General features: G+C 42.8%; 1 protein-coding gene across 2 annotated transcripts; it reads right to left on the bottom strand.

Moving 5' to 3' along the window:
* Positions 1–35,063: 35,063 nt before the first annotated feature.
* Positions 35,064–54,150, bottom strand: LOC115083765. 2 transcript variants are annotated; one of them, XM_029587781.1, is made up of 9 exons: positions 53,868–54,150; positions 51,427–51,535; positions 50,591–50,759; positions 49,079–49,193; positions 47,312–47,388; positions 44,314–44,413; positions 43,068–43,167; positions 37,785–37,867; positions 35,064–36,062 (listed from the first exon to the last, which is right to left on the bottom strand). In XM_029587781.1, the coding sequence occupies exons 2-9, from the start codon at positions 51,529–51,531 to the stop codon at positions 36,032–36,034; spliced, it is 780 nt and encodes a 259-aa protein (XP_029443641.1). In that variant the 5' UTR covers positions 51,532–51,535; positions 53,868–54,150; the 3' UTR covers positions 35,064–36,031. The 2 variants fall into 2 exon arrangements, with proteins under 2 accessions (XP_029443641.1, XP_029443649.1); XM_029587789.1 differs by lacking the exon at positions 53,868–54,150 and having other exon boundaries at positions 51,427–52,099.
* Between the last annotated feature and the right edge of the window lie 701 nt (positions 54,151–54,851).

The following is a 54,851-nucleotide window of genomic DNA, read 5'->3' as shown; positions in this document are numbered from 1 at the left end:
AGGATTGATCTCTGGCTTGACCCTTGCTACATCTAGACCACGTTCAGGACTGACCTCTGGCTTTGACCCTTGCTACGTCTGGACCACGCTCAGGACTGATCTCTGGCTTTGACCCTTGGTATGTTTTGGACTACGCTTTGAACTTACTCCTGGCTCTGACCCTTGCTCCATTGAACTTGCACCTTGCCTAGTTCAGCCGCCTGCCCTGACGCCAGCCTGCTCTTTACCACGCTATTGGTATCTCCCAGGACTTGGCCCTCTCAGGCTCTGGCCTACTATTACCCAGGCATCTTCTGTTCTTGTTCCTGGCCCTCCTTGGTGATCGGGTCTCTGGATCCCTGCCTCGTTCAGACCTGCTTCAGTCTTCCTGATACCTCTGCTGGTCCCTGGCTTCCTACCACTTCATCTACTGGGAATCGTCTGACGGAGGCCCGCCTAAGACCAGTCGGCCCCAGCACCCAAGGGCTCAACCTGGGGGGAACGTGGGCTGGTATTGGCGAAGATCCAGTCACCCGCCGTCTCCTAGCCAGCTCCGCTTCCTGATGGTGGGGACTCGTAGGGCTTGCCCTACGGATAGCGTCAACCCCACCTCGGGCTAAGGGTCCACTTCCGACGCAACAGATGGAATAAATATCTGAGTGATGCCAGCCTCCTCAATTGGGTTAAAACCTGTAAAAATTATGTCCTGTCTAGTGGTTGGATCATCATTTATTGCTTTTATCTGTAGGGAGTGCTTCGATGGATTAAAAAATATTAAAGGATTTCAGTTAAGAGCAGAAATTGAGCAGCCCTCATTGGTGAAGAGCTGATTCAATTTTTTAAATTTAGTGAGAAAGACCTTTGACCAAAACCTTTCAGGTGAATTTTGAAAGGAGTTATGTATGTAAATGTAACATACTATTATAGCAATTTTCAAAAGCCCACATACTCGAGTAAAGTGCATTTACACAAGTAAAACCCAATTTTAAGCATGTAAATGCTTTTTAAAATCAAGCTGTAAGCCTGAACAAGTTGAAGTGTGGAATAACAAGCTGAAAGAGGGATTGGACAAAGATTTATATGAAAGTAATCTAGTGGTAAAAGCCACTGAAAGAGCAGGTTGGTATCATCCTGGGCTGAGAATGTTGAAACAAAAAGCTCATCGATTGGACTGAATTTGGAAGAAAGAGAAAAGTGCAGCAAATAGGGATAGAAGTGGATTGCAGCTAAGGAGTATAAGCAAGCAATTAGGGAGGCTAAGCACATTTTTATCTCCAAAGAATTGGAGTCTACTGAGTCTAGACCTAAGAAGCTGAACCAAGATTTTAACAATTTTATGGGGGGAACCAGCAGACACATTGAAGGTAGATTTACAGTCTTACAGCTAGAGATTTTGTAAAGAATTTTGAAGAATAAGTTAGAGATATCAGAGCATCATTAGAGGTTATAAAGATAAGGATTGATTTATCAAATGAGAGAGATGAGAGGGATGATAAGGGTAAAAATTCTAGGAGCCCGATATTCAAACACTACTTGGCCGGATAAGTGGCAACCACTGAATATATGGCTACGTTCAGTTGCCATTTAACCAGATAAGTCATTTGTTATGGGATCATGGACCGCTGAGCCAAGACGAAGTTGGCGCTACCTAGGGGGAGTCCCTATAGACCCTTGTCATCAGGAAGCGGATGCAGGCGGAGACCCAACTGGACCTTCATCTATAACAACCCACGTTCTCCGCAGGTTGAGCCCTTGGGTGCCGGGGCCAGCAGGACTTAGGAGCGGGTCTCCGGGTGAAGACAATTCAATGAAGGCAGAAGACAGCAGAGAAGTCAGACGTACCAGTTGGTCGGGGCCAATGTCAAGACGGAGAGATGGTAGGCAGGCAGCGGTCAGGGCAGGCAGCAGACGAAGTGAAATCCAGGGATGAGTCGAGTCAGGAACCAGGCAAGCAAGTCGAGGGAACGAGGAGCTGGATGGAAGCAGGGTGCAGAGAGGAGCAGGAGCAGGAGCTGGAACTGGAACTGGAGCGGGAACAGGAGCACAGGCCGAGGAACAGGAGTAGGAACAAGAACAGGAACTGGAACAGAGCGGACTGGAGCAGGAACGAAGCAACTAGCACTCTCAAGGGAGCAGAACCTGTTGCTGATGCAAGGGAGAGATGGCAAGGCAGGATATTTGTACCTGCCTTGCCTGACGTCATTATTCTGGGCCGCAGGGACTTCCTTAGCACTGGCCCTTTAAATGGTGGAAAATGGCACGCACATGCACCTGGGAGGACCCTGGACAGCGGCGGTGACATCGGGAGGCAAGGGGAAGGCGGAAGCAGGCCGCACTCGCCACGGTCGGGGTCGGGGACGGAGGCCAGCCGCGAATGGGGCCAGAGTGAGCCTTCTGGCCCCTGAGGTGAGGGGGACTGGGCGCTCGGGTCCCAGGCTGGGGAGCCTAACATCATTTATCCAGCTAAGCAGATAGCCAATTAAATTGTGGGCAGGCAGTGGGCAGATTGGGGTGGCATTATTTATCCAGCTATCTTAGCATAAGTAGAGATATTCATGCTTATCCAGTGAAGTTAATCTGATAAGTTAGACCTGGGAAGAAGAGTAGCATCTTATTAAAGAACAACTAATGTATCTAAATTTGAAATTATAAATACCTTGAATGGAATGAAAAATGGGTTTTCTTAATTTGATCCACTGCTGTCAAAATATATGTTAGCAGAAAAGCAGTTCTTTGCTCCTTTGTTGGAGTATTTGGTAAATTCATCCCCAGAACAGGGTTATGTCCCTTCGGGACTAAATTATGCAATTATCCACCCTGTTATGAAGAAGACCAAACATGATCCTGCTGTACCATCGCGTTATCTCCCAGTGTAAAATTTATTGTTTATTGACTGTTTATCCCAGGTTTGAGAAAGTTGAGGCTTTGCATCTGCTGCAATCAGCATATATGCAGCCATAGGATAGGGTCAGTTTTGGTTTCTACTATTAATGGTGTTTGCATGGCTGCAGACAGGGGCAGTGATTCCATATTGGTATATCTGGACCTGTCTGTGGCATTGGATACCATGGATCATCGGTTGTTGCTGTTAAGTCTTAGAGGGTTTGGAGTAGAGGGGTTGATTTGTGAATGGTTAAGATCATATCTGGACAGTAGGAAGCAATCTATTTACTGGGGATAACATTGTGAAGGTCTGTTACCTGTGGCTAGCTACCTGATTAAATTCAAATCCTATTATTATCTATGCAAGATCAAATAAATGCAGTGATTTGATATACTTTTGCTAGCTGTATGATTCGTAGGCTACATTCCCTTTTCAAATTTCATGATCTGGTAACTATAATCGATCAGTTAGTGACCAGTAGGTTAGGACTATTATCAGAGTCTACCAAAAAGAGATGTTAAGTATGTTCAAATACTACAAAATACTGGGGCAACATTGTTACTGGATAACAAGTGGTTCAATCATGCTATACCTCTAATATCCAAGTTACATTGGTTGCCAATTGAACAAGGAATTGTGTTTAAATTGGTTTGTACAGTGTTTAAAGTATATTGAACTGGGATGCCTAAGTATCTAAATGACCTTCTGGTAAATTATATTCCATCAAAGTGATTTTGTTCTTCACAACAGGCATTATTAGTTGTGTCAGGGATGAATCAAGTCAAGCTTTCGTTCAATCAGCATAAGGCTTTTAGTTACTATGTGCTTTGGTTATGGGATTCTGTTACATAGAAACATAGAAACATAGAAATGATGGCAGAAGAAGACCAAATGGCCCATCCAGTCTGCCCAGCAAGCTTTCATACTTATTTTTCTCATACTTATCTGTTACTCTGACCGCTGAGGTCAGGGCCCTTAATGGTAACTTTTTGGTTCTAATTTCCTTCCACCCCCGCCATTTGATGTAGAGAGCAGTGCTGGAGCTGCATCAGTGTGAAGTATCAAGCCTAATTGGTTAAGGGTAGTAACCACCACAATAAGCAAGCTACTCCCATGCTTATTTGTTTGCCCAGCCTGTCCAATTTAGTCCTTGCTGGTTGTTTGAAAATAAATCATCTTTTCTTCATCCCCCCCTGCCATTGGATATGCATTGAAAGTGAAGAATCAGGCTAATTTGGCTTGGGGTAGTAACCGCCATAACAAGCAAGCTACTCCCACACTTATTTGTGAATGCAGTTCCTTTTTCCCACATTTCCTCTTGCCGTTGAAGCATAGAGCAATGTTGGAGTCGCATTAACCACCCCCATGCCTCTTCTCTTCATTTCATTCACATCCTTAAGACTTTATGGATTTACAGTGTTTATCCCACGCCCTTTTGAAATCCTTCACAGTTTTGGTCCTCACCACTTTTTCCGGAAGGGCGTTCCAGGCATCCACAACCCTCTCTGTGAAGAAATACTTCCTGACATTGGTTCTGAGTCTTCCTCCCTGGAGTTTTACATTACATTTACATATGTTACATTTACATACATTTACATACGTTACATACATTACATTTACATACATTACATTAGATCTACAAATTGAATTGAATTACCTATATTTAAAATAAATACGTTGAAATCATAGCTTTTTGTGAAAGCTTTTGGTGAGTGATCAATTTGTTGGTGAAGAGAACTGCAGTGAGGGGATGAGAGGGGTGAAGAAGTGGATTGGTAGGGTGGATTGTTTTATATGTGATGTTATTTGTATATTGTAAGCATTTTTTTCTGTTTTAGACAGATTTAGTGCTATTTAACAAACTCTGGGCTGAAAGGGTAGGGCAAGAAATCAAATTTAAATAAATAAACCTATTCCTCCCCTTCAACTCTGAGTCTCACAATGGCACTTTTGTACTTTCTCCTATCATTAACGTATATCAAATAAGTCTTGCCCCTCCTGTATTTTACCATCTGCTATTTTTTTGACCATTTGCTTCTTTGCTCGCCTGGTTACTTTCCCACTTCTTAACTTTTCCAGATATTGTTTCCTGTCTTTCTTTTTCTGTGATCCTGTATAGTTTATGTTACAATGCTGCTTGCGGGCCTAGCCGCAAGCAGCCTCTCACTTCCATGGCCCGGAGACCGCCGACGCCGCTGTCTTTTCTGCGGCCCGGAGGCCGCTGCCAACCCTGCTGGAATTGTGGCCCAAGCACCGCTGCCTGTCCCTCGTGGAGGGCAGAGCCGCCACCGTCATCGCCATCTCTCCACTGCGGCCTGGAGGCTGCTGATGCTACTAAACGCGGCCTGGGCCCCGCCGCTTGTTCCTGCAGCTCAGAGCCACTGCCGCGGTGTCTCCTCGTGGCAGGAAGCTGCCACTGGCCTGCTCCCTCTTCATGGCAGACGTCAGGGCCTCATTTTGCGGCCTAGTACTGTCTCCAGCTTGATCTTTGTGGCGTGGATGCCACTGCCACTGTCCTAGGTCCTGGCCTTCCTCTAGGGCCTGTGGTGGGAAAAGCCCCAGGGCCCCACCTGATGACGTCTCCAGGGCATCTTCTCTTTAGCCCTATAAAATGGCTCCTCATCAGTCCCTCTTTGCCTTGGCAAGGAGCCAATCCACTCCTGGATTCTTCCCCTGTTCCAGCTCATCGGTCCAGGAGGCTTCTGAGGTCCATCGCTTCTTCAAGGTCCCTTGTTCTTCATGGGAGATCCTTTGTCTTTGTCCGTGGTTCCTGGTCTCTCGTCGGATCCTGTGTTCTCTTCAGATGTTCCTGTCTCCAGATGTTCCTGATGTCCTGTGTTCCAGTCCTGATACTGATTTCCTCATCTTCAGATCTTCCTCCTGCTTCCAGGTTTCCTACTTGTTCATCCTTCCTGGCGTGCCACTGTCGTGGTTTGTGACCAGCCCTTGGGGGGCTGTGTAGGGTGCTTCGTGGCACAAGGCCTACCCTCACATCTGCAGCGCAAGTCTCTGAAAGGCTCCTGTTAATGCCAAAGTCCGTTGCTGAATCCGAGTTCTGAGTCTTGAATCCTGTTCCCAGTCTTCGGAGTAACTTATGCCTGCTTCTGTCAATGCCCTAGACTCAAGACAGAACCTGCTCTGCTTCAGCGTGGTCCGTGACCAGCCACGGGCGGCTGTGTACTCAGTGCAGACCTCTCCTGAATCTTCGACATGTTTCCACTTCCTCACCTGGAGTCTGCTTCGATTCCAGCATGGTCCATGACCAGCCATGGGCGGCTGTGTAGGGCGAGCTGTGGTGCAGTACTCAACCCGTACTAATGCCCGTATCCTGAGTCCTTGCCTAATCCTCTGAGTGTCCTGAATCCTTGTCTAGTCTCCAAGTGCCTACACCTTGTTCTTGTTCCAGTACCATCGCCTGTCCTCGACTTCTGTCCATCCTGTCGCGCCTGCTGCTCCCAGATGGTGGGTCCAAAAGGGCTATTGAGTTGCCGGAGGGCTACCCCAGAGACCAGTATTGCGTTGTTGGGTCTCTTCTGGTGCGTTCGGGTTCGGCAGAGGTCAGGGCCCCTGGTCTTCAACCTGTCCGCCCGTGCTCGGACACGTCTTGCCTGCCTCGGCTCTTCTTCGGAGTTCCTCTGGGGTAGTGCCGTGGCCTCTGGGCACACTATCTCCCCGAAATCAGGACCGCTCCCTAGCACTCCCCTGACAGTTTATGAACACAAACCTTTTTTTCCTTAACTTTTCAGCTACTTCTTTAGAAAACCATAACAGCCTCTTTTTTCCTCTTCCCTTTATTTACTTTCCTAACAAAAAGGTTAGCTGCCATCACAATTTCTGCTTTTAGTTTTGCTCATTGCTCTTCTACTTCCCTAGATTTTCTCATCCAGCTAACAACACCTTGAGGAACTCCCCCATTTTAACAAAGTTAATATTCCTGTTGTCTAGGACCTTCACCTTTGAATGAATCATTACCACTTGCATGCTAATACTGAACCACACCATCTGGTGATCACTGGATCCCAGATGATCAACCACTAAAACATCAGAAATACTGTCACCATTGGTAAGCACCAGGTGGGGGTTGCATTACTAGTTGACAGAGCATATCTCTCTGCATGGAGTCCAGGATCTCACTACTTGTAGAAGACACCGCAGCTAGGATGATAAAAATATTTGCTAATGTTTGATATTTTAAAAGACCTCATATAATATGTTTGTTTTACAGTTAGGAAAAATAGCTTACTAAAAATATCTTCATTTAAACTGTTTATATAATCCTTGGATTTCTATGAGATTATTTTTAAATAGATTCACATTAGCCCTTAGTTTCCAATGCTTGTCTTTTGCATTTCTGGAGAAGAGGGAAAAATGTACAGTGTTGACATAAATTTAAAGTGAGCTAATCTTGCCTAGTGATAAACAGTAAATCATAGTTATATAGTTAGATTGAAAGAAGACCAAGAGGAGCACTGAGTCCAGACTTCTAATCTCCTAAAAGTTCTCTCCACATGACAGTCCAGAAGAAAATGAAAAAAAAAAACCCCAAAAAAATCCCTATGCACTTCTAACCAGTTCTGAAGAATGGTGAAAATGAATCCTGTCTAACCTCATATAACAAAATACCATTTTCCTCAGGTTCCGCACAAGAATATACTCTTAGCCATATATGTTTTCTTTTTGAAAAGTTGAAAATGCAATTCATATATATGTCAGAAAACATTTTGGACTCCACTTAGTTCTCTTTTTTGTGTTATTGTAAGTGAATTATTCTGATTATCTGTTGAAGTCTTTTCTTTGAGATTTAGTTCACCTCCAGAGGTTCGGTCCTCCAGTAGATATATTGCAGCCAAATATTGTGTTTTCTTGAATATCTGCTGTGGTAAAACAGGATATTTAAATGCTGTTTGGTGTGTTTTGAAACACTCCAAAAGTTATTCAGAAGGGAGTGAATCATACCTATAACTCTCCAGGATCATGCTTCACTCTGCCTTCAACTCCACCCCAAAAGATTTAGTCACTGACTACATATTTGGCTTTCATTTGCCTTCCCAAGGCATCCACTTCTAATAGAATTTTTGCTACTCCTAACCGGAACAATTTCAGGTGGCCTCTCTTTTGTCCTTATAGCTCCCATTACATCTTGTGGGAGAAAAAAAAAAGGAAGTTTCATAGAGCTTATGGAACTGTGCCACTTTTGGAGCCATTCTCTGGACTGCCTCTATATCTTTTTGGAGGTGCAGCCTCCAGAATTGGACACAAGACTTCAGATAAGGTCTCATCACTGATTTGTTTAATAGCCATTATTAGTTATTACTTCCTCCTTTCTAGGGTAATACTTCCCTATGTGCCCCTTAGCATTCCTCTGCTTCTGGTCTCGTCACTGCTTTCCAACACAGAGGTCATCAATTATGATCACTGGGAAGTCTCTCTCTCTCTCACATTTGGTACATATCAGTAAATGACCCACAATCATGAATGCCTCCCCTTTTTTGCACTGAACCTTATCTGCCAAGTCTTTCTAAATCCTATTTAGACTGGCATTTAAACTAATTGTAGCCGTGGATCGCTATCTGGACATGAGATTGGCACATGGGTTCTTTTCTCCTGGGGTGGAGAAGGAGTTTGGTAAGAGACTGATTTCTAGGGCCTTTCGGTGCAGGGACCCAGGCTGACTGAAACATTGCTTCTTAAACAAGAGAAAACAGTCCAAATAGATGCTCCACAGATCTCTTTATTTTAACCAACAGTTTTGGTTCTCCAAGGAGGTGACAAGAATGCTAAGAGCAAAGTGATTCACATTCACAAAATCCAAAAAAAGCACAGGCAGAGGATGACAAGAAGACTTATCAGAAAAATGAAGGAAGGCAGGGAGGGTGGTTATAAAACCAGAAATCCAGAGGAGAAAATTGCCCAATCATAAGAGTGGGGAGATAAAACCTTTAGCTATGCAAGAGAATAGGTAAGAAAAAGGAAGAAAAGGACAAAAGACAAAAATCTTAAGTAATTCTTTTGCTCGATATTTACAGAAGAAGGGGAGGGGGATGGATCTAAGGTGGGAAACAGTATTGATAAATGAGAAATTATTACAAACCAAGACCTAGATTCATCATTTTGCTATAGATTTCGCATGAATAGCGACCACAATAAAAAAGGGGGCATGGATAGGGAAACGTTTGAGATACCACAATGCACACTATTTTACCACTTCGCATAGGTATTTTACCGCAACGTGTGTTGAATTTATCACACCTGCGATATTTTCACTTTGCAAGGGGAGAGAGAGAGACAGAGAGACAGAGAGAGATGCCCTAATACCCGCAATAAGGCCCCAACGCGATTTGATGAATGACCCTGCAAATTACAGAGGAAGAAATACTTGAAGTAGTTACACAAACAAGATGAGATAAGGCCATGCGGCCTGTTGGCATAAACCCCAGGATACTAAAAGAGCTCAAGAATGTGCTGACCCCGCCCCGCACAATTCTTTTTAACTTCCCCTTGAAGAGAGGGAATGGTTCCGAGGTACGAGAGGAGAAGGAATGTACTTTGGCTACACAAAACTGGGGACAAAGAAGAAACGGGCATTTATAGGCTTAGCCTGTCTATGGAAACAATACAAATGAAAAAAGATACTATTGCAGGTCAACACACAACATGGTTTCCAAGTAACAGATAAGGATCAAGTGGCACAGCCAATCTGCCCAGTTAAGATTCTTCCTCTTTTTCCTGAATATTAGGCTTGGATTCACCATTCTATCGCAGAATGGTGAATCTAGCGAAAACAGGAGGTGGGCCTGCAAAAGCCGGCAACCATCGCACCACCGCGGTGTTATCGCTGCCGGCTTTTGCACCCAATAGCGCCACCGTGGCTTAACTTATCGCTGCCAGCGAAGACATCACGGAGTCCGCCCGACGCCGCCCCGACTCCTCCCCTCGCCGCCTCGACTCTGCCCCGACTCCGCCCCTAGCAAGCTATCGCACACGATAAGCTTTACAAAATGACCCCCTTAGGTAACTAATTATACAGAATCCCATCCCCATCCCCACCCTTATTCCCCACTCCCACCTCCATCCCATGTCTTATCACCAAACCTTTTGGTAACCCACCATGATTATGACCAGAAAATAAAAGAATCTCTAATGCTGAGTTTTTATGATTCTGGCACCAGCCACTGTGGGTTCAAACTTCACACTTTTGGTTGGGTAAATGGTAGACTGAACCTGGCCCAGAAGCAGGGCAATATTTCCTCAGGCTGGACTGGGGAAAGTATCAAGATCATCCTTTCCCCCTCTGTGACCATCTGACTGCACCCTATAGCACAAAATCTTCAAATCTTCTCTTCCTCAAGCAAACAGACTGACATTTTGAGCCCAGAGCCCTAGAGTCTCACTCTCTGGAGAATAGAGCAAAATTATAACTTTTATTCTTCTGGAGTTAACAGAGATCTAGGAATAATAATTTCAGATGACATCAAGGTAGCCAGGCAAATGAAATACAACAATTGAAAAAACTAACAGTATACTCAGTTTGATGCAAGCGAGAAGAGGGAAAAAGAGAAAACTGTAAGGGATGCTGGTTTAGAGAAGGGAAAAATGATAGTGAGGGAAAGATAAGTTAATAGTCAAAAAGGAGAAAGGAGATTAAAGATGAAAAATAGACAGAGGAAGAGGGAAAAAATGCCAGGCACAGAATGGTTAGAAATAATGTTTATGTAATCAATTCCTGGCATTTCAGTTTACAGTTCCAAATTACCGCTGTATAAAACTTCTTGGGCTATTTTAGGATGAACAAGTGGAAACATTTCCAACTCAAAACAGGGGATGAAGATAGGGGCAGGGAGAGACAACGTCAAGTTTCTGCCGTGAACATGATTTGGGTTAATCCCAACCCTGATTTGCCAGGTCTTAATGGAAAAGTGAATTTTTCCATAGAAAGTGAATTTCAACGACAAAGGGTCATGATCTGAAGTTGCAGGAAAGAAGAGGAAACATAAGAAAATATTTCTTCGCTGAGAAGATGGAAAATGCCTGGAATAAACTGCCAGTGAAGGTGATGGAAAGTAGAAACATTACTATGATAGAATTCATGAGACAGATAAAAAGTTTCTTAATGTTTTTTTTTTAATGCCAGGGCCCTTCTTAAATTGATGTGGACCGGTGCCTGAATTCCTGTGCTATTCTTGCCAGCATTGTAAGACCTGAACTCGCCAAAATCCTTGCAGTGCTGGAAGGCATCTACAGTTAAACAATGTGCCAAACTTGGGATGCACAGCGTCGATTTACCGTTCAGCTGTAATTGTCCGCCTTGAGAACTTGCACTGAAAATTAAACTCCTGGGTCCGAGGTGGAGTAAACTCACGTTTCTGGTGGCCAACCTTATTCTATTGCTATGCCCAGTGTGATAGAAGCAGCTAGACACTATCATGGAGGGCACAACAGTAGTATAACATGGCCACCAGAAATGTGAGTTAAGTTTTTCTTATTTGCATATAATTTTTATTAAACTTGCAAAATATACGATTCAAAGATAAAGAGATAAACCATCACAGAAAAAAAAGCATATCATAGCATTCGGTAATATACCAGAAAAACAAGTAAATTGTAAGAACCCCGATCTCCTCCCGCCCTCTCCCCCACCACCCACGTACTTCTAGATCCAGCTCAGAAAACTTTCCTCCATGTTAAAGCAATACATTTTGTCATTATACCCCTCTGACTTAAACCAATCCTGATTCCCTACTTCTTAAGGCAATTTATAATGCATAGGACTAGACATAACAAGGTAGGGCTTAACTTAACTTGTACCTATGGAATAATGTACATTACATAGCACCATTTTCCGCTGCTCTGTTGATAAAGAAGCCAAAAATGGTTCCCAGACAGATAGGGATCTTTTGGCTCGAGTGGGAGAGCTTGCATTTGCCACTTGGGATTCCAGACACAGCAAGGCCATTCCAGTACTGTTGGAGAGTTAGGTTCTAACCAATGGGATAAAATACATTGTTTCCCCACCAAACAGCATTTAAGAATAAAGAGTGTCCCCTCTCAACCAAGGTCCTCCACCTCTGTGGTTACCCCCAGAAGGCAGAGTGCCGCTGAACACTTTAAACCAACAGATCACCAGCTTTCAATCTGGAGGAAAATATCTTGCCAAAATTTAAATACCCCTGGATACTCCCACAGTGAGTGACTAACAGTTGCTTCCCTATGTCCACACTTCAAACAGTTGCTATTTATTTTATTTATTTATTTATTTGCTTTTATAAATCCGACATTCGATCGAGATATCACATCGGTTCACATATAACTGAACAAATAAGTCAAGATCTGCTTATTTTACATTGTAACATTGTAACATGGTAACTTGTATAAAAGATGGAGAGAAACATTTATAATATAACATTATAACATTTTAACTTGGGAAGATAAGTTTTAGATTACGATCTAAATGAGGTCTTGGGTGGTTAGCTGGGGGTGGAGATATGGGAATGCTTTAGGGTGTGGTGGGGGGGAGGAGGGAAGGGGGTGGCAATTCCAGCATAGAAAGCTTGCTGGGAAGAGTATTACATTCTATTCAAAATTTTGAATGGCAATTCTCTGTAACATACTCCCACAGAAGCACTAACGAGGCCTGGACACAGACAAAAATGTCATCCTCCTCCAAATTGCTAAGCAATTCCCTATCCCAGACCTGAGCAATGGATGGCAAAAGAGTGTATGAGGAAATGGAATGTAAAAATCTATATAGGGATGAAAGAGTATGTTTACCTCCTCGACATAATCCAGTAAACCTCTGAAGCAATCAAAGTGTACTCAGTTGTATGGGGTTGGAATATAGAGTTTATGTAGCTCTTAATCTGAGCATAAACTAGGTAATGTTGATCCTTAAACCCTAAGGAGTAGATTTTAAAACATTGTGTGCATGCGTCTATGTGTGCCTGCCTGCTACCCGGCACATGCGGGCGCTGGCGCGTTCATGTTTAAAATGCCAGGTTGGCGCGCGCAAGAGGGGGAATATATTTGCATTTATGCATGGTGGACTGGGAGGTAACTTCCCAACCCCCTAGCCTGACCTAGCTTGAACGCCCTTCCCCTTCCCCTATCCTGCCTTCCCCCTATCCCTATCCTAAATCCCCCCAAAATCGTTAACTTACCTTTTGTGTCTGCTTCTGAGCAGGAGCAAGTTGCACGTGCCAGCAGGATGCAGGCACGCGATCCCCCGGCACAGCGGCAAATGGCTGCTGTGCCGGGCGCTTCTAGCCTTGCCCCCTGGACCGCCCCTTTCACTAACCCCGGGACTTACATGCATCCCGTGAGTTTACGTGCATGGCCGGGCCTTTGAAAATTGGCCCAGCACATGTAAGGCCCACCTCGGATTTTACGTGCAGAGGTGATTTAAAGTCCAGCCCTAAGTGTTCAACACAGTTTGGAAAGGACTGAATCTTGTATTGCAAATCCATGAAAGGTAGGATTTTTGATATACATGTCGGGTCCCATTTACTATAGAACACGTCTGTGATTCCTGGGGGGAAACCCAGATTCCCTACTAATGGAAGTAGAAATGATTTGTCCCATGGCATTCTCATTTTACCTCTCAAAAAATTCCATTCTGACTTGGCCGCATAAATCCATAATGCTGAGGTGTTTCGGCAAGGAATTCCCAGGCATATGGAGAATATAAACTAATGAGAGCAGATTTGTTAATGCTCTTTCAAGTTCCAGGTCCGAATAATTCCCTCTGTTCCCCACCTGTCGTAAATTACACGCATGGTTATAATATCTGACATTAGGAAAATTCCTCTCCCCCCATCCTCTTTTGGTATCATGAGTTTAGTGAATGATAATCTAGGTTTTTTTTGCTTCCACATAAAAGAAGACCATACTCGAGTAATAGTTAGAATATCTTTGCAAGAAAGTACCGTAGGGATCATTTGTAAAAGAAATGCGAGTTTTGGGAGTAACATTATTTTTGCTAAGACTATACGCCCCATGAGAGAGACAGGGAAAAGCATCCACTTCTCACATGCCTTTTGAAACCCCGAAGTATGAGGGGGAATATGTACTGTATATTAGGGATGTGAATCGTTTTTCAACGATTAAAATTATCGTCCGATAATGTTTATATCGTCTTAAATCGTTATAGAACACGATACAATAGAAATTCTAACGATTTATCGTTAAAAATCGTTAAATCGTGTTAGTGCGCACTAACTCGAGTTAGTGCGCACTAACTCCCCGTTAGTGCGCACTAACTCGATTTAGTGCGCACTAACTGAAAATGATACAAATAAACACTTTCCAGGTCACTGAAGGTCAGTTAGGAATGAATATGTGTTCCTATTGGCTGGCTGCCCTCTTATCTATTGATATTACCAAGGTTACCACTGAGGTGATGGTTGGGGGGATGGGAAATGGAACTGGAAACTAACGAACACCAACAGAAAATGAAACAAAGTGTTCACACTTCCCAGGTCAGTAAAGGTCACTTAGGAATGAATATGTATGTATGTATTCCTATTGGCTGGCTGTGCTCTTATCTATTGATGTTACCAATATGGTTGGGGGGATGTGAAATGGAAACAGTTGGAAGCTTGACAAAAAAAGTAATGTAATGATCAGCACTCACGTGACTAGAACTTGTTTGTTTATTATTTTTGTTAGCAGGCACCTGAAATGCTAGTGCATGTTGAATTTGCCAATCACTGTGCATTTTAGAAAGGTGGTCCTGGCTGGAACTGTACACAGTTCAAATATATGTAATTGATTGTTGGTAAGTGTATTTTTTAAGTAGCCACACTGGCACTAGTATGTTTACTTTTCCTCCTACTTAACTCACTAGCTCAGCTTTGTAAGAAGGGCTTCTCTGCTTGTGTGTTGTTTTTGTTTGGTGTGAGGAGAGCAGAAACATCAGATCTTTATTCAATCTACTACAGTCATCTCTTACAGTGCCCTATCCCTATTAATACCAGGAGTGTTGTGATCTTCCTGCACACAGTGCCCTAACCCTGATACCAGTCTGAGACAGCTCCCTCCCTGCATTACTAGTGAGAGGCTGGCTTCACAGACAGGGGGGAGCTGCCTGACCCTCACTCCGGACTTCCCCCATGTCCCAGCTAGTGAATGGTGTGTGGGGGAGGGGGGGGGGGGAGGATGGTGAAGTCTGAGACAGCTCCCTCCCTGCATTACTAGTGAGAGGCTGGCTTCACAGACAGGGGGGAGCTGCCTGACCCTCACTCCTGACTTCCCCCATGTCCCAGCTAGTGAATGGTGTGTGGGTGAGGGGGGGGGGGGGAGGATGGTGAAGTCTGAGACAGCTCCCTCCCTGCATTACTAGTGAGAGGCTGGCTTCACAGACAGGGGGGAGCTGCCTGACCCTCACTCCTGACTTCCCCCATGTCCCAGCTAGTGAATGGTGTGTGGGTAAGGGGGGGGGGGGAGGATGGTGAAGTCTGAGACAGCTCCCTCCCTGCATTACTAGTGAGAGGCTGGCTTCACAGACAGGGGGGAGCTGCCTGACCCTCACTCCTCCGGGGTATTGTGATCTTCCTGCACACAGTGCCCTATCCCTGATACCAGGGGTGTTGTGATCTTCCTGCATGCAGTGCCCTATCCCTATTAATACCAGGAGTGTTGTGATCTTCCTGCATGCAGTGCCCTATCCCTATTAATACCAGGAGTGTTGTGATCTTCCTGCATGCAGTGCCCTATCCCTGATATCGGGATGTGTGCAAGAAGATCACAACACCCCCGGTATCAGGAATAGGGCACTGTGTGCAGGAAGATCACAACACCCCCAGTATCAGGAATAGGGCACTGTGTGCAGGAAGATCACAACACCCCTGGTATTAGGGATAGGGCACTGTGTGCAGGAAGATCACAACACTCCTGGTATTAATAGGGATAGGGCACTGTGTGCAGGAAGATCACAATACCCCTGGTATCAGGGTTAGGGCACAAGTTCTAGTCACATTGACTGATCACATTACTTGTTTTGTCAAGCTACCAACTGTTTCCATTTCCCATCCCTGTGGGAAATATGCGCTTGCCAGCAAGCCATTTCATCAGGGTTAAACACTAACTTCCCTTCTCCCTGACATTTGCCTGAATAAAAGCATCACTTGTGCTTAAGCCTCTGCCTAGGAGAGGATACCTGTTGGCCCTGAATTCCTGGGGGAGGGGCTGGGTGTTCCCTAGTCAGAGGCAGGACAAAGTCAGGAGGTATAGATTTCAGCAGCCAATGATATGATCCGTGCACACCCCCTGAGCCAAGGCCAATGGTGTAATGACTCTTCTGTTGCTATGGGAAAGTAGCCAATCATGTAATGACACATCATCTGCCTTTGTATGAATGTACAATAAAAGGAAGAGGCTCGGGAGGACAAACCCTCTTTGCCCTCTTTGCCTTCCCTCCTCCTGCCTGCCATGAATGCTGCTGTCTGATGCCTATTCATTACCGCAACATGTGGTGAGCCCGACCGTGATGATAAACTCCATGCTTATTTCGGCTGGACATAGCCAAGGTACGTACCGTTCAACAGATTTGCTATTGTAATATATTTAAAAAAGGTACTTCTTAGTAATTTTTAAAAGTATTTCTCAGCAAGTTTGTTCCCCACACCCGTAAGCATGGGTAATGGTTTGACTGTACAGCAGCGGCTACATGCCAGACAGCTGCAGCAGATCATTAATAATCATTATTTCATCACCAGAAGAAAAATAGCGCAAGTCAGCCTGGGGGACTTAGAAAAATTAATAAGTGAAATAGCTTGCCGTTGCCCTTGGTATTCGATGGAGTCTGGAACTCTAAATACCCAGAACTGGGTCTCAATCGGCAATTATCTTCATACGGCTCCCAGAGCTCCCATAAATCTAAGATTAACCTGGCAAAAATGTACAGAAGCCATCGAATGCAAAGAAAAAAAAAGGTTTAAAAACAGCAGTTTCAAACCATGTGCCTTTAGAAGCAGGCAGACATACCCTTCCCCCATCTTCTCAGTCTTCCTCAGAGCCAGCAAATTCTTTGTATCAGCTCTCCATAACCACACCCAAACTAGTTCACACCTTCCCCATTTCTTCAGAAAAGCAGTCCTTGAGAACAATAGAGCCACCACCTGGCCTGGGTGGGGTGATTAGCATTGAATTTCAGCAGAAACTGCAGAAAGAAAACCTTACAGAAACAGAATTATTAGAAGGACTTCAAGCCTTCCCCATCTCAGAAAAGAACCATGAACAAAGGGGGACAGAAAATGAAATAGAACATCTGGGGACACACACTCACATGGCTCCTGTGGCTTCCTCTGCATCCACCTCAGAGAAAATGCCCCAGGAAATAGAAAACACTGAGGTCAGAAAAACTAGCCTTCCTCCATCTTGCCTGCAAGCCCTTCCCCCACCAACCACCATGGGATTTCACCTAGAACATGGAAATCTCACAAGAGAGGAATTATTGAAAGGGATTCAAGCCTTTCCCATTACAGAAAGAAACAAAGAACTAGGTGTGGCAGCAATAGAGTTGAGTGCCATGAGCAGTGGCTATGCCCACAGGTCTTCAAAGAAATCAGCATATCATTATGAAAAAAAAGATTTAATTAGACTCCTGCGTTACAAGCAAAGAAAATATCAATATGAAAAAAATGATTTAATTAGACTCCTGCGTTACAAGCAAAGAAAATATCACTATGAAAAGGAAAAAATGGTTTCCCTTTACAAACAGTACAAATTTGGAAAAAATGGTTTCCCTTTACAAACAGTACAAATTTGGAAAAAATGGTTTCCCTTTACAAACAGTACAGATTTGGAAAAAATGGTTTCTATTCCTATTTGAATTCAGTTACAAAACATCTGCATACTCTGAGAGTATTTCCCCCACACAAAGTGTATGCAGAGCTTATGTTAAAACTGTACTGAGATTTGAATAATATTCTGTGTAAATTACATGTGAAAATTTCTCTTTTGCAAAGTTTATTTGGCTCACATTTAAAATGACTCCATTTCTCTAAGATTTAAGTTTATAGTTTGAATTGCTACTGTGATTCTACCTTCAGGACAAAAGTGGATTGGAATGGTGTCTGTCTGCAGGGAATCTTTCCTTGCCAAGCCATTGTCTATGGTTGATGTTAATTTGTTAAACAATGCTATCTTTAAGTTTCTATTGACTGAAGGATTAACTCCTTGGGTGTAGTTCTTTTCTTTTGAGAAACACTGCTCCTCCCCCCCTTTTTCTGTAACTCTTGCTAGCCACTCATGGGGGAGGGAGGGAGAACCTTTGAAAAGAAAAAAAAAAAAAACAAACTGGACTTAGTCCTGCAGTTTCTCTCTCTAGTTTCTATATTTGTTATAACTAATACTTTTCTTTAACTGTGCTTGCAGCTTTCAAAGGGGGGCACGAGACAGTTCAGATATCCTGCTGATCCAAATCTTTTCCCTACACTAGCCCTTCATCTGTTATTAATCTTTTAATACTTTCAAACTTTAGCATGCAGCAGACAGAGCTGAGCAAACAGCATGTTTAATTTCCTATTCTAATAATTATAAGAAGAAATTCTATTCTGATACTCCACATTGAATTTAAGCTCAGAGTATTATTGATTGCAACCTGGAACAATAGTTGCAATCTATAAAGTAATGATGGGGTCTCCACTAGGAGGCGCTATGTTATTCTACAAGTTATATTATATTATTGTTTTAATAATTCTGTTGTATAATAGTTTTTATTTTTCAGGCCTACAGACCTTCTGTATTAAGGAAACTTCAGTTTTATTTTCTTTTTCACAAATTTATACAGAATTCTGAACCTTATAATTTTTACTGACAGAGGTTGCTACATCTAAAGCAATCCCTCCCAAGCCTTTTCTTGCAAATCCAAATTGATTTTATTAAATTGAATCATAGAATTGATTTCTTCAAGGTTAAAAAAGTAAGAATTTCACTTTTATCCTTACCTTAGTAATTTTTTGCTGTATGCCAGTTTTTAATATTTTCCAGATTTACAGCCTTCCTGCCATGAAGAGATGTGAAGATGGACACTTTGCAGTTTATTTTAACATTTTCAAACATTTTTCTAACGCCTTTTGACTTTTGACTTTTGATCCTTGATCTAATTTTGTTTTTGATAACTTTTTGATAAGATTTTTAGCTCATATTATGTGTTATCTGTTGTCTGTCTTGATGCAAGAAATATTTGCAGGATGGATGAATATGTGTCAGTTTTGTGTAAATTAATATTTGCAAGATGAATGAATATATGTCAGTCTTGTGTAACATATGTTTAATGTAATGTCTAATATACTTGTCATTTGATTCTGCTTACTGCAAATGACTTTTCCTTTAAATGATTAATTTACATTTATCGCTATTTTACTGAATGAAAATTGATCACTGCATAAAAAATTCTTGATAATGGGCCTACCCTATGTTCTGAAAACTAAAAATGGCTCTGCTTACTGCAGCCATTCCTTTGCATGAATTTTGTCAATAATTGAATATTAAATACTTATTTGGCATCCCCTACAACACCACAGGGCAAGCCATTGTGGAGAGAGCAAATCATACCCTTAAGAGCTCTGGACCAAACAAAAAGAAAAAAGGGGGATTGCCCCTGGATTTTCCCCTAAACAGGATTGGCTGAACAAAGTATTGTTTTAAATCACTTAAAATAAATTTAAGACCACAGCCATGAGTAATCATTATGGGACTAGGGTTAGTCACCCACAGCCATCAGTTTTGTATAGAATATTTAATGTCTGGTACGGTCCCGTTCCCTTAAAATGGGGAACGAGGATATGTTTCTCTGCTTGCTTCCACAGGTATCAAGCCATGGAAAGGTGTCCAGGTCTACAGGACCCGATCCTAAACTTCTCCCTGAGCCTCCACCGCCCTCAGAAGGACAGAGATCGGACTCCTTGCAAAAAGCAGCACCACATGACCTGGGGACAGATCAAGGCCCTATCCAACCAATCTGCACAACTCTTAGAACAGCAAGGCCTTGAGAAAACTCCAGAGAACTTATTAGCCGCTTTTTCTTGCCTGAATGCCAACTCATTAACAATTGTGTTCTGCATCCTCCTCCTTTGCCTTATTTCTCCAGCTATGGCGATTTCAGAACAAGGACTCTGACAGAACACAGGTACATCCTCGATGCACAGAACATGCACAGAACTTTTCAAACCTGTTGAATCGAACAGACTGTTGGATCTGCACACACATGCCAACCCAAGCCTGCGGAGAACTACTGATACATGCTGTACCATTTAACCTTACAGTATGGACTAATTATCCTTTACAGAGAGGTTTTCATTACTTCTCCAGTGGTAATACCATACTACACATTGGTAGCTGTATTCAAGAGACTGCCGCTCTTTGTTGGGACTATGATACAGGGGATGGGAAAGGGAATTCAGGTGGGAAATATCCATATTGTAACTGAACTTTTGTATTAATCACTGAACACTTGCATAGTTATACCACATATATGTATGCAATTGGCAGATTTCAGGATGTGCAGTGGGAAACCCAAGCAAGTACAGAAAGTATAGAGGGGATGAAGGATTTACCTTTTGTAGTTATATAGCCCAAATGATAACCAATGACATGTCCACTAATCTGTTAGGAAACATATGGATGGTATGTGGGCGTAGAGCATATATGTACATTTCCCCAAGATGGAGAGACAGATGCACTTTAGGCTACATCCTCCCCTCATACTATGCAGTCAAAAATTTACCCAAAGCAAGGCTCCGTAACAAAAGGGAGGCGATAAATAATCCCATAGAAAAGTATACAGAAACTCAGATAGCTAGAAGCCTGTTTCCCCCAATGGGAACAGCTATGAATTACAGAGACTTACACATCCTAGCTAACGGGACGACTGCCATATTTAATCAGACAGTCCATGCATTAAAACTACTCACAACAGAAGTCTCTCAGATTAGAGAAGTAACATTACAGAACAGCTATACCTTAGAAGCTATTTTAGCCTTAAAGGATGGTGTTTGTGCATTAATTGGATCTCATTGCTGTGTGTACATATCAGTTTATAAAGCAAACCTCACACATACCACAGAGCAGATAGAAACCATGGTTGCTGATGCACCATTTTCAGACAGAATACCAACTTCTCCATGGGACTGGCTATGGTCCTGACTCCCTGATATTTCTGGTCTCAAAAGGGATGATTTCTATTATAATTACTGTGATTATCTTAACTATCTGCCTGTGATGCTGTATTCAGTGCATACCCAACCCTCATATCCATATTGAAACCTTGCTCTCAGCCCGGATACAAAGATGTCTTGTAAGATGCCTAATAGGGAATCCGGAGCCCTGCAGAGTTGGCACACCACCTGCACCTGCTCTGGGTGATATGGAGATTCAGAAGCTCATCGGCAGCTGGCACACCACGCCGAATCAGCTTTCTTCTCTCCATAATCCCTCTTCCCCTATTTCCAGCCCATACCAAGACATAACAGATTTCAGTAAGGGTCTAAAGCTTTACTGAGCTGCCCTAAACAAAAACAAAAAGGGTGAGATGTGGGAAATATGCGCTTGCCAGCAAGCCATTTCATCAGGGTTAAACACTAACTTCCCTTCTCCCTGACATTTGCCTGAATAAAAGCATCACTTGTGCTTAAGCCTCTGCCTAGGAGAGGATACCTGTTGGCCCTGAATTCCTGGGGGAGGGGCTGGGTGTTCCCTAGTCAGAGGCAGGACAAAGTCAGGAGGTATAGATTTCAGCAGCCAATGATATGATCCGTGCACACCCCCTGAGCCAAGGCCAATGGTGTAATGACTCTTCTGTTGCTATGGGAAAGTAGCCAATCATGTAATGACACATCATCTGCCTTTGTATGAATGTACAATAAAAGGAAGAGGCTCGGGAGGACAAACCCTCTTTGCCCTCTTTGCCTTCCCTCCTCCTGCCTGCCATGAATGCTGCTGTCTGATGCCTATTCATTACCGCAACACATCCCCCATATACTGTCAGTAGGAAACTTGGTAACATGAATAAATAAGAGGGCAGCCAATAGGAATACATATTCATTCCTAAACTGACCTTAACTGACCTGAAAAGTGTCAAATTGTATCATTTTCAGTTAGTGCGCACTAACTCCCAGTTAGTGCGCACTAACTCCCGTTAGTGCGCACTAACTCGAGTTAGTGCGCACTAATCGGAAAAAACGATTTTTAACGATTTTTTAACTAAAAAATCGTGCCTAAGACGATTTTCTTGCCCTGCCACACGATTTCTATCGTTAAGACGATATGGAAAACGATTCACATCCCTACTGTATATCATTATTTGGGATCTCTATAAATATAAATGTGTTTCTTGTAAAAATGCGACCTGACATCTCAACCACTTCAAGTGGGATAATACTTTTTTCCTCTTGACAGGGGAACTAACCCTGCTATGTCCCACGTTATTTTATGTGACCCACCCATGGTGAAAGCAACAGAGTTTCCTAAAAAATATATTTCCTCTTCCATTCATTCCCCCTACCTTCCCATCTACCAGTAGAGTGCAGCCCTCTATCAGACAAAGTAAAGTAATTCCATCTTTATCACCAATAAGGTATAGTTGACCATTCACCCCTGCACCATATACCAAGATACTAGGAGTCCCTATCCCCTCATCCCTTCTCCACCTCCCATCTACCCCCCTTCCCATCTCCCAGTCCCCTACCCCCAAGCCTCCTCCACATGATCCCATTGCCTATATATAGGCTCGGAGTCAATTAGACATGATTGGGTGTCGCCGCCCCTCCCTCCCGTAACAGTCCCTGAACACCAACTTATGTGCCCAGTTTAACCTTATGGTCACCCCATATCACATTGTAACTGAAAACGAAATAAAGCATCTCGCATATTAGTCCTATGGGCAGTGCAATAATTCTAGTAAATGATCAATGGAATGTACTGATGTGCCCAATCAATGTTTTAATGAGCCAAACATCATTCTTATCCGTCTATGGTGCATCTATGGATAAGTGGATTTTCTTAACCAATTCTAAACCAATAATCCAAATAATTCTGCACATTCGCTGCTCCAACTGATATGGGCCTGATGCTCTTCCCAGCTCACATTCTGGGAATAACACTCGCATGCAGTGAAGGCTCCAGAACTTCTGCATCGGGGAGAAAATGTGCTTCAACAATTAAATTGCACAGTCTTACTGAGTCCACCTCCCCTACTCTTCTTCTATCGACTGTCGGTCAGTAGCAGAATTCATTGATAAAACCACAAGCATTACACCAATGAACACTCCTGAAGCCTTGATATGGTAGTCTGTAGGCCTTCACTGTCATCCGTGGTCATTGCCCATATATACTACTGAGAGTGGTCCCGATCTATGTTCATGTCAGGCAGTTTTTAACAGGTTGCAGTAAAGAACCTAACTTAGATATACAAGATGCGTAGCGCCGCATACAGAACATGTTGCTCTTCTGGTCCTCTCAAATCTAGATGCAGTAACATTTTCTAATTATTTTTCAATTAAAGCGAGCAGCGCCGCCATCTTGCGCTTTTTTGCATGATCACAAAATAACACTGCGGCCCATCTTAATCCCTTATCCAGTACGGTCTTACACTGAAAGAAAAGTGCAATAATCTTTGTGTCCCCCATTAACTATTCATACTAAAATATAAAATGCACAAACTTAGAAATCCACCTCTCACGTTTACCTCCAGGCTTAGACTGAGGGGACTAATTGTTGCACAAACCTCTTGGCTTCTTTTGCTGCCTGAAAATCATGTCTGGTGCTTTGATGCCATAAGTGCAATTGTGCAGGAAACTGCAGGGCGAATCTGATGTTATTTTGCACTAATTTCGTGCAAATCGGTGAAAACATTCTCCTTTGCGTATCACTTGAATTGAGTAGTCCTGAAACATCAAAATTTTGTTTCCCTTGAATTCCAGTTGTTTCTGTTTATAAAAGACACTCATAATCATGCCTTTGTATTGATCATGGAGATCTTGGCTATTACAGTCCGAGGACGGTTCTGATCCTTTACCTTAGGCCCCAATTCTTCAAATCTAGTCATTAAGGTATTAAGTAGTCCAATAAAAAGGGATCATTTCCAATGTGTTTCCTGAATTTTCTTTTCACTACATAAATATTAAGGGTGTGCATTCGGATTGACCGCATTAGTAAAACGCAACTCATATTTTTTTTTTACTTAAAAAATTGATTCGACATAAACGATCGGATTTCCCACATATCGAACATAGATATGTTCGATATGTGGGAAATCGCGATTGTTGAGCCAAAATAAAAATATAAACCCCCTCACCCTCCTTAATCCCCCCCCCCCCGACTTACCACAACTCCCTGGTGATGGAGCGAGGAGTGAGGACGCCATTTCTGCAATCCTTGGCGAGAAGCATGTGACGTCGGCGGCACGTCGAGTGACGCCGGCGTCACGTGATTCCCGGCTCGTTCGCGCCGGACGGCTCGTTCGGCCCAAAAAGAACTTTTGGCCAGCTTGGGGGGGCCTCCTGACCCCCCAAGCTGGCCAAAAGTTCTTTTTGGGCCGAACGAGCCGTCCGGCGTGAACGAGCCGGGAATCACGTGGCGCCGCGTCACTCAGACGCGACGTCACGTGATTCCCGGCAAGTTCGCGCCGGACGGCTCGTTCGGCGCGAACAAGCCGGGAATCACGTGACGCCGACGTCACGTGATTCCCGGCAAGTTCGCGCCGGACGGCTCGTTCGGCCCAAAAAGAACTTTTGGCCAGCTTGAGGGGGTCAGGAGGCCCCCCCAAGCTGGCCAAAAGTTCTTTTTGGGCCGAACGAGCCGTCCGGCGCGAACTTGCCAGGAATCACGTGACGACGCGGCGCCACGTGATTCCCGGCTCGTTCGCGCCGGAAGGCTCGTTCGGCCCAAAAAGAACTTTTGGCCAGCTTGGGGGGGTCAGGAGGCCCCCCCAAGCTGGCCAAAAGTTCTTTTTGGGCCGAACGAGCCGTCCGGCGCGAACGAGCCGGGAATCACGTGACGCCGCGTCACTCGACGTGCCACCGACGTCACATGCTTCTCGCCAAGGATTGCAGAAATGACGTCCTCACTCCTCGCTCGATCAGCAGGGAGTTGTGGTAAGTCTGGGGGGGGGATTAAGGAGGGTGAGGGGGTTTAATTTTTTTTTTTGCACATATGTACATATACCCAACTCATTGGATTTTTTTTATGTCCATATTGGCCGCAAGTGGGACCCCCTTTCGGACATAAAAAATATGAACATAAAATTTTGCTCTGCACATCCCTAATAAATATGTCCTGTTCTTTTGCCTGTTGCCATAGAAATACCCAGAAAAGGCTCTCACAGAAAACATTTTAAGTGCATTCAGCTTAAGAGTAGTGATTAATGTGGTAATATGTAGATAGCTCCAAAGTACTGGAGATTAAAAGATTAAAATGTTTATGAAAATAAAGGGGCATAGCTTGAAAATGACCACTTTTTTGGAACTAGACATATATTCAGAATGAATGAATGTTATGTTTGTTTTTATTTTACTTAAACCTTTACTTTTCCATCATTGAAAATATTTTACTTCTCTATGTACTTGGAATAAGAGGTCAACAAATATGTGTTTAGGTGATAGCTTTTTATTGGACCGCCTTAACCCTTACAGGATATTGGGGAGGCCTCACTTAGAATATTGTGTTCAATTCTGGAGGCCGAATCTCAAAAAGGAAACAGAGAGACTACAGGAGGTCCAGAGAAGAGCAACCAAAATGCTGTGTGGTCTACACCAAAAGATGCAATAGATGACACTCCAGGTCCTGAACATGCATACTCTAGAAGACAGGAGAGATGGGGGGAGAATGTGAAACAAACATTTACAGATATGAAAAATATTAATGCACCAAAAAACCTTTTCTAATAAAAAAGAAAGCTGTAGAAAGAGGGGTCGTGCTTTGCAGCTATAAGGAGATAGACTCGGGAACAACATCAGAAAACATTTTTTCACAGAAAGGTTGGTGGATTCATGGGTTGTCTTCCCAGAAGATATGGTGGTGACTGAGATGAATAAGAGAGTTCAAGAGGGCATGGGATAAACACTGAAGATTCCTTATTGGCAAGAAAGTGATAGCAAAACATTGAGGTAGCCAACATGGAGCAATATTCAACCCAAAAACATATTAAATAATTATACTGGGCTTCCAAGAAAGGCTCGGAGCTAACCTGCAAGGCATGGTAGTTATAACCTAAATACCTTGCTGGGCAGGCTGAATAGGCTACTTTGATCTTTTTATGCCTGTTGCGCTGGAGGTGAATTTTTGGGCTGAGGTGGGGTTGACGCAGCCCGCAGGCAAGAGCCTACAGGTCCCCACCATCAGCAGGTGGAGTGGGCTGAAGTTAGAGGCCACTGGAGCTTCACTTATAACAGCACACGTTCTCCTCGGGTTGAGCCTTTGGGTGTCGGGGCCGGCAGGACTTAGGCGGGTCTCGAGATTGAAAGTCAAAGGCAGGTAGTTCAGCCCAGAGACAGCAGTCAGCAGGTGGCGTAGTTCTATCATAGACTGGTCCCAGTACAGGAACTCAAGCACCAAGGAACAAGGATTGACTAAAGGTGCATGAGCAAAGACAGGCTGGAGCCTTAGGAGTCCAAGTCCAGAGGATAGGGACAGAGGCATCACTGAAAAACTTGAGCGAGAGCTGGCGGCAATAGGATGGTGTAGCAGTAATGAAGAACTCTGGACACAAAGGAGTCTATAGCGTAGTCATCAGTAGCAATGGTCAGGGCACGGAGAACATAAGAAAATAAGAAAATGCCATACTGGGTCAGACCAAGGGTCCATCAATCCCAGCATCCTGTTTCCAATCCAGGCCATAAGAACCTGGCAAGTACCCAAAAACTAAGTCTATTCCATGTTACCATTGCTAATGGCAGTGGCTATTCTCTAAGTGAACTTAATAGAAGGTAATGTATTTCTCCTCCAATCCTTTTTTAAACCCAGCTACACTAACTGCACTAACCACATCCTCTGGCAACAAATTCCAGAGTTTAATTGTGCGTTAAGTAAAAAAGAACTTTCTCCGATTAGTTTTAAATGTGCCCCATGCTAACTTCATGGAGTGCCCCCTAGTCTTTCTACTATCCGAAAGAGTAAATAACCGATTCACATCTACCCGTTCTAGACCTCTCATGATTTTAAACACCTCTATCATGTCCCCCCTCAGCCGTCTCTTCTCTAAGCTGAACAGCCCTAACCTCTTTAGTCTTTCCTCATAGGGGAACTGTGGTCAGGCATAGCAATGGTCAAGGCACGGAGAAGGTAGGTGCGGTCAGGCATAGCAGAGGTCAAGCTTGGAGAAGGCAGGCAAGGTCGGAAGTAGCAGAGGTCAGCACCAGGAGGTCAGTCAATGGACAGACGAGACAACGAGGAAGCAGGAACTTCGAGCCAAACTGGAATACAGATCAAGGAAGCATGGAGGCAACAAGTACTCAGAACCAAACAGGGAAACAAGGAGACCTGTTGCAAAGGCAACGCTTCAGTGCGAGGCCTGAGCAATTATACGCTGAAGGATCTGACATCAGCATCCGGGTCTGCAGCCAGGTTCCCGCCGCGGGCCCTTTAAAAGGTTTACTGATGCGCGTGCGTGTGCCAGGGTAGGGGCGTGGCACTGCTGATGGCGTCTCTCTGCAAACCCCGTGGAGAGACCCGACGGATGAGGCATCCGTCAGTTGGAAGTCCCAGGAAGTGGAGCAGGGCCGGAGGCACTCACGGGAGCCTGAGGTCGGAGCCGGCGGCCCACTGCCACAAGCGACGGGGAGCTGGAGCCTGGAAGTTGCTTAGAAAGGTAAGAGGGCCGCACCATGGAGCTGCCGCAAGCGGCGAGTGAACAATGCCATCTTGGTAGTAGGTTGCATTTATGACTAGCTCTGAGGGCACCCAACCTTTTGCATAGATCTGAAGAATGGGAGCTACCCTGAAAAGTTAGTCACAAATGCAGTAAGTAGGTCCAATAAAATGGTATTGCCTACAATTTATTTGTTGATTTTTAATTCTATGTAATAATTCTATGTATATTTATTTATTTTATTTATTTACGGTTTACATACGGAGTAAAACAGCAACCACGTTACTCTGGCATATTTAAAGAACTCTAAGAAATAATTATTCCTTGCCAGGATCCCACCTTTCTCATCTCTAACTCTGTAACAATCTAAATAGCCAGTTATACCAGCTTTGTCATTGCTCCTACATCTGACCTCCTATGTCAGGGGTGTCCAACTCCGGTCCTTGAGAGCCACAAACAGACCTGGTTTTCAGGATATCCACAATGAATACACATGCCTCCATTATATGCAAATCTATCTCATGCATATTCAGTGTAGATATCCTGAAAACCTGGCCTGATTTTGGCTCTTGAGGATCGGAGTTGGCCACCCGTGACCTAGGTCCCCTATGTAGCGTGCCAGACAGAGCCAGCTACATGAGTGCCTGCATTTTCTGACAGTATCACCCTTACTTGCAGCTTCCCAAACAGACCCAGCTGGTTTTATCATCACAGTCTGCCAAACACAAAGACAAAATTTGGGATTACTGGGGGAGAAGGGGGAGGAGGTGATGTGTAGGTCAGGGAAGACAATTGAGAGCATGCATTGATATTTTCAATCGTACGCCTGCGGTTTTTCCCTTTATCAGAAGCCCACACAAATACTTGGCAGGTACATAGTGCATATGCCATTTGTTCATGCACACTTCCAACTCATTTTCAAAGAGAAATAAGGAAAAGAATGGGGAGACTGATCCCCTGACCTGCCCTCTGTCCTTATTTGGACAGGATGGAGACAGCCTTCTTAGAAAAATTGCCCCCTGGCTTCTTAGACAAAATGTTGGCTTTTTCTTTTGTCTGACAGGAGGAGGGATGGGGACGTTATGGTTGGGCCCTGGGCTTCCTTTCTTTTTCAGTAGCATCAGGAGTGAGGGTGGGAAGGTAATGGGGTCAGGGTGCCACTGGAAGGGAGGGCGGGAAAGCTAAGGCGCCATGGGTCTCATCAGGAAGGAAGGTTGCAGGGCTCGTTCCTTTATTTAAAGACCATTGGGAGGGATGATGGGAAGGGGTCGGGCTGCCCCCTGCGAGAGTGGCAAGGTTTCCAAGAAGCAAGGAGGGAATGGTTGGGCTGCCCCAGGAGGCAAGTTTTCAAAATTAAGACACCCAGAGGAAGGGAAGGATGGAAGGTGTCTAGCTGTGCTGGCAAGGTCTAAAATTTAAACAGTTCTGGGTTTTTTTTAATGAGGATTTAGCCAATTAGTGCCTGATATTCAATGCTAACTGGCTAAGTTTAGCCAGAGAAACCAATTGCACTAAATCTAGCCTGTCAAATTTTGACCGACTGGAATCTGATTAATATTCACCTGAAAGTCTAACCAGTTAAGTTCAACTGAATATTTGCCTAAAGATAACTGACTAAAAATAGTTATCTTGCTTGAATTCTAATCAGAAAGTTGGGTTTGGATTGGGCCCCTTCTGAGTCAAAAGACCTGGAAATAATACAAATCCAATAATGTTTGTAAAATAATCTCCTGTATATATAACTGAATGCTAGAAAAGTATATAAGGTATGTAAGAATATACTGTATATAAAACTGTATGCTAGTTGCTAAATATAGATCTGTACTAATTTTAATTTGCATTTGTTGTACAACTTGATGCTGGTTTATACTCAGCAGTGTCTGGTTATGTAAATAAACAGTTATAAAAATAATTAGCTGTGTGGCACATACTTACAACAGCGTGCAAGTACTTTGCAATTATATGGTCTATTCAAAATTGTTAACGTTTTGGAGACCATCTTAATGTGCATATTAAGGCCTTAGTACATGGCACACTATTTTTAGTCCATGCAAGATGATCTTAATGTGCATGCTAAACTTTATTGCATAGGCCCATAAGTTTTATAAAAACTCCACTATAAATCAGTACTATCTTCATTTTCCATTATAAATAGTACATACCATTAAAAAGTTACAGATATAGCATGATCTGCCAACCCAGTTTGGGAAAACAATGTTCTAAGTTCTGGATATATTCACGTTACTCTAATGAAAGTGTTAACACCAATTAAGATTACTAGACACAGATACCATATTAACAGTTGTTTTGTAAAATATTGTATAAGTGCAAAATAAGAGAAGTGCTCACCTTCAAAACTAACTGCTCTGCAATGAGCTCAATATCAATACAAATCATTCTTCTTACATCAGATAATCAATTGCCATTAGAATAGGCACTACCAGTTTTGTCAACCTTCCTTGCCTTCTTAATAATCATGGTTTTAAAACTTATGTCCAATGATATATTTTTTAGAAATTTGTTTTTACAATTAAAAGCACTTATCTTGGCGTCATAGTTAGCTGAGATAATCACCCCGACACGATCTGCATTTCATAATAAATGCCATTTGTGCCCCTTGTCTGTATAAAGTTGTCTCAAAGCCATTTAGTTGGAGAAAAATGTTCAGCAAATATTTTCTTAAGCAATCAAGCATACAGTATATCTCTTTAAATGTGTATGTAGCCCTGGTCCAAATTCAGGACTACAGGTGTACCTTAATTTCACTTTGCCTCTACTGGTCAACCTCTACCATTATTCTTATTGGGTGAGTGCAGCACAGAATGACATTGTATTTTCTAGTCCTTTAATCGAGTGAGTTGGGAGAATTAACCTCTAGAGGGGGTGTAGCTCTGTATGTATAAGTCTGAATTTCTCAGTGGAAGAGTGTCAAAAGAGCATGTAAAGAGGAATTGAGGGAAGTGGTTTTCTTTTACCATGGATGCTGATGTGATAAAGGATTACTCCAAGAAGATGACACCTAGTCTCTTATCAAGAGCCATAGGAGGAAGGATGTACACAGATAGATGCAATAAACATTTCCTGCTAGGAGTAATTCTATGCTGATGGATTCAGGCCTCATGAATGAGTAATACTTGGCTTATAAGGGGGTCAAACTGGAGAGTTTTTCTGTGTGGCTTTTTTGAAAGATGAGGGCGTTCTAATTGTTTTTACTGCTATCAAGAATTGTGATATGGGTATTTAAAGCTTTCTGTTAGTATTTCAGCTGTTAGTAGGGTTGCCAACTTGCTCCAGATTTTCAGGACAGTTGGATCCAGTCCTGGTTTTACCCCCATGCATGCTCGGACTTGTAGTGCTAATTTCCCTACTGCAGTCCCTAAGATAAGCAGGCCTGTTTGTTTAAAGAGATCCCAAAGGAAACACCTGCCAACTCACCACATTCACCAACAACTTGAAATAGGTCCCTAAGAAAAGTGAGACTACAAGTCCATGCATGCAGTGAAGTAACACCAGGATGGAATTATCCTGTCTTGAAAATCTGGAGTCAGTTGGCCTTCCTAGCTGGTAGGACCCTGTGACTCATCCTCAGGGGTGGATTGCCCTATCGGCGAAACAGGCTTCCCTGGTGGGCTAGTCACTCCCATCATGTGAATTGTTTTACACTTCCTAGCCAAAGAGAAGAAGAGGAGCTGCTGCAGCCAGAACAGAAACCGGCAGGGCCATGCGGGGGTGGGAGAGAGGCCTGCAAGGCCTCGGCAGAGCACATCCTGCTGTGGCTAGAAGATAGACCTGCAAGGCCGCACAACCCTACCCCTCCCCCCAACTTTGCAGGAACTGCACAGTAGCAGTGGACGTCTTCCACCTCCCTGCAGGCAGTGAAGAGCAGTGCTGCCATCCAACAGTGGCAAGGCCCAGAAGAAAGAGGGAGGCCTGGAAGCTGTAGGTGTGTATGCTTGTGTGTATGTGTGAGAGTGAGAGCATGCCTGCATGTATATATGAGATAGACTGTATGTGGTAGTGTGTGAGAGCCTGCATGTGTGCATGAGAGAGCAAGTGAACCTGCATGTGTATGTCACAGCCTGCATGTATATGAGAGCGACAGAGCCTGCATGTGTGTGTGAGATCATGTGTATGTATAAGAGAGTGAGAGAGCCTGCGAATGTGTGAGAGACTGCATATGTATGAGAGAGCAAGAGAGCCTGCATGAGTCTGTGAGAGTCTGTGTGTATTTGAAAGTGAGAGAGACTGCGTGGGTGTATGAGAACAAGAAAACCTCTGTATGTGACTGCATATATGTGAGTGAGAGAGAGCCTGTGTGTGTGACAGCATGTGTGTGTGTAGGGAGTGGAGAGAGAGAGAATAAAGATTGAGAGGCCTCCCTTCCCCATTCCACAACACTGGAAATCAAAAAATCCCAGGTATGGAAAGCTGGAGATTTTTAATCCTATTATTTTAAATTTCATGTGTCTGCTGTATGAAATATTTGGTGTTCAGGAAATATTTTAAAAAGTGAGTCACTTTAATTACTGGATGTTCATTGGCTGTTGCCTTCTTGATATATTTATTCTTTTTATTAGTATGGTTTTAATATTATGAATGATTTTTGTATTTCTTAAATTTATTGCTTAATGTTTTATGAAGAATGATGATGTTTCTGTTTTTCCATTGTTGCACTGCATAATAATATAGTCAGACCTGCTGTGATTTCCAGAGCATGTGTGTGAGTGAGAGAGAACGAGAGAGACAATGAGCATATGTGTGAGCAAGAAGACTATTTAAACCAGTGAGTATGTGTAAGCAAGAGCAAATCAGTGAACATGTGTGTGAGCCAGTTTGTGAGGCAGTCAGCATATGTGTGTGAGAGAATATAAGAAAGTTTGTGTAAGAATTAACATATATGTTAGAAAGTATGTATATATGAGAGAGAGGAGAAACTTTGTGCACACCTCCTAGCCCTGATTAATCCACGGCAATCTCAGGGTGTCGGGAGTCTAAAGTTCCCAGGTATGGAGAGCAAGGGATTTTTTTAGCTTTAGTTTTAATTATTGGATATTATTTGATGTGTCTGCTGTTTTGAAATATTTTATTGATGTTTGGAAAATTTAAAAATACAATGTTATATGTTTTTAATCATTGGATGTTCTATTCATCACCTAATTTGAAATATTTATTCTTTTTATGAATATGGTTTTACTGTTATGATTGATGGCTTATATTTCTTGATTTTATTGTTTGATGTTTAATGAAGAATGGTGATGTTTCTGTTTTTCCATTGTTGACCTGCATACAGAGTCTGTCTTGTTACGGTTTCCAATTTAGTTTTGTCTACATGTTTCTAGTTATACTTTGTCTCTTAATTCTGTATTTGGTGAGAGTTTGTCTGTATTCTGCATGTATGACTATTCTGCTAGCATGTAGTTTCTGTGTCAGGCTCTTAAGCTTGGCTTGTTCTCTTTTCCTAATATTAGGTGTATTGGTGTTTAGGGCCTGGTGTAATATTTGCAGTTTTGTCTTTCCATTGAAAGGTTGTTACTGTTAGAGTGCTGGCAGTTAGTTTTAGGGCCAGGTGTAATATTTGTAGTGTTGCCTTTTCCTAGATACGGTTGTTTCTGTTAGAGTGCTGACAGTTTTATTTTTATATGGGAAGTTTACTATATTGCAATTGTTTACTTAAAGCTTTCTGACGGCCGACATGCTTTATGATAGTCCCAATTACATATGGCTGCAGGTATCTTTTTTTTTTTTTTAAGTGTTTTCTGGTTGGTACCACAGTGGTACATGTAATTAATTCACATTGTATAAGTAATATTTTTACCTTAGAACACTGAATATTCTTTTTCATGTAAAATATGTTACTATAAATGCATATTTTTTAATTATTTGTGGGAAGGGTGGGGCTAGGAATGTGTGCAAGGCTGTAAGGTTCGCCTTTGATACCTAATACCCTTTCACCAGCCCTGGTTGCACTGGCTTCACAAGAAAAAGCAGGATTACATCTGGAGCTGTGCTACTTTGAGTTAGTGGCTCTCCCCATTCTCAACCAGGGCTTAATTTTCTCTTTTTATAAGCCCAGGGAACAGTATGGATCACTTCTGGTTCCCCCCTTTCCCTGGAGTTGGTAGGCAGAGCACAGCCTGGGAGCCATAAAAGCAGCAGACTGTGTAGCCTGCAGTCAATGGGAATGCACTAGAGTGATGGGAGGGTTGCAGAGATGTGGCGGCAAGCTACAGGCACAGGAAGGAAAGGGGTAAGCCAGGAGGAAGTGCCTATGCAGTGTTGGGGAGGTTTCAGTCTGAGGTGACTGTACTGAGCTCTGAGAGAAGCAGCTGGCTCTGGAGCCAGTGAGTCTCCTAGAAAATGGGATTGGGAAAGGGAAGGGGATGCTGAAAAATGGGGAAGGGCTATCAGCAAGCAAGAACTTTACACCATGATGCAGCAGTGTTGTACTGGGGATGCTCATGTGTGAGCAGTACAAAAGTAGCATGTCAGAGTGCGTGTGTGTCTGTGTCAGAGAAAATGAGAGTGACACATACACACACCCATACACACTTTGTCTGTGAGAGAGAGAGAGAGTGTGTGTGTGGGGGGGTATCTTTCTCTCTGACATAGACACATACACACTCTCTCTCAGTGTGTGGGTGTGTTTTTGTGCTGAGAAAGAGTATGTATCTTTGTGGGTGTCAATGTGTATGTGCCAATAAAGTTTCTGCAATTTAAAAGTCTGTTTGCGATCGAGTGTGTGTGTCTGACACTGGCTGGCAGTGTCATTACTTGCAAATGGTTAAAGAACCAGACCAAGAATCCAGGAAATATCTCTGTAGGAGATATAAACAGATGTGTAGGAGGCCCAACCAATTTGCATGGATGGAACAGGGGCTGCAGCTCTGCTCACCTCTGGTCTAGAATGTCCTCAACCTTTTAGTTATTTAGGAAAGATGAAGTTTATTTTGGAGATATTTTGGCTCAATTCTACCAGGTTCCAGAGCTGACTTGGCATGCTTTTGGGAGCTGTTGACAAGTGCTGCAGGGAAAGGGCTTGAGGGCGTCAGATACCCCATGGGCCAGTTTTGAAAAAATCCCCCGGGGCCGATATTTTCCTGCAATCCGCCCCTATTCATCCTTTTGTTTTGACTGCTGGTACCCCCAGAAGAAGGAAATAAAAGTTGGATAAGTTGGAATCATAAACCCATTGTTTGAGAGTTCCTTCAATGAGTCAAAGGTGGAGGGCAAAAATGTCATTATGGGGGGCAGAGAGGTAAAGCGGGAAAAATTGGATTTTTTTTCCCTATCCAGCGAGAGATCCCCACTCTCTAGACCTCTAAGCCTTGTCCAGTCCAACATCTAACCCAACCATTAATGTGAGCCCAATCAGTAGTGCCAAGGAAGGAAAGAAACTCTCAGCACATGGTTTTATTTTATGTACCTCTAGCAGGGGATACATTTATACAAACCATCTATAATTACATACAAATTACATATACAAGAAGAGTTGACAGTGACCAGATAAATTATATGCAGCAGTTAAGTACTTTTTGGATTCTGCCAGCTGAATTTTCCAAGGGTTTCCCTTTAAGTGTGTTTGCAGCCCAAAGTTCACTTAAAAAATGTCCACATGTAAAAGAATTCAGGGAGCTTTATGCAGCGAGTAAGTTAGATGGTGAGGAGGCACCTATTAAGAGAGTGCATAGTAGCCTAAGTAATCCCTTCCCCAGCCTACAAATAGGTACCTTTCCAATGATAGCCCACCTTTTTCTTGTGGGATTTGGGTACTCTCCTTGTGTGGATATCTGGCAGCACTGGGATCACTGTGGCATGATGGGAATATTTATTTATTTTAAAAATGTATAGCCCCCATGCTCCAGTGTTCGCAGTGGGCTACAGCAGTACATATATAATAGTAAAAACTGACAAACGAATAATAAGGCAAAACTACATAACATAAAAAAATAAAAAATTATGAGGATCTACAACTGCATATATGTGTAACGAGAGAGCAGAAGGGATAAACACCTCTACAAATAAAGCATCTTCATATGCCAGTCGAAAATGATGCGTTTCTAACTGCTTTTTAAACAATTTTGGGCAGGAGGTTAAGCAGAGGGATTCTGATAATGAGTTCCATAAACACAGACCTACAATTGAAGATTACAAATTTCTCCAAGCTGTGCAGTTCAGAGGGATGGTACTTGAAGTACACCATGATCGGTGGAACGTAAGAACCTGGAAGGAATAGAACTTAAACCGGAACCTCATCAGTATTGATAACTTTGTGAATTAACATCAATACTTTGTATTTCACCCACCATTGAAAGGGTAACCAATGGAGGAAGTTTAACATGGGGTAATATGTTTCCTCATTTTAGTGCTGGTCAAAACTCGAGCAGCAGAGTTCTGTTTAATCTGCAATGGCCTTGTCAAGGAAGCAGGTAAATCCATGTAAAGAGAATTATAATCATCTAATCTTAACAGAATGAGCAATGAAGAATAGACTTTAAATCTTCGTCTGATAAAAAGGGTTTCAATTCACATAATATACGCAATTTGAATAATGAACATTTGGTCACCTATTGACCTTGCAGTTTCATTGATAGGTCAGCCTCGAATACCACACCAGGATTACAAATGTGTGGCGTCGAATACCACACCAAGATTACAAATGTGTTGTTCAATTGGAATTGTATGACCATCAAAGCAGAAAACAGAAGGGGGATCTGGCAAAGGAGTACAACTTAGGATGATCAGTTTTGTCTCCTTGACATTAAGGTGGAGTTTGTTGCTTAATGGTTGAAAGATAAATTATATTAAACTTCAGAATAAGAGACCAGGAACTGGGAAAAAAACGTTGAAATCTGCTTATATATTGTAGCTGAGACCTAATCCAGCCATAGGTTACATAAGGGAGTAAGATATATATTAAAAAGCACTGTAGACAGAACTGAATCCTGAGGGTCGCCTGTTCCAAGATCATACCACTCTGATCTATTCTGTCCGATCCAGACTTGTTGAGAATGCTCTGACACGTATGACGAAAACCAATGAAAAACAACCCCAGAGATGTCAATGTCAAGAAGCCGGCTACGTAAGATCTCATGGTCAATGGTATCGAAGGCTGAGGACACATCGAGGAGGATTAAGAGGTAGCTTGAGCCATTCTCAAAGCTTCTTTGAATAATGTTACAAGAGGAAGAAAAGGAGGGGGGATAAAAAGAGAAAGAGAGAAAATGATTAGGAAGAGAGACCTAAAAAAGGAAGGAATAGGAGAGGAAAGGAAGGGGGAAGAAAAGCGGGTGGAGAAAAAAGAGTTACCTAGGGAAGGAAGAACAGAATTAAGGAATGGGAAGGAGGAAGAGGTGGAAGAGGAGAGATGTGAGGAAGGAAAGGGAAGGGAAGGGAGGGAGAAAGAAAAAGAAAAAAGAGGAAAGGGGAAAGAAGGAAAGAATGGGGAGAAAGGGATTTGAAAAGAAAAGAACTTGGGAGGAAGAAAGGAGAGGGAAAATGGAATGAAGGAAGATGGGAGGAAGAAAGGGAAGGGTGATAGGAACAGGGAGGAAGAATAAAGGAATGGGAAAGAGAGGAAATGGGAAGGAAGGGGAAAGGGGAAAGCGAGGAAGGAGAGTGAAGAGGAAAGACCTGAAGGGAGAACAGGAGAGATATGGGGGAGAGGTGAAGAAGCGAGGCCTGGGTAGGGGGAAGTAAAGAAGCAAGACCAGGAGGGTCAAGGTGAGATGTGAAAAATGGAAAAGGCAGCTGGAAGGATCTGGAAGCAAGAGTATGCCCAAAGGCAAAAGTGCACCTGACAGGATTTGCAAGGAAGCTTGTGGCTATGGGGACAGTGAGGAAGAATTTGTATATTATTAGTCATTTAAATGCTTTCATCTTCATTGCCATCAGCAGGATTGTAAAACTTTGGGAACCAGGTTTAAACCCTTTTGATAGCTAGCAAACTGAGCAGATCCAAAGGCTCAGATACGTTGTAGGCTCCAACAGTAATTTATTTAGTCATACATGATAGAAAGCACAAAAGAAAAAGCATTACAATTCGTTTATGTAACCTACTTCTAGGCAACTATCAAATGGCAAAGGAATGCAAGAAAAGTGTCTCAATTTAGTATTAAAGGATACTCTGTGGTACCAGAGCTTTCAGGATCACGCTTTAAGTAGTCATCCAACATCTCTTCTACCATTTCATCAAGTAATGCTCGAACCTCAAAGAAAGGGCATATTTTATTAATGGCAAAATCACTGACAAAGAAGAATAATGTGAAATATGTTTTATTAGTTAGAATAGCTGTCATTTTCCTGTTTCCATCATATTGCCTATCATATCACAGTTGATGTTCTTTTAAGCAAAGGTTAAGGGGATTATACAATAAAACATATGAACATAAAATATGTCATGCTGGGTCAGACTAAGGTGCATTGAGCCTGGCATCCTGTCTCTGACAAGTATCCAGCAGTTCCCAAAGAGTAGATCCATTCCTTGCTGATCTCATCCAGGAATAGCACTGACTTCAACAAGTCTTCCTGGATAATAATGTTTTATGCATTTTTCCTCCAGGAACATGTGTAAACTTTTAAACCCTGCTGTGCTAGTCTACTTGACCACATCTTCTGGCAACAGATTTCACAGTTTGATTGTTTAGTTTTGTTTATTTCATTGTCTTACTATGCCACCTTTCTGTATTAATCAAAGTGGATTGCAATAACCATATACAATAAACTAGTCAATCATAATAGCAATCAAAATATAAAATAAAAAACACAATGATAGCACCTCACATCTTACAATGAATACATAAAATATAATTATCATTCGTAACATTCAATAAAATCAGCATATGATAAAATCATGATGACTGACAAACTGTACATACAAAAATGCAAGAAACTCCTGAAATCTACAACCTAAATGGTATAGATTATGTTTTGTGGAGAAGTTCACTCTCTTACCACACATTCCTGTAGATTTAACATCAGTAAATGTTTGCTTGAATAACCAGGTTTTAATGGTTTGTTTTTTTTATCCACAGTAGTTGGATTCTAATCAAATTGAATTCCACAGTGAAGGAGCCTGATATGCAAAAGAAGTGGTAATTTCCAGTCTGATCTCTGAGGGCAATGGAATCCTCTGTAACGCATGGTCACCTGAACACAACAGAACTGTTGGCTGGCAAGAAGACACCGATATCTTATGAAGATATATTGGTTGGGCTATAACTATTGCCTTAAATGCAAAAAGTAAGACTTTAAATTTAATCCAGCTTACTATACGGAGTCAAATTAACTTCACAAGTAGCAGTAAAACAGGATCAAATATTTTATCTCCATGGATCAGCTTTGCAGACATATTTTGAATTCTCTGAACACTTGTGCATTGAGCAAAAAAGTACTTTCTACTATTTGTTTTAAATCTGTTGGTTGTTAATTTCATGCAGCATCCCCTGGTTTTAATACTATTTAGAAACATAGAGGCCGATATTCAAAATGGAACTTAGCCGGATAAGTACTACTTATCAAGTTAAGTGGCGTCGCTGAATATCCGGCTGCGGTCAGCGTGTGTCGGGCAGATCAGTGACTTATCCAGCTACTTTTTTAGCTGGATAACTCAGGGAGCAGGGAATGGATGGACTGGGGAGGAGTCGAGTTGGCTGGACAAGTTTACCGACTAACTTGTTTATTCAAAGTTAGCCGGCTGAACTAACCGGCCAACTCTGGTCGGGCCATAGGGCTGCCCTAAAGTTATCCAGTTTAACTTATCCGGGTAAATTTAAAATAGCCGGATATATTCAGCGGCGTGGTTGCACTGCTGAATGTACAGGGCTAGTTGGCCGGATAGGTTTATCTGGCTAACTAGCACAGCAGCATGGTGGCTGAATATGGACCTTGTAGAAACATAATGACAGAACAAGATCATATGGCCTACTAAGTCTGCCCATCCACACAATTACTCAGCTCTACAGTCCCTTCCACTCCATAGAAAAAGGACTGCAGAAAAAAAAGACCAAAAGCTAAGGACCCCAGTAGGGTCTGAGGTTTTTTTTTTAATTTACTTTTACCGTCACCTGACCCATGGCTTGATACAGAACTATTAAGTTATTCTTTGTTTTGTTTTTTTTCTCTAGTCTTTTTTCAGTTATTCCTATTTACTTTTTTGATGGTTGCCAGACACCCAGCTGAGGATTTCAATGTATTGTCTGCAAAGACTTCAAGGTCCTTTTCCTGGGTGGTGACTCCTAACGTAAAACCCATCATTCTGCACCTGTAGTTGGGATTATTTTTCTCTTTGTGTGTCACTTTGCATTTTTCCACATTCAGTTTTATCTGCCATTCAGATGCCCAGTCTCCAGGCCTCATAGCAAAATGTTTTATCATGCAACTCAGTAAAATTGTAATGTGCAGGCTAAAATGGGACTTAACACATTTTATCAAGGACTATTTAAAGGCTTAGCCTCAATAGCATGGCCTCAGTGCTAACAAGGACATTTACATAGAAAAGTGGAACCGCTACACTAACTTTCAGGAAACCATCTGTGTTAATTGGCCCTTTCACTGGGCTGGTAAGTTCGGGGGAATCCTCTCCCCCCAGTAGGCGTCATATTTCCTCAATAGACACCATCCCCTCGGGGAAGCAATTGGCTCCTCCCTAACCCCGTGAGACAGATGAGCTTCTGAGCTTCCTCTTCCCCCCCCCCCCAATAAGAATTCACCTCCTTCCCACCCATGAAGTCCCTTCTCATCTGGAATCAGGGCCAAGGCTTTACCATTGTGGCGGGTCCTGACTCTTCTCAGGCAGGAGGCACCTCAGAGCCCTCCTGTCTGCACTGTTGCAGCTTCCGAATGATGCCTACTTATTAACATGATGTGCTCCTAGCGGCATCGTTTGGCAGGAAGGCCTGGATGTCCCTTCTGCCTATGAAGAGCAGAAAGGTAAACCCTAATTCCAGAAGGGATAGAGGCTTCATGCAGGAGGTTGGTAGCAATGCGAGGAGGTCTTTTTTTTGGGGGGGGGGGGCTGGGTCAGAGGTGCTCGAGATCCCATCTGGAGAGGAACCATGAAGGGATCTGATAGAGACCAGGGGAAGATGGTGCTCAGGATTACGACTGGTGGGGGGCAGGTTCTTATCACTGGGGTTCAGGGGGAGAGGACCCCGAGGCTAATTAGCCAAAAGTAAAAAGGACTGGTTAACGGGGGGGATTTTGAATTGCAGTTTTCCCAGTAAAAAGGTTAACATCTGGTCCAAGGCGAGTGTTAACCTTTTGATTTTATTGAGACCACTATAAATTGCAAGTTAGGGGAACCATCTTAACTTGCATGTTAGGGCCTTACTGACCAGCATGATATTTGTATCTTATTCAAAATGACTTTTATTCGTATGCAAACTTTATTGCATAGCCCAATAAGTACATATTGGTCCTACCTTAATTGTGCATTAAAATAGGACAGTGCACACCATTAACGTTACAGATTTTTGCATGCAGACTTCAGGGCTTGAGAGGAAATTTCATGAGCTTCCATGGATCTGCCCACAGATTTCATTGGAAATCAGTGATGTTTCAGTGATATGTAATCACAATATCTTAAAGTTTAATTTAGTTTATTAAAATTTGTGGTGCACAAGGCTCTGAGCAATTTACAAAGTTACATTCATAATAAAATACATAAAATAAATGATAAAAAAAAAAAAACACACATTACAATACAGTGATAGACATTAAAAGTAATCAGACAAAAATGAGACAGAGCATAACTATAGGTCTGATAATATAACCTTGTTAAGGAACAATGAAACCAAACTCTTGACTATTTAATCAGTGTCAGATACCATGAATGAGGCAGAAAATACTTTAACCTGTTGTTTCCAAGTGTTCTTTTTCACTCAACGCACAATTAAACTCTGGAATTTGTTGCCAGAGGATGTGGTTAGTGCAGTTAGTGTAGCTGGGTTCAAAAAAGGATTGGATAAGTTCTTGGAGGAGAAGTCCATTACCTGCTATTAATTAAGTTGACTTAGAAAATAGCCACTGCCATTAGTAGCAACGGTAACATGGAATAGACTTAGTTTTTGGGTACTTGCCAGGTTCTTATGGCCTGGATTGGCCACTGTTGGAAACAGGTGTTGTGACCGTCACTTCCCGACGGCTTCACTCCGCCTACCTTTCCTTTTTTGCGGCTACTCCTGCTCTTCACAGACACCTGGCTGCCGCGGCGTCCGCCTGCCGTCCTCTCTGGCGTCCCTAGACCGGCTTGGGCGCTGCCTCCCGCCATGTTCTACAGGTACCTTAGGGCGTGCGCGCTGCACGGCCTTCATTCTTATTTCCTCATTGGCGAGTTCCTCAGGGGCGTCCCCCTGTGATGATATCACGCTGCCCGGATATTTAAGCCTACAGTTTATTGCTAACCGTTGAATTAGCAATAAATCCCATACTTACGGATGGGATTCGCTCTCCGTACCCAGCTACTCTGCCTTTCCAACTTCCATTGGACTCTTTCTGCTAACGGGGTACCCGCTCCTCGGGGGCCTCTTTTGCTTCTTTCATGTCGATATCAGGTAACCGGCACTCACTCCTCGAGGGCCCATGTTCCCTGACCCGCTGCCTGCATCTATCTCCTCTTCTACTTGGAAGAATTCGCTACAGACACCATCAGTGAGTACTACTATCATCCACTCCTCAGAGCTGTCTTCCTGGAACCAGGTACTCGCTCCTAGAGGGCCTGCCTCCGTTCCAGCGCCAGTGCCATCTCCTATGTGGAACCACTGTGTGAGTTACTTTGCCAACGAGTCTCTCTGCTCCCAGGGATCTGGTACTCGCTCCTCGAGGACCTGCTCTCCCTATCTCGGGGCTTTTCCATATTTGGGACTCTGTGAATGTTCTATTGAACTCACTTTCTCAGTTCTCTCCACTACAGCACTGCTACCGGAGGAAGCGCTGTTCCAGCGCCCTGGGGAATACTAGCCCAGCCAGGCTACATCTTCTACTCACTACTGCCACCTCTGGTGGCTTCTCAAACTGTCTAAATAAAGAACTATCTGTGTTTGTGTGTCCAGAGCTGAGCCTGACCAGTGGCCCCTCACGGGACTTCCCCCCATGGGCGTGGTCAGCTGCCAGTGTCCAAGGGTCCACCCAAACCTCACTAACTATAACAACTGGATGCTGGGCTTGATGGACCTTTCATCTGACCCAGTATGGCATGTTCTTATGATCTTCAGAAGAAGAAAAAGTTGGAATAAATTAATCCACTGTTAACAAGGAAAGCTCCACTGAAATTTTAGGACAGTGATATGGGGTATCAGCCAGAATAGTTTAAAATAAATATGGGCCACTCAAAATTAAAAAAAGAAACAACAACCTTGAAAATACACTAAATGTGACAATGTGAAGAAAAAATAAAAAATTCATGCATACCATAATAATGATTCGTATCTGATAGGGCTCAGCTCCCACTAGCAGAGATTCCCCAAGATATGGTCTTAGCCTCTGTTCAGTTTCTTTATTAAGCTCCTCTCTGAAAAGCAACACCAGAAGAACAGTAAAGCAGGGTTTGACTGACAGCTCAGTGGCCATGTTATGTAGGCTGCCATGCAAAAGATCTAGGTTTGATTTCTGAGTTTGACCTCTGCCACTCAAGCTAACAAAGGCTAAGGCTCCTGCAGAGGCAGCATTTGCACCCTCCCTCCCCCCATCTTATCTTGCCGGGAGGGAGTACGTCTAAGCCATTGCACAACAGTGACACCTACTGGCCAGATTCGGGATGCCTGAATACTGTGGGTGCATATGATCTGTGGTTCCTGGCTGAGGACTTTCACTGTGATGGCTTGGGCTAGATGGAAGGGGAAGAAGAATAACAATGTGGAAACCCCCAAGAGAGTTGCAAATATGCAATTATGCGCGCTGAAGGCAGGCGCTGACTTTTCAGTGCCCGCTTTTTTAATGCACGCATGATGCCCACAAGTGGGCACCAGTAATATGGAAATTAGGGGGTCACGCTAGGAAGGAGGCGCTAGGGTCACTCACGCGACCTTAGCGCCTCCTTCCTAACGTGACCTGCCGCGGCTGCCGGTTATGAAGTCCGACTCCAGTAAACTCAGCCTCGGTTTTCATAACCTGCCTGGCTGCCAGTAATAAAAATGACCGCCAGGCAGGTTATGAAAACCGAGGCCAAGTTTACCGGCGTCAGTCTTCATAACTCGGTGGTCTACCGAGTTATTTTATTTTTTCCACTTTAAAAAAGAAGTACAGAAAAGCAGTTTTTTCTGCTTTTCTGTACTTCTTTTCAATGCGTCTGAGATGCACATTTATCTTTTTGCATTCGGAGTGAATGAGTAATAGGCTCATTCACGTGCATTTGCATGTGGGGAGCGCTATCTAATTCACTCCGCATCAGACGTGCGTTAAATAGGCGCTAATCCCCTTATTGCATTAAGGGGTGGATTAGCGCCTATTTATCCCGCTTCCAACTGCGGGTTAAACAGTGCTCTTGGCTGAGCACACTGTATTGCATCGGCCCCAAAGACTCATGGCACCATAGTTGAAGCAGGTTCCTATTCAACTGGAAGGGACTGCTGAGTCAAAACAAAAACCAGCAGCCAGAAATGTTAAAAGTGTTTATTAAAACATAAGAATGATTCCACTTCATAGCTCTGATACCAACCTGAGGTGTTGTACTCTGGCCTCTAGTTCAGGTAGGTGCTTCATGGTAGCGATGATCCGGTTCTTTAGGGATTGTTTATTTCCTGCATGTTCAGAGGGCACTGTTGGAATTAAATGATACAATTGTGCTTATACGTGCTGAACAAAGAGCAGAGTTTATTCAAATGAAAGTGATGCATGTTAAAGGAAACAAACCACAAGCTGAGCAGTCCAAGGTCTTGATTGTCAGAAGCCTGAAACCAACTCAGTTCTCATGTTGGCCTGTGCCAGCCTTCTTTTTTTTTTTTTTTTTTTTTTTTTAATTAACTTTTAGTTTTAAAGAAACAGCAAGATACATGGATTGAAAGCTCCTTATACATAGGGAAGGGAAATTTTCAAATGCATTTCCATGCGTAAAACAAAAAAACGGTACTTTACTGGAAATAGCCTGTTCTAAAATTGCCTGCCCAATATGCAGGTAAACGTTTATGCGCACATAATAACAGGTGTAGCTGTGTGCGAGTAGTTTTGGTGGGATACTTTTCAAAAGAAGGTTCAACAAAAGAAAACAATCCCTTCAAAACATACAAAAATTACAACAAAAAATAGAAGGGAAAAATTAAATTTCACTATTTTATTACAATAACTTTAGAGATAACTTTGAATAAATTTAAAGACAACAAAGTATTCAATTACATAACAATGCCATATGGAACATAATAGGAATTAAAACTTCCAAACACATATATTCTAGTAAACACCAATAACCCACAAAACATAAACACATTAAAAAATCACATTCATAACCCAACCTACACATGCATACAAGGAAAATTCAAATAGTGTGAACCCCGACAGAGGCCCCTGTTTCGCTAATATACAGAGCTTCTTCAGGGGGAGATTTTCTTAATAACAATGCTGTTTCATAAGGTATTTAGTACAATAGATGGTTCAAATTGAAACAACCATACTTACAAATGTTTCATGGCATAAACAAGCAAAGTATCATGTTTTCAAACGTTTGTGGATGTCCCTTTCATTTTTTCAATGTGGCATATAAAGGTTTTCACTGAAGTTTCACCAAACCCCAGTTTTAAATTTTCATTGTTATCAGCAAATTGAATACGGCTCTGGAGACAGGCTTGGTTTCAAAGAGGGGAAGTGAAAGCACTCCTGACTGTAAGCAGTGCTGAGAACAGCACTAGTTTAAACAAATCTGGGCACACAGGATTTCTGTCTCTTTTCCCTGCACGATGTGATCTGTACAGCTAGTCTTGCAGTTTCTCTTCAGGTGTCTGTTCTGTGGTGTTCCCAGATTTGTTTAAGCTAGCGCTGTTCTCAGCACTGCTTACTAAATTTCTGTTTTCATAGCTAGGTGCAAGGAAATCCTTTTGTTTAATGATTAATTTAGACAGGCTTTCTGTTGAACACATCAGAAGGTAAAATAATTACTGCAGCCAATGATCACTGGCCTAGAACTCCATTGTATTATGTTCCTACAGCTAAGACAACATAAACCCCTCTTATTACTAGGGATGGGCATTCAGGAGAAACAAAATAGGAAATGAGACGAAATTTCCTATTTCGCTTCAGGTTGTTTTCAAAATGGAACAAGTTAAATTCTGACCAAATTTCATCAGAATCTCATTTTGGTTTGAAAGCGATTAATAAAAAAAAAAAAAGTTACCAGGAGGGCCTAGGCCCGACACTGGGGTCTCACCTACGGGCCGATTCAGTAAAGTCCGCGGGAGAGCAGACAAACGCCCGCTCTCCAGGCACGCGCACAGGCCACCCGCCTGTGCGCGCGATTCTGTATTTAAATTAGGTGGTGCGGTAGAAATGGGAGCTAGGGACACTAGCTCGTCCCTAGCGCCTCCTTTTGACCCGGAGCGGCGGCTGTCAGCGGGCTTGACAGCCGACGCTCAATTTTGCCGGCGTCGGTTCTCGAGCCCGCTGACAGCCACGGACTCGGAAACCGGACGCCGGCAAAATTGAGCGTCCGGTTTTCGGCCCGACAGCCGCCGGCCCATTTTAAATTTTTTTTTTTTTTACTTTTTTTACTCGCCATGATATTAAGTCGGAGGGTGCACAGAAAAGCAGTTTTTACTGCTTTTCTGTGCACTTTCCCGGTGCTGGCAGAAACTAGCGCCTACCCAAAGTAAAATATGCGGCTTGGCTGCACATTTTACTTTTTGTATCGCGCGGGCATACCTAATAGTGCCCTCAACATGCATTTGCATGTTGAGGGCACTATTAGGTGCCGCGGGTTGGACGCACATTTTCCGCCCCTTACTGAATAAGGGGTAAGGGAAAACGCGCGTCAAAGGGCAGGTTAACAGTGTGCTCCGTCGTAGCGCACTGTACTGTATCGACCTGCTAGAGAATAGGCCAATGCTCAAAGCAGGGGCCCCGGCCTACTCATGGACATGACACCAGGGTCTCAGCTAGGCCCTGGCTCAATGTTGGAGCCTTGGCTGAGGCCCGAGGAAAGGCCCACGCACAGGAAATTTCCCAACTCCCAACTCCTCACCCGGAGAGGGTGAGGAGTTGAGAGTTGGACCTCGGCTCAGGACCTCGGCTCAGGACCTCGGCTCAGACCCAGGGTCGTCACTGGCGCCCAACTCGAAGGCCGGGTCCTGACACCTGGGCCTAGGCCCTACACAAGGTCCAGGATTCGGCCTGGGCCTAGGCCTCATCTGATGATCCCTCCAGGTAAGTGGAGGACAAGAATGATCCTGGTCCCAGCATTTTTCTGGGTCAGAGGGATAGGTGGGGGGCACAGGAGGCCTCAGAAGGCCCGGTTTCTTTTTTTTTCCCATTTTTTAAAATTAAATTATTTTTTTTTAACTAAAGAAATGAAATAAACATTACATGAACCCCCCTCCCAAAAAATGAAACAAAATGTTTACTTCTTCCCACCTCTATTTATTACTACAAACACACGTTAGGTACTATATGTTCACTACAGAATAAAGCACAGTACAACACTTATGGTTGACAGGGGCTAGATGTTGTCATACCATTCTGAAAATGCTTCTTGTGTAGCTGTAGTCCTTTAAGCTCTTTCTTCAGTAATTCCTTGTTTTCATTCAGTTTCCTTAAAAACAAAATATTTTACTTAGAGAGTACTATTAGCCTCATCTATTTGTCCAATTGTCTTGTGAAAACATTGAATGCATGAAATACTTTTCCTTCCCCTGCTCAAATCCAATGTTGATTATATTAATATTAAAACCGAGGACTATAATGCAAAAAGCCAGGCACAAGACACTTTCCAATTAGGGGAATAAAGTCCAGGATGTTAAACAAAAGAAGTCAAAGTGCAAAAAATATATGATGTACACATATGATGCTCATCATAAGCTTCCAAACCCATAAATCAGGGTAAGCAAATACTAAAATGAGAGTAAGAAAAGGCAGCAGGATCCTTCCTTATTGGTTTATAATGTGAGAGGAAGGCAAATTACTTCAGGTTCCTACAAACCAAGATTTTGTTAGATAAATATATCAGTTTATAAAGACGCACACTTTACCCTAATCTCTCCAGTGTACGGAGATGACAGGAAACGAGTTTCCTACTGTTGCGGTGCAATTCTAATAGCCTAATGGACCTGGAGAAAACTAGAGTCTTAATAGGTTGTGATTACCCTTTAAAGAGGTCAATAATGAGCCTCAGAGGTGCAGACTCAGGGGTGCAATGAAAGCTGATTTCAAAGCAAAACTCCTTAAGTAGCTTCCCTTAGAAAATTCTGGCGGCACGTGAAATATAGGTACAAAATGCCCATGCATTTTGCATCAACATTGAAGCAGGCGTGAAGTACGTGCCAGAAATTACATGCAGAGATCTGAATATGCAGTGTCCGTGCATAATTTTCCCTTCCCCCACCTAAGTCTGCCCATTTACAACCACAGGGGATAGGGCAATAATCAGACTATGATTTTACACTGGTTAAAAACAAGTTAACAGATTTACTCATGAAAAATAGTCTGCTTATTGCCCACAAAGGACCAACAAATAACACCAAGCTTTCCTGACCACACCAGTTACACAGCTAGAAATTATTTTTTAATTGGGTCTGAGATTAAAATGGATGGTCACTATTTCCTGGTATGTCCCTCCCTCCCTGGTCAATCTCATATCCTTTCCTTCTCTCCAGCTTAATCTCCTGTCATCTCCCTCCCACTATCTCCAATCCTCTCCCTCTATCTTCACTTGATTGCTAGTTCTGCCCCTCTCATTCAATTCCCAGTCCTCTCTCCCTGCTTGACCCTTGTCCTCACTGCATCCCCTAGGACATTTCTGCCACTGACCTCTCCAGCCCCTAACCCAATGCACCATAGGCTTCAAACTCCCCTTTCCCCAAACGTCTTTGATCCAGGTGCCCATCAGCCCCCTCATCCCAGATAAAAGCCATCTAGTCTGCCTATTTTTCTTTGGTTACAATATCAAAGAGCCCACTTGATTTCTGGGTTGATCTTCAGTTCCTAGAAACTAAGCATCCTCTGTTTACCCCATGTTTTCTTGAATTCTGATGCTGTTTTTTGTCTCCATCATCTCCCCTGGGAGGCTGTTCTATGCGTCCAGGACCTTTCCATGAAGAAATATTTCCTTACAGTATATCATTGACTACTCCCCCGCCCCTGCCCCCTTACACACTCACTTTTATCCTCATATCCTGACCATTTGTTCTAAAATTTCCTTTCCACTGAACAGAAATGAATGATATGTCTCATGGATGTTTATGAGAACTAATTGAGAGGAGAGACAAAAGTGACTATGCCATTACTTGATTATTTCGGCATTCTGTATTTTTCTGTCAAAATTCTGAATATTTCTCATGGCTAAGATTATATCAATCATCTCCTGTTTGGGGGCTGAACTCACAGAACGTCCTTGGGAACCTAAAAGTAAAAAATTGAACATTTGCCATTAATTTTTAAAGCAGCAGTAAAGTTGGTACATGGTTTGTTTGTATAAGAAGTCAATATGGGGAAATTGAAACAGAACAAGTTCCTGGAGGACAAGTCCATAAATCTTTCTTAGCCAGATAGATTTGAGAAAACCTCCACTTATCATTAGGAGTGAGCAACAAGTATTGGGTCTACTCTTTGGGACCCTGCTGGATACTTATGACCCTCAACTGCCCAGTGTCAGAAATAGGATGTTGGGCTCAGTGGACCTTTGGTCTAACCCAGCATGGCACATCTTATGTTCTTAATGCAAAGCCCATATAAAATCTATTCTTGCAGTATTTCCCACACAGAGAAAGGATAACAGCAGAAACAGTCAAATCAATCAATTAGCATGACTGATTTGATTTTTTTCATCACAGATTACCTCTCCATGCAGGTGCTACAGATTGACTTGGCATGTTTAAATCAGGGTTAACAGAATGCCAACTCATAAGGAACATGCTAAACTAATCTTAGTTTTGCACCCATTGCATATATGAATATGCAATATTGTTTTAATTGGAGAGATTGGAACAGAGGCAAATTACAGACTGGCTCAGCTTGTATCTGATAGCCTGGACTTACTTTGTATCTCTATAGGTAAAGAACTCTCAATATCATTCAGCATCCATAGAGCTCATATGCTACCCCTCAGTTCTGGCAGGAGTGTCCCTTTGCTCCCCCAGCAAACCTCAGACATCCACACTCCAGCCCTGTGGTCTTCTGGACTGTAGCATAGAACTTTCTTATCAAAAACCTCAGCAAAACTCCTCTGTGCAAATTCTAAGCACTGATTCCTGAGAACCCTTAGTCAGGAATCCTCTCCTTAATCTCCTTCAAGCTCTCTCTCTCTCTCTCTTCTCCTTCAATCTTCTTGTGAGAAACACCAGAAACCCATCCCCTTAGGGGGAAAGAACCTCCCACAGATCACTGCCTGACTCACTCCCCCCCCCCCCCCCCCCCCCGAACTCTACATGAACTTTCCACTGCTGGAAAAACTCTTAGAGCTAAACACACAGGATATAGTCTAGTGGTCTACAAGAGGGTCACACTAGTTTAGTGGTTATCAATGAATGAATGATGGTCATTGGTTGCCAAGTACAACTGGCCAAAAAATGACTGCAATTGGCGAATTAACCGGAGATGGCAAATAATTGTATGAACTATAGAGGAAATTTGTGGAGCAAAAGTTAGATGGCTATCAAATTTTAACTCTAGACTGCTTGCCTGTGACGCTGGTCTTAATTGATATCCAGAGATCTGCAGAAATAACAGGTTCCTCCTAGAAAGGCAAAGTAAAGATGACTTCTCTTGGTTTAACTTTAATTTGGTGTATTAATACTAACCCAGCTTTAAGTGCTCAGAATAACTTTGCCTCATTATTTCGGCTCCCAAAGGACCAAAGTGCTTTAGAACCTCTTTTGGAAGTTCTGCTGCAGTCAGAGGTAGGTTTGCAATTTTTGCTTCCTGTGATTTCCCATCTTGACTAAGTACACCAGCTCTGCGAAAGGGCATCTGTGGCAGAACAGGAAGTCATACAGCTCTTAACTTAAACATCCTCATTTACAGTTTTATGTCTCAATATTTTATTTTATCCATTTATATGAAAAGCTATGGCCAAATTCCTATTTTATTAAACCCCAGCATTGCTTGTGCTGCTATATAAAGTATAACAAGAAAGGAACGCCTGCTGTTACCGTTACTCTTGCTGTTAGACTTGGTGGCGCACACTGAATTACAAAATGCACAAAAAAATGTACTTTTGTGTGTATTGTTTAGTCTTTCCATGAGTCTAATGATAATCTGTCCAGCTTCCTTCATTAAAATATCCAACAAAAACACAAACAGTTCTCTTCAACTAGTGCTGGAATTTTAGTCAAGGGTTATGGTTTTACAGTCTTAAGCAAACAATGTTCTGTAATCGAGGCAGTGCCAATTAAAAAGATGTTAACTGAATTCAAAACAATGTTTAAATCAGATCTATAGTTGAGCCCGAAATGAATGGAAATTATCCAGGATTTATGCAAAACGTTTGTGTCACACAGTAGAAGCCAATGTCCATTTTTATTCATTCTTTGCCAATGACAGAACTGAAGAACACAGCACAACCAACAAGCACAATGCACGTAGAATAACAGAATGGGATCCAACATTAAGTGATGGCATGCTCCTTCTTTTTTACCTGGATGTTATTTTGCATTGGGAAACCCAGCTTCAGATGTACAGCCCGGACCCTGGCATGGTGTCTTACCAGCCTTTCACCTAATTCTCTGTCCTGGTCACCCATTTACCTAAAACATACAGCAGTTTATAGTAGAAATAAGCTGGACAAGCTCACAGAATGCAATATTGATGAAAGGAATACTTTAGGACACTTGAGGTAAATTGGCCCATTTAGCCCAGTTAGCTGGATACATTGTCATGGATATTCAGTGGTGTGCTGCAGATTAGATGATCTGCTGAATACAGCCAGATAAAGTCCTAGTTAGTCGAATAAACTCATCCAGCTAACTTCAAGATTAATCTTTGACACAAACAGATTTAGCCAGATAAGTTAATCGGCTAACTTAACTCTGCCCTATAATGTCCCTGAAACCCCTAAACTTTATCTGGCTCAACAGTTATTCAGATAAATTGGAGGTGTTCAAAACAATGGGAAATTTAAAGCCTGAAGTTTATCCAGCTAAGACCTGAAATTAGCTTGAAAAACCGTCTAAATATTGAGCCCCTTAGTCTCACTAGGATCCTAAATTTAGAGTCCTAAAAGGTGATAGCTACAAGGGCTGAGTTTGAATGGGGAAACAAATTTAAATGCTTAGCACTGATTTTTAGTATTAGGCATCTAATTTAGGAGTCTAAATTTAGACAAATGAATAGCACCCCTAAACTTATGATAACTTAGGGGGTCATTCACAAAAGCTTTCGCAAGCGAAAAGGGACTTTTCGCGTGCGATACGGTGATCAGGGTGGAGTCGGCCCCGGAAGAGGAGGAGTCGGAGTATCACCGGGGCCGACGCTGTGGTGACATCACTGGCGGCGAAAGGTAAGGACCCTTATCGCCGCCAGTTTCACGCCCGCCCCCCGCTTCACCCACCACCCCCTGTTACCACCAGGCCTTAGGCACCTAAGTTCAGCTGAAAATAGGAACCTAAGATCTCTATTTACTAAGCATTTTTCACATAGACAAAAAATGGAAGAAAACCTTTAGCAAATGACTCCATAAGTTAGATGCCTAAATTTAGGTGTCCAGCATTTTTTTTTTTTTATATATTGGCTTCAATCTGTATTTGTTCTTGATGTATTTTTTTTAAATTTGAAAACAATTTCTGGGTGTTAAAAAAAGGGAAGAATTAGATGGATAAAATAAATGCACTCTAATGTTATGGTGTCAGATGATATAAGCTCGTCGTTGGAAACCCTTCTATCAGGCTCTGCACATGGGTACCACCAACCTAGTCCTCATGGAGCCCGTGCGAGAGTCCATGTAGAAAAACACCTCCAGCTGCAAACTACATAGAGGATGATTTCCAAAGGGACCCAGCCGGGCAACTAAGGCATCAATCACCCAGCTAGATTCCCCTGGATGGAAACTGTCCAGTGCGGAGCAGATAAATGAACCCTCCTGAATTCACTGGGCAGCTCTACTTCCCCACGGCAAATAAATAAATGAGTAGTCCCAGAATCAGTCAGGGGTGGGAAAAATCTGTAGATTTGATTTTCAAGTCTACACATAGTGCTTGCTTTCATTCCACCAACTGCAGAAACTGGAGGTGAATGGTAAGTGGGGCCTTTTGCACCCTGAAACCTGGTAGGCAAAGGGATTTCCCTTTGAAGATTCACTACAAAATTAGTGGGTGTAGAAGTCCCTTAGGACCCTTGCACCAAGATGGGCAAGTAAAACTTGTCCTCAAAACTTGTCCTCAAAATGGCCAGGGTGGAAGCCAAAACTGCACAAAACCTGCTCCGAGAAGCAAAGAAAAATCCTATTTTAGTCCATTCTTAAATTAATTAATTTTTAAAGAAATGGTTCTGTAAAGTGTGATCATTTTTTTGCAATGAATGAAATGAATTTAGTGATAAAAACCATTAATAATGATTTTATTGCTATCTACACCTAAACAAGGGTAGTCATGTCTGTATTTGGGGGGGGGGGGGGGGGGGGGGGGGGTTGTTCTGTGCCCTTCTGTTTTTCTCTGGAATCTGATGCTCATATCCTACCAGTATTTCCAAAAAAGGAAGCAGGATCTCAGTGTCACTTCCATCCCACAATCAAACAGGATGGGAGTTTTATTAAAAAAAATAAAAATAGAAAGACTAAGTAGGTTTTTTAAGGACACACAGTTGCCAATACACCTACAGGACCATTGTGCATTGCATCAGCCTTCCTTATTCCTTGCTCTAACCAGTCCTAAAAGCAAATTCCTCCCTCTTTCTGATTCTCCCACCTCCATTCTTTCTTTTAGAGAGCATGGTTTCACTTTCCCCTGTCCCCATCAGGCACCACAGGAAATTATGAAGCTTTGAAATAAGCATCTTATGTCACAGAGTGTTTTCTTATTTTTTTAAGCTGCAGATCTGAAGCAAAGTCAAGATTACAGATATAAGGCAAACCGACATGCTTACCTGGTAAATCACCTTCACAGGTTTAAAGTTTGGACTAATGGTTGCTATGTGCGTGCACTCTGACAGTCATTCAGGAGGTTTCCTCTGGGTCCTAGCGCCCAACCTATTCTACCATGCAGCTCAACCCAGGAGTGTCAGATTAGTAACAGAAAAGACAAGGAAAAAGAAATATACAGTCACAGTGAAAGTATTTCTCCCTGTAACTATTTGATTCTTTTTGGTAAAATACAAAATATCCTTAACCTAGAATAAGGGCCCATCAAAAATGATGGGGGGGAAACATTAATGCATGTAGAGTAGAGATGGCCAACTCAAGTCCTCAAGAGACAAAAATGGGCCAGGTTTTCAGAATATCCATAATGAATATGCATGAAATAGATTTGCATACAATGGAGGCAGTGCCTGCAAATCTCTCTCTTCCATTTTCATAGTGGATATCCTGAAAATCAGACCTGTTTGTGGCTCTTGAGGACTGGAATTGGCTACCCCTGATGTAGATTCATCCCCTAACCTTCCCATCCTCCCTGGGAGCACCCCCTTTTCTCAGTATAGGAAAGACAGGGCTGTAAAAGTACCTGTGCTGTTACGCTGTGCACATACGTTTTACTGCACAGAGGCTGGACAATGCTCAAAAGGACATTTTACATGCATGGAGTGCTGAGAAAATTGTCAACTTTATGTGGCTGTATGAGACCATAACTTGTATTGTATTTAATGTTCAATTAAGGTTCTTAAGAGAAAAAGTTTGGTGGGAATTCCAAGAGCAGACCCAAAGGAAACAAAATCAATCATCAATCATAAAGGTCCCTTAAAGTTAACACATAGCCTTTGGTGTGTCACTGACAGAGTGACCAACATACATACATAGCAAATTATATAGTGAGAGATGCTAAATTTTAAAAAGCATTCCCCCCCCCCCATACACACACTCACAAATGTTTGCATACTGGGGAAGTTGGGGGCATGAGACCCTGTTATGGGGTC

Source organism: Rhinatrema bivittatum, chromosome 1 (assembly GCF_901001135.1).
Source record: "Rhinatrema bivittatum chromosome 1, aRhiBiv1.1, whole genome shotgun sequence".
Lineage (NCBI taxonomy): Eukaryota > Metazoa > Chordata > Amphibia > Gymnophiona > Rhinatrematidae > Rhinatrema > Rhinatrema bivittatum.
This window is presented reverse-complemented; position numbering and strand designations above follow the sequence as displayed.

What these genes read in the sequence shown, in the direction of transcription:
- LOC115083765 (XM_029587781.1), bottom strand. Translation starts at nt 51,531, where the DNA reads ATGGGTGACCAGGACAGAGAATTAGGTGAAAGGCTGGTAAGACACCAT. An exon ending in GCCAGAGTACAACACCTCAG is followed by an intron (nt 43,168 to 44,313) that starts GTTGGTATCAGA and finishes GTTGCTTTTCAG; the next exon opens with AGAGGAGCTTAATAAAGAAA. An exon ending in AGATACGAATCATTATTATG is followed by an intron (nt 37,868 to 43,067) that starts GTATGCATGAAT and finishes CCTTTCTTTGAG; the next exon opens with GTTCGAGCATTACTTGATGA.